This window comes from Humulus lupulus, chromosome 9 (genome assembly GCF_963169125.1).
Source record: "Humulus lupulus chromosome 9, drHumLupu1.1, whole genome shotgun sequence".
NCBI classification, from domain to species: Eukaryota; Viridiplantae; Streptophyta; class Magnoliopsida; order Rosales; family Cannabaceae; genus Humulus; species Humulus lupulus.
Window position 1 is genome coordinate 116656399 of NC_084801.1, and position 72089 is coordinate 116728487.

Sequence of the window (72089 nt, forward strand, 5' to 3'; positions counted from 1 at the left end):
TCTAAAACATATAAGAAAAACAATCATGCTTGAACATCACCCCTAGGCCGAAACACCTAGGATACCCAACAATAATTTACACAAAAATCATCATCTATAAACACATGAAACCTAGCATGCTTCTAACATGTAAATGTGACACAAAATAAAACAGCCCAATATGCCCAAACCACATAGGCCGAAACATACATACATAAAATCATAAAATATCATCAACATCATATTTCAATAGTCATCTCATTACACATATTATGAACATACAACAAAATCAAACCAACCCATAAACCCATGCATCAAAATATAAGAAAAATCATTCCATCAACACCACATATTATCCTATTACAAACAAACAACTTTCAGCCATAGTCTCTCCAAAACATCATTCATCAAATACCAATAACCAAAAGATTGAGGGGGAAAATTCAATACCTCTCTTGATTGTAAAATCAAGAACACAAGTTTATCAACACCCCAGGGGCTAAAGTTTTCTCTCAGAGAATTTTTCTCTGGAGCCATGGCAAAGAGAACCAAAGCTTAGTGGCAAATCAAGAAATCGGGAAGCAAAATTAAGAAGAAGAATGGTCTGACTTCTTCTGATCCTGTGAAGAAAATCAAAGCAATTGATGAAATACTAGGGGTCCAGCCCATAGTTTTTTCTGATGACGAAGGCAAATATGGGATAAGTGAGAAAGAATCATCTGGATCTTCATCGTCTCCGAAAGCTACAATCCAATCACAACGAGATGCAGAGGTGACTGAGGCAATTTCAACTTATGTGCACCAATCGCAAATATGTGAGCAAAAGATAAAGTCAGGTAAGGAAATGATAACTCCGCCCATTCTCAGTTCCAGCGTGTGTAGGAATTTGAAAGAAAAATTTGGGGACATGACTACTAGAAGGTCAGGGGGGGATCTATCAAGATTGAGATGGAAGATATAGAAGATGAGATTTCCTATTGGAGTTCTGCAATGGTCTGTTATGTTTTAGGGGCTAACCCTCCGCTAGGGGTATTTGAAGGTTTTGTCAAAAGAATGTGGAAGGAGCAGGTTGATAAGGTAGGGCTGATCAGCCATGGCATCTTCATTGTTCGATTTAATGATATGGAGATGAGAGATCGGGTCATATCAGGGGGTTTCATGTTTTTTGATAAGAAACCTATCATCATGAAGCCTTGGATTGCATCTGTAGATTTTAAAAAAGAGAACATAGAGAAGGCACCTATATGGATACAGCTCAAAGGCTTGGATCTCAAATATTGGGGGGAGAAGGCATTGTTCAAGATAATCAGCCAAATAGGGAATTCGGTCATGGTGGATCAGATCACTTTAAGGAAAGAACGACTTAACTATCCGAGAATCATGGTGGAGGTGCACTTAAAACAGGAGTTCCCTAAGCTCATTTATTTCATAAATGAAAGGGATGAGGAAGTGTCAGTTTTTGTTGAATATGAATGGAAGCCAACTCTGTGAAGGAATTGTCAAGGTTTGGGTCATGAGACGGGGATGTGCAGGAAACAGTCGACATAGAAGAAAACTTGGGTGGTTAAACAGAATTTAGAGAAGAATACCAGGGAGATTTCAGATAAGGCACAAGATGAAGATGGATTTCAGGAAGTTCGGAAAGGAGGGAATGTTCGGATTCAAGAAGAAACTGTTATTCCCATTGGGAATAATTTCCAGATTTTGAGGAAGCAGGGGCCTATCGATGGAAATGAAGATGAGAATGGAGGTGGGGGAGAGCCACCTCTTGGTAATGGATAGAATTATGGCATGGAATGTCCGAGGTCTCAACAATCCAAACAAGCAAAATGAGATTAAATATCTAATCTCAAACAAGAAGATCAGATTGGTTGGGCTCTTGAAAACAAGGGTGAAAACCCAGAAGCTTGGTGACGTATATCTAAGAATGTTCGCAGGGTGGTGTTTTTCTTCGAATAATGCATGGCACAAGGGAGGCCGAATAATAATTAGCTGGAATCCAGCTATGTTTCAGGTGGATATTAGGAAGTGTACAAGTCAAATGATACATTTGGAGGTCAAGGCGGATGAAAGACATGAAGGATTCTTTCTTAATTTTGTCTATGCCTTTAATGATGCAAATGGTCGGACCATACTATGGAAAGATCTCAAAGGCTTAGCAAGTAGAATTAGACAACCATGGGTGGTTCTAGGAGATTTTAATGATATTCTTAATACAGAGGAACGAGTGGGGAACCGGTCACAGGGTGCTGGGACTTTGGCTTTTAAAGAGTGCATAGAAGAATGTAAACTTGCAGATGTGAAATACTTGGGATGCTTTTTCACTTGGAATAACAAGCAAGACAAAAATAACAGAATATATTCCAAGCTTGATCGAGTAATGGCTAATCAAGAATGGTTCATCAAGTACGAATTGGCGGAAGTAATGTTCTTACCTGAAGGGAATTTGGACCACTCACCTGCTGTGCTAACAGTATACCCAGAAGTTCGAGGGGGCATACGGCCATTCAAATACTTTCGCATGTGGCAATTTGCATTAGACTATAAACAAAAGGTACAAGCTAGTTGGGGTCAGCTGTGTAAAGGTTCTGCTATGTTTAAATTGGTTCAGAAATTGAAAAGGCTCAAAAGTGTTCTTAGGGATATAAACAAGAAGGAGTTTGGTAATATCTCAGTTGCTGATACCTTAACTTTTCAAAAGTTACTTAGGCAGCAACAGAGTCTACAGGATGATCCTTGGAATGAACAGCTAATAAAACAAGAGGAATTGGCAAGGCAGGAATATTCGCATATTCACAAAAGCTACATATCTTTTCTGCATCAGAAATCAAAACTGGACTGGATACAAAAAGGAGACGAAAATACCCAACTTTTTCATTCAAGCATAAGAGCAAGGAGGGTAAGGAATAGAGTCTATACAATACAAGATATGAATGGAAATTGGGTAGAAAATCCTGGAGAGGTAGCTAAAGCTTTCCTAATTTACTATCAGAAACTTCTGGGCTCAACGTTGGAAGGAAGAAGGAGAGTGAGACTTAATATAATAAGAGCTGGGCCTATGTTAACAAAGGCAGAGGCTAAAGTCCTGGTGTCTGAATATACAAGTGAAGAAGTAAAAAAAGCCATGTTCGATATTCCAAGTATTAAAGCCCCTGGACCAGATGGTTACCCAAGTTGTTTCTTTCATGATAATTGGGAGATAGTAGGGAAGGATGTGAGTGCAGCAGTGTTAAGTCTTCTTCACTCTGGGCAGTTGTTAAAATATGTAAATACTACAAGCTTGACCTTGATTCCAAAAAAAAGCTGCCCAACTGGGGTTAGGGATTTTAGACCCATTGCATGTTGTAATGTGGTTTATAAAGTGGCTGCCAAATTGATTTGCTCAAGGTTGCAGAATAGTTTACCTGAGTTGATAGCCGAGAATCATGGAGGCTTCATCAAAGGGAGGTACATTGCTCACAATATTATGGTCTGCCAGGATTTAGTTAGGAATTATGGGAGGAAGAAATCTAGGCCTAGCTGTATGATTAAGCTAGATCTGAGGAAGGCTTATGATATGGTAGAATGGGACTTTATAGAGGAGATGTTAATTGCCTTAAGGTTCCCTGAGCATTTGGTTAAGCTTATCATGATTTGTGTTCGAACACCCAGATTTTCTATCCTGCTAAATGGTTTAATGCAGGGATATTTTCCAGCAAAAAGAGGACTCAGGCAAGGAGATCCCATGTCACCTCTACTCTTCGTGTTAGGAATGGAATATCTCACGCGTATCTTGAGGAAAATAGGTAAAAAAACAGATTTTCAATATCATGAAAGGTGTGCCCAACTGAAGTTAAATCACTTATGCTTTGCGGATGATGTCCTACTATTTTGCCATGGTGATTTTAAATCAATCTATCTGTTATTACAAGGACTCAAGTTATTTTCTCAGACTTCTGGTTTGCAACCTAATGAAGCCAAATCGGCTATATATTGTTGCAGAATGAGTACAACGGAAGTTCAAAGAATCATGGATATTTCTGGTTTTGGGAGGAGTAAGTTACCATTTAGATATCTAGGCATCCCAATTAGTTCAAAAAAATATCAGTTGAAGAGTGTAAAATGTTAGTGGAGAAAATGACTCTTCGAATTAGAACTTGGAGCTCTAGAAATCTCTCATGTGCAGGTAGAGTTGTTTTGATTAATTCAGTTTTGCTCACAATCAGTTCATACTGGTCTCAGATCATGATATTGCCCAAAGGAGTGTTGCAGAAAATAAATGCTATTTGCCGTGCCTTTTTATGGAAAGCAGAGTCTAAGTTCTTGGGGCCTGGTTTGGTGGGTTGGGAAACACTATGTAAATCAAAAAAGGATGGTGGTTTGGGATTTAGAAATGTACTAGAGTGGAATAAAGCAGCGATAGGGAAATATATATGGGCTGTGGCAACAAAACAAGACAATCTTTGGATCAAGTGGGTTCACCATGTATACTTGGGTACAGCTGACTGGTGGAGTTATGAAGCTCCATCAACAAGTAGCTGGTACTGGAAGAAAATTGTCAATGTCAAAAATAGCTTCAAACAGCTGGTGGATACCCAGGATTTTCAGTCTGAAACATATCAGATAAAAAAGGGCTATCGACTATTATGTCCAATACAGAGTAAGGTCATATGGCATCATCTGGTTTGGGACAACACAGCGGTACCAAAACACATATTTCTGTTTTGGATAATCATGTGTGGAAAACTGCCAGTTAGAGAGAGGTTACAAAAGTTTCAAATATGTCAAGAGGTGGAATGTGTAGTGTGTGAAGCTGATGTAGAGAGCATACAACATCTTCTCTTTGATTGCATGTACAGCAGTAGAGTATTAACAGAAGTAAAGAATTGGCTAAAATGGAGGACGCCAGCTATTTCGATCCATGGATTCATGAGCAATATAAGGCACAGCAGACACAGCAAGTTCAAGAAAGGCGTTTTCACAGTCACTTTGGCTGCTATGTGCTATCAGCTCTGGCAAAACAGGAATGAAGTGCTATGGCAGTTTAAATGTAAACAGGCAGTCTCAATTGTACAAAATATTAAAAATGTGGTCAGATATAGGATAAAAGGCATTACAGGCAAAGGATTAACAACTAGTGATTTGAATTAGCTTGATCAATTGTAATTAGAACATCAAAATTCAGGCCTTTTTTGAGGTGCTGTAGGATGTAAATATGTTTGGTCTAATATACATTTTCACTGATTTACCAAAAAAAAATTTATCAACACCCAAACTTTACCACCCCTTGTTCAAGCCTAGGGTTTTTTTTTATGAAAACCACCATGAGGAGAAGAAAGAATCCAACCACACACAACAATAAAACAAAGTCAATATCATATAATCAAGAGAAGAGATTAGACAAACAAATTCCCAAGGAAAACATACTCTAGACTTGGTTCCTCTTCTTCTTCTTCTTCTTCTTTCTTTTCTCCTTCTCTCTAGAAAATGGCAGCCCTTCCCCTTTCTCTCTCTAGCTCGCCACACTCTCTCTCTCTATTCTCTCTCTAGGTCACTACAGCCAAGAGCAAATGGCCTTCCCAACCTTTCCTTCCCCCTTTATCTTAATTCTCTCAATAAAGCCTCACCAAAATAAAATGGTAAGTTTCCTTTTCTCTTTTTATTTTCTTTTAATTTCTTATTATTTTCTTTTAACAAAATTGATTGGAAAATAAAATGGTGATCACATTCCTTTCCAAAAATGGCTAGCTTCTTCAAATTTTGACCTTATTGCCTTAGAAAATAAATGAAAAATTCAATCCCTTTCCCACTACATGCTACACATCCACCATCAGTTACCCTATCTTTTTTTTTTTCAATTAAATCAATTAAAATCTAATAAAATAAAATATAAGGTGTGTAGAAAATCTACACATGTGTACCGTGCACTAGCACACACTAAATCACTAGGGTACAACACTATCTACCATGCACCTTAGTGCATCCAACCAAATCTCACATAATCACATTTTTAAAATAAAATAAATATATATCATTTAACAAATAATTTCACAAAAATATTCTACAAAAAATTCTAACAATTAAATAAAATAACAAACAATTAAATAAAACAAACAACAACTAAATAAAATAAACAACATTTAAATAAAAAAATTCACCACACTTAACACTTAAATAAAATAAAACACAAAAATTTTAATAAACTAAAAAAAAAAAAAATTGGTGCACTACATAATTACTACCTAATGTTTTATTTTTCTTTTTGATATTATACAAACTATTGTTAGATGAGTTTGAATATATTAAATAATCATCCTTAAAGAAGTAGGTTTTGAGATAAAATTGCGTACTGCGGAAATAACAAAAGGTTGAGAACATATGTGTCTTACTAAAGTATGTTCTGTGAATTTGGTGTGCTGCGGTAGTTTATGGACGAAATTATGCATGTTGATTGTTGTGTTTGTTTGAATTGAATTTATAGATAGTAATAATTTGGGATATGCTATAGAAACAAAGGAAACTCTGCCCAATTTTTTTAAGATTAATATATTAATTGAAATAATGCATGACAGTTTTGATGTATTAAGATACATTTATGATCTTCTAAATGCACCAAATCTATTATAAGTTATCAAGAAGAAAATATGTTATATTTTATTCTTTTTTTTAGAAAAACTATATATATATATAGTACTTAATCATCTAATCTATATTTACTTGTAATTATGTAGTGGTTTGACAAAAACATATTCAGTGTCAAGGACGACCTACTCCCACTACAAACCGACTTGTTAGCAAGATTGATGTCATTTATATATGAAATCTAATTTTTCTTATCTATAACTTATTAACTTGATTCGTATGTTCTTATTAATTTTTCTTATGTATGTATATTGAACTACTTATGTATATACATAAATGGCATTTTTTAATTAGTAATGATATGTGAATATTTTTCTTAATTTTAGTTTATTCATTATGTTTATTTAGATACTAATTTATAAAAATACATATATAAGAATATGTTATATGTTATATTATTATATAAATTTATTTATATAAAATATGGTATTTTATATTAAAATAATTTTGTATTGAATATAGTATTATAAATATAATTTTATTGGTATTAAAAAATATTAATCTGAAATCAAATCATATATGAAAAGAAAACAAAATTAATTATATATTAAAAAAAAACATTTCTTTGCACTTTGTTTAAAAAATCGCCGTAAAAGTAGCACTTTTCTCTGTGGTTTTTCGTGAACTTTTCTCTGCAGTTCCTATTACTCTAAAAAATCGCAGTGTATTAAAGAAATAAACCGTGGAGAAGCCGTATTTTGTAGTAGTGTTGATTGATTGTATTGCTACTTTTGCCTTCAACAACAATGTCTTTGTCCGGTTCACGTGAGACAATGTCTTCATATTCAACCTCATTCTCTGCATCTTTGACTTTATAGTTGGGTTCACTTTTTGTTTCATGATTACCACTATCTTCATCAACAATTCTAGGCTCCATAGTAATCTCCATCTTGGAAATTATACTATTTTTTGTGTTATATTTAAAATTTTATGAGAGAAAACAAAAAACATTTATGAAAAGTGGTTAGGAATATGAATAATTATCTTTTAAAAAGTTATACATAATTATTAAAAAGATACTTGTTCAACTTCCAACCATTGTATTTTTTCGAAATGGGAAGAATGGGAAGTGAACATGTGTATTTTTAATAATTATGTATAATTTTTATTAATTAATTTTAAAAAATACAATGGTAAATTGAACAACTACTTTTGTTTAATCAGAAGTTGAACAAGTGTCTTTTTAAAAATTATGTATAATTTTTATTAAATAATTTTGAAAAAATACATTGGTAAATTGGAAGTTGAATATGTGTCTTTTTATTAATTATGGATAGTTTTATTAAATAATTTCAAAAAAATACAACGGTAAATTGAACTGTTTATTTAATGGGAAATTGAAGAGGTGTCTTTTCAATAATTATGTATAGATTTTTAAATTAATTTTAAAATAATAGAAAATTAAATTTGAATAAGTGTGATTCTTCAATGGGAAGTTGAACAAGTGTCTTTTTTTTTTTAAGGACAAGTGTCTTTTTAATAATTATGTATAATTTTTTTAAAATGAATTAAATAAAAATAGAAATATAAAATAATATTAAATTAATAGGGAAAAAATTAATGTAAATTTGTTTAAAATTAATTATGAAATTCGAAATTAATAATTTTTAATTGAAAAGTTGTCTTTTGAATAATTCATAGAGTGTAATAAATATATACAAATATTAAATTAATTTTGATTCTATGTATATGTTCTTTGAACATAATAAATGTTGTTTAATTATATTTTGAAAATATATAACTATTAACTTTTTTTAATTGGTATTGTGAAGATGAAGATGTGTCTTGACAAATTAAATATGTGATGTAACAAATGTGTAGAAATTTGTGGGAATAAATTCATTTTTTGAAAACACAATTCTTAATTAATTTATATTAAAATTTTCGAAAAAAATAATAGGGAATCTCAATAGGTGTTACTCATATTAATTTGATAAGACGCCATCTTTATTAACTGCACTATTAAAGGATAAGTTTTAAAATTATTTATAAATAATCTATTACATGTATTAGTATTACATGAAAAACAAGGTTGAGAAAGAGAAGGAAAGAATGAAAGACATAACGAAAATAGAGGAATAGAGGCAAAAAAAAAGTGAAGACATGAACAAAAAGGATAAAGGGAAGAAGAAAATGGAAGACCTGAAGAAAAATGGGAAAAAGAAGCAAAAGAATGAGGGGTCTACTATAGATGATGTATCTCACATGACAGAGGAACTAAAGTGTTTGGAAACCATTGTTCCAAGAAAAAGATGTCCAACAACTTATAATACAATTTGAAAATAGGAGGTACGATATAAACACTCGTCTTCTTTGCATTAGTAGTAAAATAAATATCATTCAACAACTCTTGTTGTTAGGAAGCATCTCTACTATTCTTAACTGTGTTCCAGCCCGTGAGCTCCAAATACTCAAAATTGAAACTTGTCAAAGGCTCATCCATGCTCTAGAAAAGGAAGATTACTACATGCGGATTGAACTCGTCAAGCTTGAACGCGATATTACTTTTAAAAAGTAGTGCTTGAAAAATTGGATCAAAGATTGAAGATTGTTTTCTCTTTTTGCAATTTTTATTTAAATGATTGTACTCTTTCTTTTTTGGTTAGATGTATGTTGAATTTAACATATTATTATGAAATAAAAATTTGAACTTTTTTAATGGTTATAATTATTGTTATTTTGTAATATGTCTATTTGTTTTTTATCTTTATATTTTGTTATAAAAATTAGTGGGTTTTGATGAAAGTTTAAAAAGTGATTACTTTTTTTGATATAATTTTTTAATATAAACAATGACAATTTTTTGAAAAATATCGTAAAAAAATACTTACTTATACATGTTAATAGACTTAATAAAAAATAAAATAAGAATATGAGTAGTTAACAATGACATTTATGGATTTATTTGTATTCATTACAATTAATATCTATATTTGGTTAAACTAATTAATTATAATAATAATAATATATGTAGTATTTCAAAAATGGCAAATAATTAGCATAATGGACTCCTCGTATTTCTCATAAGTCAGTATTATTCCTCATGCTTTATCTTCTTTATTATTGTTTCATTATATATATATGTGGCTAGAACTTATTTTTTATCACCATAAAGATTGTTCATTTAGACACAAGGAAACCAATAGAGAGAAAATGGAAAGAAACAAGATAGAAGAGATAATTCTTACTAGATCACATTCGAAATTCAAAGAAAAATTCTTAAGTGGAGAGTTGTATAGTTTCATGGAAGAGAATAAGATACGCCTCAATAGATCACTTAAAGAAAGAGTTACAATGAGAAAGGCAATGATGGATCAAGTATTTAGAGAATGGAGTGGAGAAAGCCCTAAAGTACGTGAAATTCGACACATTCAGAATGAATTATTCTGAAAGTTCATCGATGCTTCTGAGCAGGAGTACTTGTATTGGACGACTCAAATGTATGATGTTGAACATTAAATTGTATATCATGAAATGTTGTTGGATGCTTTCAAGAACATTTAGGGATTGCCTATTTTGTCTACCAAAATCAGGTGTTTGCTCATCTATATTAAATTAAGAATTTTATCTTTGTTAATGGAAACTTGATTTTTTATTTTTATTTTTATAATTATTATTGTTAGCAATTTACAAATCCATTTTTTTCTTGTAGCAAAATATTTCAAAAATGAACAAAGCCATTTATCCTATGATGTATTTCGAAAATGACTACTTTTTCTACCAAGATATGTTTCGAAAATGATATATTTAAACAAAAATCATTAATTTAAATTTAAAGTAAATATTTTTTTTAAATATTATTAATTATTCCGGTATAGTTGATTCATCTTGCTCATCACTCATTATTATTTCCGATGTCTTCTCTTACTTATTAATTATTTGTATAGAAAAACAATGTTGAATACAAATTTTTTATATATATGTGTGACCAGGCAACCTTAGATCATCACTAAGATTGTCCATTTAGATACCAAAAAAATAAAAAGAAAATGGACATCAAGATGATAAAGGAAATAATTCTTATTAGATCTCTTTCGAAATACAAAGAAAAATTCTTAAGTGTAGAGTTGTACAGTTTCGTGGATTGTTGCGCCTCATGAGATCATTCGAAGAAAGAAGTATAGTGAGAATCGCCTTCATCGATCAAGCATTTGGAGAATGGAGTGGAGAAAGCACTAAAGTATGCAAGATTAGAGAAATTCATAATGAATTATCACAAAGGTTCGTTGATGCTTCTGAAAAGGAGGACTTGTATTTGAGGTTTCAAATGTATGATGTTGAACGTGAAATAGTATATCATGAAACTTTGTTCAACTATTTTATGAATATGTAGGAATATTCATACTTTGTTTAAAAATATTATAATGATTTCTCAGTTATGAATTGAAAGTGAATTTTTATGGTTATTTTTTATATTTTTTTATAATTAAAATTTTGTAAGTTCATTTTAAAAGAATCAAATTCAATATTATTTTACTAAAAAATACATAAAAAAATTAATACCAAAAACATATTTAATTGTCCAACTAATATTTACTTTTTTATATTTTAATTATTATGCTTTATTTGTGGTGATATTAAATGTTGCATTTAATAATAATTTTTCTTTTTAAAAAAACCAAACAATCATGTTAGTTATTATTATTTCAATACATATTGATGATAAAATTAAATCTTTCTACTCCCCATATTTATCCCACTTTCCCAAAAAAATATAAATGTATATTTTTTTTAAAAATTTAAAATAATAATTATAATTAAATGTGAAATCTAGGGTTTTTTTTACAATAAACCTAGTTTGAATATTTGTTTAAATGGTACACTATGTACATGCATGAAGGTTAAGAGTTGAAAAAATATATATATATAATAATAATTATTAATGTGGCCGAAATTATTGGTTTCTCCAACAACATTAATGGTTGAATATTTTTTTTCTAATTATATAATATTAAAATCAATGAAGTTGAAGAGTTGCAATTGTTAAAAAATTAACATTAATTTTTAATTATTTAAGAACACACTTTATATATTTGTAACGCCTCACGTCACTATGATTGCTTCCTGGAAAAACGACTGGTCCTACAAATCAACACGAGTCTTTCCAGCGTGCTTTATCCTCACTCACACGCTTCCTGGGAAAACTTCCCAGGAGGTCACCCATCTTGAGATTACTCCAGGTCAAGCACGCTTAACTTTGGAATTCTCAAGTGATGGGCTACCGAAAAGAAGATGCATCTTATTGATATAGGTAGTACCCATCAATCCATTTAAGCCCTCTTCAATTGTGTAGTCCCATACCTACACAGTCTTAGAATCATCACACTTTACCTTCCCCAGGCAGTGTGGGATTGCACAATTTTACCCGGTCTTTCCCCTTACCAATCACGGGATTCTGACTGTCACAATCACCCCCCTTACAGGCTCGACGTCCCCGTCGGCGACACTTCCGGCTGGGTCAAGGCTCTGATACCATTTGTAACACCCCACGTCACTATTATTGCTTCCTAGAATAACAACTGGCCCTACAAACCAACACGAGTATTTCCAGCATCCTTTGTCCTCACTCGCACGTTTCTTGGGAAAACTTCCCAGGAGGTCACGCATCTTGAGATTACTCCAGGTCAAGCACGCTTAACTTTGGAGTTCTCAAGTGATGGGCTACTGAAAAGAAGATGCATCTTGTTGATATAGGTAGTACCCATCAATCCATTTAAGCCCTCTTCAACTGTGTAGTCCCATACCTACACAGTCTTAGAATCATCACACTTGACCTTCCCCAAGTGGTGTGGGATTGCACAGCTTTACCCGATCTTTCCCTTTACGGATCACGGGATTTTGACTGTCATAATAATTGTGACAGTCAGAATCCCGAGATCCGTAGAGGGAAAAACTGGGTAAAAAGCTGTGCAATCCCACATCGCTTGGAGAAGGTCAAGTGTGATTATTCTAAGACTGTGTAGGTTTGGGACTACACAGTTGAAGAGGGCTTAAATGAATTAATGGGTACTACCTATGCCAACAAGATGCATCTTCTTTTTGGTAGACCATCACTTGAGAACTCCAAAGTTAAGCGTGCTTGACTTGGAGTAATCTCAAGATGGGTGACCTCTTGGGAAGTTTTTCCAAGAAGCGTGCAAGTGAGGAAAAAGCACGCTGGAAAGACTCGTGTTGGTTTGTAGTTGTTGCCCTGAATTTATTTGGAACTCTTCTTCCCTAAGACAGACATTTTCTCTTTCCAAATTTATTTGAGTAGCAGCAATAAGTGGTACAGCAAGTCGTTTCTCTAGCACAATTACTACAGTTGGCAGAACCTCGGTACGAGGTAGTGTATGAATGATTTAGGAAGCAGAAACCACCGAACTTCGATGGCAGGTCAGACCCAATAGAAGCAGAAGAGTGGCTTCGATCGGTGGAGTGTGTACTAGAGCACATGCGGCTGTGAAATGAAGATCGAGTCTCTTGCGCTTCAAGTTTGCTAAAGAAAGACGCCCGCATCTGGTGGGATATTGTGAAGCAGACTAGAAATGTGAAGATTATGACTTGGGATGAGTTTATCCAAGTGTTCAATAAGAAGTACTAGAGTCCTACGATTCTAGCCACAAGGGTGGACGAATTTGTCGCGCTTACTCAAGGGAATTCGTCTGTGACAGGGTATGCCAGGAAGTTTGATAGGCTGGCTAAGTTCGCGGCGGACATGGTACCCACTGAGACACTAAGAATTCAAAGATTCGTGAAGGGACTGAAACCTATAATAGCCTGTGATGTAAAGCTGATTCGGGGAATAACCATTTATGCGGAAACATTAGAGGTAGCCTTGGAAGCTAAGCAGGCTGAAGAAAGGATCTGGAAAGAAGGCGCGGCCAGAAGGGACGCCAAAAAGAATAACAATGATCAGAATGACCACAAACAAAAACATGACGGTGGTCAAAATCAAAAATCCGATAAGAAGAATAAGACTGTGTCACAAAGTAATGGGAATAAGAAGCCATACGTGGAATATCCCCAGTGCCCAATCTGCAAAAGGAAGCATTAAGGAGAATGTAGATATAAGACGAAAGGCTATTTCAACTACGGAGAAGAAGGGCATATTAAAAAGGATTGCCCAAAGTTGAAGGATCAAAAGAAAGATGACAAGCTCGTGCCAGCCAGAGTTTTTGCTCTTACTAGAGGTGAAGAAAAAACTAGTAATACTGTGGTAACAGGTTAGGTCACTATCTCTGGTAAACTATGCAATGTATTATATGATTCAGGAGCCACGTATTCTTTTTTCTCTATAAATATGATTGATCACTTAGATAGAACTTGTGAACTTTTTAGAGATAAGTTTGTCACGGAGTTACCCTCGGGGTAAAGAATGTTATCTAGTCGAGGGGTGCGTAACGTTGTAGTTAGAATCGAAGGAAAAAAATTACCAGTAGATTTGATCGAATTAAACCTTAAGGATTATGATGTAATTTTAGGCATGGATTGGTTAGCAAAACATGGGTCAACGATAGACTGTAAGGGTAAGACAATCAACTTTCAACCAGAAGGCGGAGAGCAGTTCATTTTCAAATGAGGAGTTTCTCGAACTCGCATACCGATAGTCTCGGCTCTCAAAGCTCAACGGTTAATCAATAGTGGTTGCCAAGTGTTTCTAGCCAGTGTGGTGGACAAAACACGAGAGACGCAGCTCAAACCAAAGGATGTACATATAGTATGCAAATTTCCCGAGGTGTTTCCAGAAGATCTACCGGGATTACCTCCGATTAGGGAAATTGAGTTTGAAATAGAATTGGCACCTGAAACGGCACCAATCTCGAAAGCTCCCTATAGAATGGCGCCTACAGAGCTAAAGGAGTTAAAGATCCAACTGCAAGAGCTTTTAGACAAAGGTTTCATCCGACCAAGCTATTCGCCTTGGGGAGCACCAGTGTTGTTAAGAAGGACAGGAGTATGAGGATGTGCATCGACTATCGAGAACTGAATAAATTGATGATCAAGAACAAATACCCTTTACCTCGAATAGACGATCTTTTTGATCAACTACAGGGATCTACAGTATTTTTGAAGATAAACTTGAGGTCAAGGTATCATCAGCTAAGATTATAAGAACAAGATATCCCAAAGACGGCTTTTCGGACTAGATATGGACACTACGAGTTTCTGGTGATGTCTTTTGGCTTAACAAATGCACCAGCAGCGTTCATGGATCTTATGAACCGTGTATTTAAGGACTACCTGGATAAGTTCATTGTGGTGTTTATAGACGACATATTGATCTACTCAAAGACGAAAGTCGAGCATGAAGAACACCTACGACTGACGCTAGAAAGACTCATGTTGGTTTGTAGGGCCAGTCGTCATTCCAGGAAGCAGCCATAGTGACATGGGGCATTACAAATGGTATCTGTTGACCCAGATTTTGGTCAATTGACACGGTGTCAAAATATGCTTGATGTGAATGAATGTGTTGAAAAGAATCGAATGACAAAGGTAATAAGAACACGATATTTTATAGTGGTTCGGCCCCAAGATCTGGTAATGATCTACGTCCACTTAGATTATTATTGATATGAGAATCAAAGGAGTGATCAAAGAACTAGGGTTCAATGAGTTTCACCAACCTCTGAAGAACAATACAATATTTCAAATAGAATTACCCTAGCCTCAAGTAATTCGAAAGTCAAAAGTCCCTTCCTTGAGCTATCTTTCTCTATTTATAGGCTCAAGGGGGATTACACAAGATTGTTACAGATATTCTCTCCTGAATAATCGGTTACTCAGGAGATTGTGTGAGTTAAATTCGGGATTTACAAAGATCCTTATGGTAATATTACATTGCATGCGGAACCTATGACCAGACTGGTCGTAGGTAAGATTGGGCCGCCTCCTGCTTATAATGTGTCTTCTGGTCGATACACTAGTAGAGTTCCTCCAGATGTCAGCCACGTGTCCAGGGATCACTTGCCACGTCATCAATGCCAATATTTTGGATAACATTTGCCCCCCAAGTTTATTTATTACGAGCAATAAATAAACTTTTGAGCAAACGACTCTTCGGTAACCCCACCATACGTGTCAGAGCCCTTCGTGTGTTCTTGGAAAAAACAACCTACTCCTGTCTAATCATGACTTTTCGGTTCCCCAGTAATAATTCGACGGCTATTCCGCTTCCCCATACTTCGAAAAAGGGAAACTGATGATTACACCTTTTTTATACCACAGACAAACTTATATAACATCTCCAAACTTCCCTTTTTCTTTTTACACACGCCATTGCCTTCTCAAGGAACCCTAAAAACCAGAGCTTCAATCTTCTCCCGGAGACCGTTCTTCTGTATTTTCAAGACTCAGCCCGAGAGTTCCTTGATTTCCGAAGACCCTTTACCAATCTCCACGACCATCTTTTTGGTAAGTTTTTGAATCCTTATGCTTCAAATTTTCATAATGCATGCTCCTGTATGTTGACTGTTTGAGTTCATCTACTTCTGGTTTGAGATGCTTATGAGTAGAATGTCTTGTAGGCGAAAAAGGTTACGAATTAGTTTAATAGTTGGGATCATGCTTTTAGGACGTAAAACCGAAGTAAAAATTCGATCTTTAGGCTAGTTGGAAAATAGGTTTTTCCCGCCCTAAGGGGAGTTGAAAAAGCTTTTTTGAAAAACTTTTTACTTTCACCCTTTGATCCATTTCTCAAACTGTTCGTGTAGAAAGATTTAGCTTTTTGTTAGAATGCTGTTGTATAAAAGCTTGACTTTTATACTCGACCAGCGCTATTCTAAAAAGCCTTTAAGAATTCTCTATCCTCACCTCCCCATTCTTCTGTTTGCAGACTTTGATGCCAGATTTGTGGGGAGGTGAACGACCCATCGACGATGATCTTCTCGCCCAGCTGATCGAAGGCGAAGAACAACCAACCGACCGAATTCACGAGATTCCCTTTTCATGATCTTCCTCCAGACCTCGTCCTTCTCCTCCTCAAATGGCTCGTTCCAAATCTTTAGGCAAGAAAAGACCTGAATCCGACGATAGTCCAAACCCTCATGCCCAGCCTGATTCGCAGGCTGGGGTTCCTTCGACCAGTGGCCGAAACAATCCTGCTCCTGACCCTAACATCCAAACTAGAGCCCGCCCTCGCCACCAGAATCTGCCTGATGTCGAGTGGTATTTCTCCCCGACCAGCCTTGTAACTCCTAGGATGCTTGCCAACTACCTTAGGAAGTATCCTCTCACAGGGGTCACTCTCAAAATTCCTGCCACAGAGCAAAGTGGCTAACCTCCCTGGAGGTGTATACAGTGCTTGGTCTCGGTACCACATAGAGGTGGGGGCTGTGCTCCCGCTACATCCTTTTTATCAGGGGGTGGCCAATTATTTCGATGTTGCCCCCTTCCAGATTACTCCAAATGGATATAGAATGCTAGTCGCACTCTATATCCTGTACAACTTAAAATATGGCCAGAACCTACCCCCCATGAGATCAATTATCTTTTTTATCTCAAGTGCAACCCTCAATAGTATGGGACGGGCTTCTTCCATCTTTGTCACCAGGAGACAAACCGAACGTTCCTGAGTGCCACCACGCACATATCCAACTTGGGGCAGTATAGCAAGGAGTACTTCCTTACTCTGGACATAACCAGCAACAACTTGGCCTTCGCTCGAGGAGGTAAGTGCTGCTTTTACTGGTCAGTATTTTTTATCAACGAATTTCCCTTCATTTTTCTTAAAGTGCGTTTTGTCTTTCAGGCCCATGGTTACGTCCGACCCCAACACCAGAGATGGTGTTGAGGTCCAATGCACTGGCCAGGATGACGGACACAGAAAAAAGCGTCAAGTCCTTGGTCACTGATGATAATCTGAGGCTAGCTGGCCTCCTGGCTCCTCGCCATGAAACAAGAGGACCCGTGGTAGCCGATGCCACTGCCGAGGGGGTTCCCGAGCAGCAACCTCCTGCGTCTCCTCCATGAAGGAGGCCGACGGGGGTTACAATCAGGGAACCCACGGGCAATCCTTCTGTAGAAGGGCCTTCTGCTCCCCAAGGCAAGGGGAAACAAAAGGCCAAAGAGTCGATTGTGGACTTGGGGGAATCCTCCGATGAAAATGGTATAGTAAATTTGCTTTTAAATAGCTTGCCAATTCCCTGCTACTTGTTTGATGGGGAGGGCAACTTTACATATACTCCAAATCTAGGGCCAGACTTCTTCAAGCCAGATAATGAGTGTATGACTAATAGAGTCAATAGTATAGCGACCAGTAGTTGTAGCTCGGGTATTAACTTTGTAACCTTCTTTTCCGTTTGATAAGGAGTTTTCATCTGCCTTTATCTTACCCTTTGCGTGTGTTTACTTGTTATACAGATATGGCCACTCCCAACGTCTTCGACCTATACCAGGCTGAGGAGGAAGAGGAAGTTCCTCAGCTCCGGCAAAAGTCATCAAGGAGACACAATGGCGAAACAAGCCAGGGACCTGCCAAAAAGTGTCGAACAGAAGATCCTTCCAAGGACGTGCCAACTGGGCAAACTTCTGCTCATCCTCCAGCTCTTGCTGAGAAGGAGACTCCTCCTGCCCCGACTCCTCCGACTCCGAAAAATCCTCCGGCTGCGCCCAGAAGGGAACAAAACAAGCGGGAAGAAACTCTTGGGGCCAAACTCTCGAGCTACGCCTTACGAGTAGCCAAAGACCGCCTTGCGCACATCGTAAAGAACGACCGGATTCTGAACAGGACCCTAAATGAAATAGCCAGCGTAAGTGCTTCTTATCTCTTTGGCCTTAGTCTTTTATTCTTTGCAATAGGTACTAACTTTATCTCCTGTCCTCAGGCTTTGCTGTCTGCAACTGCTGCTCGTACCCGCACCCAAGCCACCATCGAACAAGCTCGGGCAAAGGCTATCGAAAGGTACCAGGTGAAAGCGGCCGAGGAACTTTCAGCTGCAGAGGCCAGGCATGCAAAGGAGTTGGAGGCGATTGTTCAGCAGAGGGATGTCGCGGTGACAAAGCTATCGGAGGCTGAAGCTTCGAAGGTAGCTATATGGAAGCAGAGGGAGGAGTATCAGGAGTCAAGCCGAGTCCAATTTCGAGAATGCAAGAGACTGGACGAGGAGCTCAAGTCCAAGGACGAGGCCATCGCCACCCTTGAGAGCCAAGTGGAGCAGCTGAAGCTTGACAACTCCAAGAATCTGGAAAGGTATAAGAATGCGACGCTTTGGTGTTTTTACAACTTCTGGAAAAACAATCAGGGCGCCAACTTCGGCTATCTTTCAGAAGATGTTAGGACTGCTGAGCTGGCTCACTGCACTGCTCAACTGGCATAAGAGGAGGCAAGAGCAAGGATCCCTGCTTCTCCAAGCATTGCTGGCGCAGAGGAAGAAGGAGTCGCCGAGGATGCGACCAACCAGAACGCTGATAAAGACCCTCCTGCTCCTAATGCCTCTTGAGCTTTTTCTTTTTATTATTTTTTCTTTCTTTTAATTACACGACCCACGGGTCGTGATGTAAAGACAATATCTTTTTTGAATTTGCTGCATGGGCAGCAAACTTTTCCTTTTATTTGAACAGTTACATCCAAGCAGTGATGCTTGCGGTGTAAAAGATTGCTTTATAATGCTATAACATTTTCATTTATTATAGCATTTGCCCGTATGACCGAACTTAGCATAGTACTTTGGCATGAAATAACAAAATATAAATTTTGAAAAATACTCTAAGTACCTTAGCATGCTTTCACTCATTTTGTTCATGTGTTTACATACCTCATGGTACGCTTTGCTATCGATGTGCCTTATATGCCCCCCAAGTGATCGAGGAGCTTTAGGTCCTTGGTCACTTGCCTTTACCATGACCTGCTCGAACATTTCTGCTCGGGTGAAAAAGTAATAATTGTAATACAACAAAACAACACACATAATGAACAAATACTTGTAAATATAAATTCACAAAGGTTGGCAAGAATGACTGGCTGCGCACAGTCCCTTATAATCTCGTATTAAAAATGGACTAAACATGTCTTTACGAGTGATTCTAAAATAGAATCTTACATATACGAGCGATTAGCCATACAACGTGGCTAACCCTCTTTGCAAAACTTGTAAAAAAGTAAAATTTAATACAAGCCAGTTCTTTAAAAAGGACTGTTCATTGATAATACTTGCGCAGGTGTTCTCCATTCCAATATCGTGGAAGGAGATCTCCGTTCAGGCGTGCAAGTTTATAGGTGCCCAGATGAAGGACTTCTTCAATCTGGTAAGGACCTTCCCAATTAGGTCCGAGTACTCCAGCAGTGGGGTCGCGGGTATTTAAGAAAACTCGTCGTTGCACCAAGTCACCGACGTTGAATTTTCTTTCTTTAACTTTGGAGTTAAAGTACCGGGCGACTTTTTGCTGGTATGCAGCAACTCGGAGCTGGGCCTTCTCCCGTATCTTGTCAATTGAGTCTAGGGACTCCATCATTAGTTGGTTGTTCTGGTCCTGGTCGTACGTTATACGTCGATGTGAGGGGGATCTAACTCGACAGGTAACATGGCCTCATATCCGTAAGCTAGGGAAAATAGGGTATGTCCGGTCGCTGTTCAGTGAGATGTTCTATACGACCAGAGGACTTCAGGCAGCTGCTCCGGCCATGCTCCTTTAGCATCTTCAAGCCTCTTCTTCAGGGTATCTTTAAGAGTTTTATTCACGGCTTCGACCTGCACGTTTTCTTGGGGATGCGCAACTGAAGAAAAGCTTTTAATAATTCCATGCCTTTCGCAGAAGTCGGTGAATAAGTCGCTGTCAAACTGGGTTTCATTGTCTGAAACTATCTTTCAGGGAAAACCATAGCGGCAAACAATGTTCTTGATGACAAAGTCAAGAACTTTCTTGGTCGTTATGGTGGCGAGTGGTTCAGCTTTGGCCCATTTAGTGAAGTAATCAACTGCCACAACTGCGTACTTTACTCCGCCTTTTCCCGTTGGCAGAGATCCAATTAAATCTATGCCCCAAATAGCAAAAGGCCACAGACTCTACATTTGTTTCAACTCGTTTGGAGCTTCTCGTGGAATTTTGGAGAACTTTTGACACTTATCGCATCAAACTCCATCGAATCCTCGTTCATAGTTGGCCAGAAGTAGCCTTGCCTTAGAATCTTATTTGCCAAACTCTGCCCCCCAGCGTGATCCCCGTAGAAGCCTTCATGCATCTCTTTCATGAGTTCCTTAGATTTTTCTGGTGTAACGCATCTGAGTAGTGGCATTGAATATCCTCTTCGGTACATAAAACCATCGACCAGAATGTACCTAGCGGCTCCTCTTTGTAGAGTTCTGGCTTTGTTTCTATCTGCTGGTAGCACACCGTTCGTCAGATATTCCAAGTACGGTGCCATCCATGTATCCTCCATTCGAATCTCCATATTGGTCTCAGTCGTTTGTATGCTTGGTTTACTCAGTCTTTCCACTGGCACAATGTTCAAAGTGTCAGCATCTTTTGCGCTCGCAAGTTTGGCTAAGGCGTCTGCGTTTGAATTCTGATCCCGCAGTATTTGCTGGAGGGTGTACTCTGTGAACTGGGCTAGTAGGTCCTTTGTTTTATTCAAGTAGGCCACCATTTTTAACCCTCGCGCTTGATATTCTCCTAGAACCTGGTTCACGACAAGCTGTGAGTCACTGTAAATATCAAGCGCTTTTATGCTCATATCTTTCGCCATTCTAAATTCAGCGAGGAGCGTTTCGTATTCGGCTTCATTATTTGACGCGGTGAAGTCGAACCTGATGGCGCAGTGAAATCGATGCCCTTCAGGCGTTATCAATATCACTCTCGCTCCTGCGTGGGATTCGTTGGATGACCCATCCGTGAATAACTTCCACGAAGGAGCTTTCTCTTGAGGCTCAAGCGCACTAGGTGATTCGCATTGCTCGCTGTCTGGAAATTCTGTGAACTCTGCAATAAGATCAGCCAATACTTGTCCCTTTACTGCCGCTCGTGGTGAATAAGTTATATCGAACTGCCCTAGTTCGACTGCCCATTTTAATAATCACCCAGTCGCCTTTGGTTTTTGGAGGACTTGCCGCAGGGGCTGGTCAGTTAAAACCGTGAAAGGATGGGCTTGGAAGTAAGGGCACAGCTTCCTAGAGGCCAGGATTAAGCAATATGCTAACCTCTCGATTGGTGGATATCTCAGTTCCGCTCCGATCAGCCTTTTGCTTACATAGTAGACCGCTTTCTGTACGCCTTCTTCTTCTCGTACTAGCACCGCGCTCGCAGAAACTTCTGTAATCGCCAGGTAAATAAACAAAGTTTCTCCTTCTATTGGCTTTGATAAGATTGGAGGCTGTGCCATATGAACTTTCAAGGCCTGGAATGCTTGCTCGCAGTCTCCTGTCCATTCGAACTTCTTATTTCCCCTAAGTAGATTGAAAAAAGGGACGCACTTGTCTGTTGATTTCGAAATAAATCTACTTAGGGCTGCGATTCTCCCGGTTAAACTTTGTACATCTTTGATCCTCTCTGGCGACTTCATGTCGATCAGGGCTTGTATCTTGTCGGGGTTGGCCTCGATTCCTCTTGAATTTATAATGAACCCCAAGAATTTTCCCGATCCGACTCCGAAGGAACATTTGAGGGGATTTAACTTCATTTGGTATTTATTCAATACATCGAAGCACTCTTGTAAATCCTTCACATGTCCTTCTGATTTCTTAGACTTTACCAGCATGTCGTCCACGTATACCTCCATGTTTACTCCGATAAGCTCCTTAAACATGTGGTTGACTAGCCGTTGGTAAGTCGCACCTGCATTTTTCAGTCCGAAGGGCATTACTTTATAACAGTATAAGCCCGTATCGGTCCGAAAGTTGGTGTGATCCTCATCAGGGGGGTGCATGCTAATCTGGTTGTAGCCCGAATATGCATCCATGAATGAGAGGATCTCATGTCCTGTAGTAGCATCGACTAGCTGGTCGATTCTTGGGAGTGGGAAGCAATCCTTCGGGCAGGCTTTATTGAGGTCTGTAAAATCCACGTAGGTTCGCCATTTGTCGTTAGGCTTGGGAACCAGCACTGGATTGGAGACCCACGATGGATAAAATGCCACCCTGATGAACCCATTCTCCTTTAATCTTTCAACTTCTTCCTTTAAGGCTCTCGATCTATCCTTATCGAGCAGCCTTCTCTTTTGTTGCACGGGGGGAAAAGTCTTGTCTCTATTTAGGACATGGCTGATAACTGCAGGATCTATCCCAGCCATGTCTTTGTGTGACCAGGCAAAAACCCCCTGGTTCTTCCGCAAAAATTCCACCAGTGCATGCTTCATGGTGGGCTCCAGGTTTTTCCCGACCTTTACAACTCTGGTCGGGTCTTTTTCGTCGAGTTGGACCTCTTCCAGGTCCTCGATGGGTCCAACGTTTTCTTCAAAATCCCCAAAGCGAGGATCTAAGTCTCTATCCTCACTTTGGGCAACACCCTATTTGGTGACTTCATCACCAGATTGGGCTTGTGTATCTACTGCCATCTGCAACCTCTCAGAGGTAGGGCTCTTTGGCGTTCCTTTTTTCGCCTTCGTTACTGAGGCGTTATAGCACTCCCTGGCTTCTCTCTGGTTTCCCAACGCGCGTCCTACTCCTGCGTCCGTTGGGAACTTCATGGCTAAGTGCCACATAGAGATGACGACCCATAGATCAACTAGTATAGGCCTTCCAATGACGGCATTGTACGCCGAAGGACAATCGACCACTACAAAAGTGGCGAGTAATGTCCTTGTAGCAGGCGTTGTACCTGTCGTTACTGGTAGTCTGATCAATCCGGCAGGGGCGAGTCCTTCTCCAGAGAAGTCGTATATCGTTTGGTTGCAGGGCTCCAGATCCTTAACGGACAGCTTCATGCGTTCCAACAAAGACTTATACAGGATATTCACCGAACTTCCTGTATCGACCAGAACTCTTTTCACCATCATGTTGGCCATTTGGATATCCATGACTAGTGGATCGGAATGTGGGAACCGGACGTGTTGGGCATCGTCATCAGAGAAGGTTATTTCGCCCTCTTCTGATCGAGCCTTTTTTGGCGCGCGGTCCTCCACAGTCATCATCTAGATGTCCTGGTCGTGGCGCAGGGTTCGAGTATATCGTTCCCTAGCCTTTCCGCTATTCCCCGCGAGGTGCGAGCCTCCACAAATGGTCAATAATGTGCCAGTCACGGGGGCAGGCTGTAAGGGCGGCGAGCGTTGGCGCGTGGGCGCCTGCTCGTTGCTACCCGGAGCTTTTCGTTGGGAATTTCCCGAGGCCCGTACGTATCTTCTCAAGTGTCCTTGCCTAATAAGGAACTCGATTTCGTCCTTCAGCTGGTTGCATTCGTTGGTGTCATGTCCGTAGTCGTTATGATAACGACAGAACTTGGTAGTGTCTCTCTTCGAAATATCCTTTCGAATGGGGCCAGGTTTCTTATATGGCACACTAGAACTTGTGGCCTGATAAACCTCTCCCCGAGACTCAACGAGGGCAGTGTAGTTAGTGAACCGAGGTTCATAATGGTTACCTTTTGCTCGTTTATTGTCGGAGGTAGAAGGCTCGTTATACGACCGTTTTCCACCATTCTTGCCATTGTTGTTGTCGTTCTTGTTGCCTTAGTCGTTGCCATTAGGTTTGCACCCATTGGCGGCTTTGGCGGGCTCGGCTGCTTTCTTATCTTTTCCGGAAGGCTTTCCATCGTCGGCAATGGCGTCTTCGAGCTTGATGTAACGATCAGCCCGATCCAAGAATTCTTGGGTAGTTCTCACTCCTTCCTTTCGGAGGTTTTTCCAGAGGGGGGAGCGACGCCTAACCCCTGCGGTTATGGCCATCATTTTGCCTTCGTCCCCCACCGTTTTTGCTCCAGCTTCTGCTCGCATAAAGCGCTGGATGTAGTCCTTCACGGATTCTCCATCCTGCTACGAATTTCAACCAGTTGGTTTGCTTCGGTTGGATGCACGCGACCTGCATAGAACTGTCCGTAGAACTCCCTTACGAACATCTCCCAGGAAACTATGCTTGCAGGAGGGAACTTAAAAAACCACTCCTGTGCGGCTTCAAAAAGTGTTGCAGGGAAGATCCTACACCGAGCGTCTTCGGACACTTTCTGAATGTCCATTTGTATTTCAAACTTATTGACATGAGATACTGGGTCTCCGTACCCGTCAAAGTTTGGAAGTGTAGGCATTTTGAATTTGCTTGGAGTTTCTGAATTAGCTATCCTCTGTACGAAAGGAGTGCCTTTCCTCCTATCGTGGTCGATATAAGATGTCCTTCCCCCGACCAGCTGTTGCACTGCCTGGTTGAGGGCATCTATTTGGGCCTGTACAGCTGCAGGAATCACTGTAGCCTATGTTGCTGGGACATTCTCGCCATGCCGCTCGCGGCGATTGTTGAGTATGTTCGCAAATCCTCGTCTCTTCTCCGCTGCTCGCTACCCCCGAGCCGGTTGAAGACATTATTTTGCCTGGGCTGCCCCCAGCATCCCGTCTATTGGGCTGGTCATCTTGAGGTACTTGGCTCCCGCCTCTACCCCTTTCTTCATTCCTTCGGCCAGTGTTTCCCTTGCCTGAGTCAGCCTCATTATATCCATGGCCATCTCTGAACCTCGATTGGCTATTGTGGGACCGACTGTTCCCTCGATTTCCATCCCTGGCTGAAACGTCCCGAGCATTAGAGGGTGGCCTGCGCTGGTCGTTATGTCCCCGGGCATTATCATGCCGTTGGGGACCCCGGACCACAGAGCCTAACTCTGAGTTCCTCCTGTTACCAGGAGGATACTGACCTCTGTTCGGTAGGTTTGGCTCATCGCCCCTACAACGTCTAGGACTACGAGGCTGATGCTCGACCCTATTCTGCCTCTGTTGCGGGGGATTGCTACAACCAGCCTGGGATGGAGGTTGTGCCTCAGGGTCCAGCGGGACATCGTCATGAGGTACCTGAGGCTGCTCGGGCCTTTGCAGACTCGAGGGCTTGATTGGTGGGCTAGGATTAGGACCCCTCTGGGGTGGCCCATTAACAGGTTGGTCAGGCTACGAGATAGGTGCGGCCTGATTCCTAGCCAGTTGCAAGGCTGCCTCGAGGGCTGCCATGGCTTCGCTCTGGCGGTGGTCCACCTCCGCCTACCTTTCGCTTAACTCCGCGCGCTACCGTTCAATCGCTTGCTGCTGCCGTGCCATAACCTCGGCAGCTGTCTCTTGACTGGCTCTCAGATTAGCCAGCTCTTCTTGCAGCGCTCCCAGAGTACTCTTCAGCGTCGCATCATCCATTTCTTCCTCCTCAAAATCTAAATGTGGCTCATCCTCAGCCACGCTTGCAGGAGGAGGAGGAGGTGGCGGGTTTGATGGTGCAGCGGCGGCCGCCTGTCCAGTTTTCCTTGCAGTTTTCGCCATTGGTTTTCTCAACAATGATAAATCAAGCTCTCAATGAAAGCACCATAATGTTGACCCAGATTTTGGTCAACTGACACGGAGTCAGAATATGCTTGATGTGAATGAATGTGTTGAAAAGAATCGAATGACAAAGGTAATAAGAACACGATATTTTATAGTGGTTCGGCCTTAAGATCTGGTAATGACCTACGTCCACTTAGATTATTATTGATATGAGAATCAAAGGAGTGATCAAAGAACTAGGGTTCAATGAGTTTCACCAACCTGTGAAGAATAATACAATATTTCAAATAGAATTACCCTAGCCTCAAGTAATTCGAAAGCCAAAAGTCCCTTCCTTGAGCTATCTTTCTCTATTTATAGGCTCAAGGGGGATTACACAAGATTGCTACAGATATTCTCTCCTGAATAATCAGTTACTCAGGAGATTGTGTGAGTTAAATTCATGATTTACAAAGATCTTTATGGTAATATTACATTGCATGTGGAACCTACGACCAGACTGGTCGTAGGTAAGATTGGGCCGCCTCCTGCTTATAATGTGTCTTCTGGTCGATACACTAGCAGAGTTCCTCCAGATGTCAGCCACGTGTCCAGGGATAACCTGCCACGTCATCAATGCCAATATTTTGGATAACAGTATCAGAGCCTTGACCCAGCCGGAAGTGTGGTCGACGGGGACGTCGGGCCCATAAGGGGGGGGTGATTGTGATAGTCAGAATCCCTTGATCCGTAAGGGGAAAGACCGGGTAAAGTTGTGCAATCCCACACTGCCTGGGGAAGGTCAAGTGTGATGATTCTAAGACTGTGTAGGTATGGGACTACACAATTGAAGAAGGCTTAAATGGATTGATTGTACTACCTATATCAACAAGATGCATCTTCTTTTCGGTAGCCCATCACTTGAGAACTCCAAAGTTAAGCGTGCTTGACCTGGAGTAATCTCAAGATGGGTGACCTCCTGGGAACTTTTCCCAGGAAGCGTGCGAGTGAGGACAAAGCACGCTGGAAAGACTTGTGTTGGTTTGTAGGGCCAGTCGTTATTCCAGGAAGCAACCATAGTGACGTGGGGCGTGACAATATTATACACTTATTCTTCAAACACAACCTACTTTTACTATCATTTCACATATTTCATTGTCTTTTAACATTCCTCATGAACAACATGATTCAAGATCTCATCTCTCTTGCTAAAGATATGATAAAAAAATTGGAGTTCATTTTGTCAGTAGCAGAGATCTTGCCTTCATCAAAATTTACTAAGTTCGAAGATGGAATCATGAAAGCATCAAGAAAAGGATTATGGATGAAAAAGAAGGAGAATCTTAAAAGAAAAAGATAAAGGAAAATGAAGAGTAGATTTTAAGTTAGAGAATATTAATTATTTGTATTTTGTTTTTATTTTCTGCTTAATTTTAAGTGTTTCAGTAAAAAGTTTAAAATTTATTGTTTTTATTATCATTATTTAACATCTTACAAAATTATATATAATATAATGAAATTTGAAAAAAATAATGAAATTTAAAAAAAAAATGATTACCGCCATTTAATAATAAAAAATGTTTATTTTACCCAATAAATAATTATGGAATATGATTTAATTTTCAATTAATATATGACCATTAAAAAGATACCTAATTGGTTTCCAAAAGTTGTCTTTTTTCATACACCATTTCAAGAAAATAGGAAAATTTTTCGAAAAATACAAGTGACCGAATAATACCCTATATTTTCAAAAAATGGGAATAACCACCTCAAATTTATTAGATGCAATTATTCGTATCATAAATGCACATTTAATGAAAAGTGGAAACATACATATATGTGAAAAGTTGCAATTACTCATTAAATATATTATTTTTATAAACAAACAATTAAAAATCTTTTTTCATAACTCCACACAACATCTTATTAGACTATATATATATAAGGAAGACTTCTCAATGGTTACTTCCCATAGATGGGTACTAACAATTATGATGATGTGGCAACATAGTGATTTGGTATAGCAAGTCACCAACAGGTAAATATTTTTTTTCTACATTAATTTCGAATTTAGTTATTTTTTGGTCATAATTAATGTTGTTTCCAACCAATGAGAGACACTAGCTATATTTAGAAACTGACATGCATTTGAAAAATGAAAAGTTTGCAATATTATATTTTCATAATAAATACACTTTTTTTATCAGGTAACCCTTCCAAAAGTTTGAAAAAATCAAAATTTATTTTTTGAAATATTAATTAACAACTATAAATATGGACTATTGATCTTAATCTAATAGTTAATATTAAAGTAATCATCCATGAGTTGTAACCATTAAGAGTGTACCAATATATATATATATATGGAAAAGTTCTCAATGGGTATTACCCACACATGGGTACCTAGATAAATGTGCAAATATGCTGACATGGCATGTATGTGACTTGGTACATCAAGCTACCAACAAGTAAAGCTTCTTTTTTTTTTGGCATAGATTCTTTTTTTTTTTGGCATTAATTTCGAAATTGCCTTTTTTTTTTGGTCATTAGGAATGGTGATTCCAACCAATAAGAGGTAAGCTCTCTTTTCAAGTTTTGAATTAATTTAAAATTTTAAAAATTAGGGTTTCATAATAAATGCACACTCATTTCTTAAACTCTCTATTGTTGTTGTTGTTGTTGTTCTTTTTCTTCTTCTTCGTCTTCTTCTTCTTCATTCAAAGTAAAAAAATAAACATAAAAAAATCATAATTGCACCATGATTTCGTGAGCATGTGAAGGAGAGAAAGAAGAAATAAAAACGTGTGGGGAAAAAATAGAGGGGGAGAGAGAAAACACATGGGAGTAGAGGGGAAGGGGATGAAGAATAAAAGAAGTAGATCTAAGGATTTAGAAGGAAGGGTTGGAAAGAAGAGACAATTTTTATGATAACTCATTGTCTCCTAATCAAATCAGGTCCAAATTGCTTTTAGATCGCGCTTGTCAGTATAGATCTCCTATGAAAAGTTTGGAGTCGTCTTCTTCAATGTTCGAAAGTAGAACTCGACGTTGTCTTCATAGTGAGTCTTATTGTTCTTTTTGTAAGGTAATATCTTCATATCTATATATGTGTCTATGATTGAGATCTCATTTTATGTTTATGTTAGAACACTTCGATTATATTTTTCCAAAATATTTTTTCTATTTTAAAATTAGGAATACGAAAACCATGTATGTGTAGATGAGGTAGACCGTGATGTTCCTATCCCACCATGGAGTTTTGTCATACCTGATGAAGATGGTGATGCAATGACCATTAATATACCATCAGATGTAAACAAAGGGAACCTTCAAATTCCAGACCATGTATTATTTTTTATTATTATTTTTTTAATTTTATATTAGTTTATTTTTTACAGGTTGGGGTTGCAAAAGTAAATGCTTTGCTCACAATGGTTGTTGGTTTTCAAAATATTTTGGTTACAAAGATCCTTGAATCTAGAGATAGGTTAAATGGTTCAAATAATATTATCCATCAACTTCGTCGTCGTCTGGTTGGTATATCTTAATTAATTTCATAATTTTACAGTATAAAACATTATCTGGTTGGTATATGTTTATCTAATTTTATTTATTTATTTATTGTTTTGTACAGCAACTATGTGAAGCATCTCAAATATCTAAAGACCATAATCAAGATATCATTATTAGTAGCAATGTAATCAATAAATAGGGAGATGTGGAGTAGTAATTTGGTTTAGTTTTGTATTTTTATATTGTTGATCGAAATAAGTTTGTTCAATTTCCAATGTAGCATTTTAAATATTATTTGGTGCAAGTATATGTAATTTCCAATGAACTAATTAAAATATATTTTTTTAATTTCTTTAACGTATTAAATTTTAATTTCGAAATTATTATTTCAAATTTGAGATTTTATTATTTAAATCTTATATTGGAAATCACAACTAATTAATGATTTTTTATGTACCCTAAAATAATGGATGACTATTGGTTTTTCTAACAATAATAGAACATCAAAACAAAAATAAGGAATAAATATTTCCATATTACAGTATAAAATACAAATTTAAAAAGAAAAAACAACTTTGATTTATGCCAAACTACTTTGATTATAGGTAAAATGAATCAATACAACTCTTCATTTTTTTCCCAAAAAATGTTAACTTAATTAATTTTATTTTTTCCATAAACTACAAAACAATACAACTTTTCAAATTTTCTATTATCAATAAATGAGCATTTATTGATAAGATTACATCATAACCAATAACTATTGATATTCTTTACCTTGAAAATATATTTTTTAATTGAAACTTTTTTTAAAGCATTATTTTCGGCATGTGTTAATTAAAAAAAAATTTGGCTAGCATTAAAAAACTATTTTAATTTTTAAAAAAAAGCATCTCTTTGTATTCTCTTGGGAAAATCAAATTATGTTGTTTTGAAATTAAATATTTATTCATTAGTCCTATATTGTCCAATAAGGAAATATATTCATTTAATATAATTAGTTAGTGTTATCCCAAAAATCAGAAGTGAATGACATGGCAGGAATTAATTGCACGTGGCTGACACCTAGCAAAACCTGTGTTCGACTATCGACCAGGAAGATATTCGGCATTATGCGATCGTTCTCTTCACACGACTAGTCTGGTCGTAGGCACGTAACACGCGGAGGAAATCTTAGGCAGTTATGATGGAATCCGAAATTCTCTCCCGTGATTTCCTGAGTATCCGATTATTTATGAAATAATATATGTAACAAATCAATGTAAATCTTCCCTGAGCTTATAAATAGAAGAAGAGGGCTCAGGGAAGGGGGGCTGGATCTTTTCTCTTTTTCTGACTTCTAAATCGCTTGAGATTAGACTTATTATATCAATCATATTGTATTGTTCTTCAAAGGTTAGTGAAACTCATTGAACCCTAGTTCTTTGATCACTCCTTTGAATCCCACATCAATAACAATCTAAGTGGATGTAGGTTATTACCAGATCCTGGGGCCGAACCACTATAAAATATCGTGTTCTTATTATTTTAGCCATTACGTTCTTTTCAATGCATTCATCCACGTCAAGCGTATTTTGACTCCGTGTCAGTTGCCCAAAATCAGGGTCAATAGTTAGGTCATTTATAAAACCCATTAATTTAGAGATTGCTTAATGGTAAATTGTTAATTATTAATTAAAATTTTACATTGAAAACTGAAAATTAATACACAATTTCGGCATTAATTTTTTTTTAAAAAAATTGGACAATTTCACTCCAACAAAATTATCAACATTATTAATAAATAAATAATAATAAGATTTTATCTGAAGACCCAAAAAGAAATAAAAGTTTCTTTTCATAACAAATCCTAATAAGAAAATGTCCATAAAAAAATTAAAACATAATAGAATAAAAATATTATAGTAAGACCTAAGGAAACACATAGAAACAATAAATTTAAAACAAAACATAAAAAACACTTGAAGCATTTTAGAAATTTCCATTCTTCTTTGTCATCTTCTTCTCCTTCTCCTTCAAATATTTCTCCCACACCTCGTTCTTTTTCCTCTCTACATCAAAATAGTTGGTCACTGATTCATGCAGAGTTTGCAACGCAAAAGTGCGTCTTGTCATCTCTCGAACAAATTCATCCATGTTGTTCTTCAATTCAAGTAGACGACTAATATTTTCATTAAATTTTTGGAACATAATATCGAAATATATTACATTTGGATTGTACTCTAGTTGAGCATCAAGTGGATTCACATCTTTCTCACCACTGCTAAACTTGTAACGACCCAAATTTCCTAATAAGGTTTAGGACCTTGATTAGGAGGCCGGGAGGGCCATAATTGATTTACTGTGCTATTGTATGATTATATGCATGATTATGTGGGTCATATTACTATATGATGATAAAGGCATGCATGGGGCTATATACTCTGCTGTGAGGGTATTTTGGTAATTTGGCTCATTGAGAGCGTAATTGTGTACTTGTGTGTATATTGGTAGGCTAATGTTGAGACCACATTATTATGTGGATATATCTGTGATCTGTGACTCGAGACGATCCTAGTGAGCAGATTAGCGAAAAATTCATGGCGGGGATTTATACCCAGCTCGGGGTGAGCCTGGGGCTATAAACAGAAATTTAATGAGTATACTGGAGTCTATTCTGATATCGAGGAATATTATTGGTGATTAATTAGGTATCGGGAATTAAGCGGGAAATGTTAGAGACACTCGAGGAGTTAGCGGGAATTGGGTAAAATGACTAAAATGCCCCTAAGTGGATTAAAGGGTTAGAAATAAAAGGGAGGGCATTAAGGTCATTTGGCTTTTTAAATATGGGTATTACTGAGGCTTTGTGTTAGTGGAAGTGGTAGAATACAACAGAAGTCTGAAGAAGGAAAAGAAAGAAAAGAGAAAGGGGAGGAAAACAGAGAGTTTTCTCTTTGGGTCGGTTTGTGGTTCTCTCACCACTTTTCTGGGGTTTTCTTGGAGCAAAGCTCAGAGGAGAGCTGGGTTAGGCTAAGCATCAAGAATCCTAAGCTAGGATTGGAGAATTGGCAGAGATTTAGCAGGAACACCCTAACACTTGAGGTAAGGTTCTATAGTTTCTTCAGTTTCTGGTTGGAGCCAAGAGTTGAGGAGGAGCAGGCTAAGGAAGTCTAGAGGCAACTTGAGGTCGAATTTCCATCAGAGGTATAAGTTCTAAGCTTTTAACTTTGATGTTTTGACTGGTTTCTGTTGAGTTTTGAAGTCTAGAAGTGGCTATGGTGAATTTTGAGATTAGGGATGCATGTTCTTGGTTTTTGAGTATTTGGGATGCTTGGGATGAGTGGAGTATGTTTATAAGGTTGTTTTTGAGGTTGGCAAAGGTTTGGAGAAGTTTCGGTTGGGTTTGGTTCGAGGAAATCGCAGGAAGAGAAATTTGGAGTTGGCCTGTCTGTGACTAGCGCTACAGCGCCAGCCTTTGGGCGCTGTAGCGCTAGGCCATGCATGCTGAGGGGATTCTACTTCTGCTTGTAGCGCTGTAGCGCCCTCCTAAGAGCGCTGTAGCGCTGCCCTGTTTCCAGAAAGGGATTTTAGGGTTATTTGCAAGGGTTTTTGACCAAGGGTTTGGGGTTTGGTTCCACCACCTTGTTTGGTGGAACTAGAACTTCCCGGGGGCTCGGGATTGGTCCCGAGGCTAGGTTTTGGATTTGAGGTTTAGTGATTACTTTGACCTATGATTGTGTTTAGGTGAGCGCTAGGGCTCGAGAGGGATCGTGCTCAAGGAGTCAAGTGATCAAAGTTAGCGAATCGAAAGGTAAGAAAGCTGCACCTGATTATGTGGCTAGGTTGGGACTAAGTGTTCCCTATGTTTGTATGCATTGTTATGTAAAAGTGATTAACCATGTGGACACGATGTGACTAAGAGCTCCCTACATTTGTATGTCATGTCATGAGATGGAATTATTATGCCATGGGACATGCGATAACCGGCCTAAGGGTGTCGGAATCAATATTTGCGCATAGGGCGCGGCTCAGCCACTGGTAGCTGAGGCAGCTTATTTATCACTGAGCTCGGTTAAGCTGGCCGGAGTCAGTGAATATTACACTGGGGGCAGCCCAAGTGAGCCGAAGACAGTGTGTTAAATAGAGGGTGCGACTAAGGGCGCTGAACCTGAATATGATTTGATGGATGTGATAAACTGTTGATTATGATTGTGAATATTGTGTTATGAACATGATTTGTTGGCTGTCTGGATGACAAACTGTTAATTTGTTGGGTGTTATCACTGATTGGATAAATGTTATGAAATGCTGAATTCCTAGTTGTGCATTGTGGGATGTTTGATAAATGATGTTGATCTTGCTATGCTATCATGCTTTCTTGTTGGGCCTTGGCTCACGGGTGCTGTGTGGTGCAGGTAAAGGCGAGGGTATGCTGAATCAACCATGAGTTGGAGAGCTCTTGGGGTGTGGTGTACATTGTCAGCTGCTCGGCCGCCACGGTCGAGGATTTGTACAGGGATGGAAACCTAAAATGTAAATTTTTCCATTAGATTGGCTTGAATTATTTGTAGCTCTTGGAATTTGTTGTAACTAAGTCATCTAAACCCTATTTAAGGTTTCCATGTATTAAACTGTCATTTTTAATGAAAATAGCCTGTTTGTGACCAAAATCTTTTATTCCTAATCCGTAGATGACGTTGGATTCACATTTTGTCTAAATGACTTGATTAGCAAGTCTTGCACTATTTCAAACACACAGTGTAACGGTCTTGGTTATCCAGGACGTTACAAAACTTCTCAGTCTTGATATTCTTCAATTGAGACTTTGCATCATTGTCAAACTTCTCAACATTGATCGTCTTCAATGGAGAATTTACTTCATCATCTTTAGAATCAAAGGGTGAAGAGTTATCTTTATTCTTTGAATAGGTTGAATCTGATATGTTGATGATATACATTGTAGTTGAATGTTTGTAAAACTTGATTTTTTTTTTTTAAAAAAAGCACAATCGGTTTAGGTTATATGGTAATATATTTATAGTGTGTGTTATGAAGAAACAATGCAACATTTGACATTCTTAATAAAATATTTTGGATTTCTTTAAAATAAATAATAAAATATTATTGAAAGAATAAATAATTAATATGTGGTAACTTCCCAATGTAAACACTAATCATGCATTTACATTAATAAAATATTATCTCTATTTTATAAAAGAAACCCATTAATTTCGGCCACCTATTTTTTAATAAGCAATTTCACAAATTAAATGCATTTAACAAAAAAAAAAAATTCAAAAACCGAAAAAATAATAACAATATTAAACTATGTCATTTAATACAAGAACCATACTTTCTTAATTTAATGAATAAATAAATAATATGTTGTTACTTCCCAAATGTAATTAGTAATCATGTAGCAACATTTAATTTAATATCGTCTTTTTGAATCATTTATCAATTAATTTCGGCTACTACCAATTTTTATAATTTAATATTAAATTTTTAATAAAAATCACCCATTAATTTCAGCCACTATAATTTTAATTACAAATTTGACCAATTAAATGCATTAAAAAAATAAATAGAAAATAGCAATAATAATTTAAGACATTTAATACAACTACCACAATTTTTTGATTTAATGAATTTAAAAAAATGAAATTAAATAACAATTTGATAAGGTGAAACTGTATAATTTTATTATTGGTAGATATTTACAAATTTAATTAATTCTTATCCTAAACTAAAAAAAATCGAGAATTTAATAAATCATTAAATTATAGTATTGATTTTATTTTATTAATAATGAGAATTATTTTAATAATACAAAACAAAATTAAAATTAAAAAACCCTTAATTGAAATTTTTAAAATTAAAATGTGTTTCTTGTTTCAAAATAAAAAATATATATATGTATATTAGGGACATTATATTTGCACTCCAATAATATATAAAGACACCCCATTAATTAAACAAAAAATTAATTTTATATTTATTTCTAACACTTTTTTCTCAAAAAAAATTATTGACATTCTTTAATTTCTTTTTTTTGTTAATTTCAAAAAGCTTATTTTATATTATCTTCATCATTATTTTTAAAAAATAATGTCCTTTTTTTTATGAAAAAGCCTCTTATTTTAACAAGTTATATATATATTTGTTTTAATTGTATTTATTTAAATATTTAAAAAATATATTATTTATATGTATTGTTTAAAATATGAAAAAGAAAAAAATTAGAAAAATGTAAGCACAAGTTGAAAAAAATATAATGCATTGTATATTATGACATATAGTATAGGTTATCTCAGTGACTAGTTAACGTTGTTGTTATCCCCAAAATTTGAAAACAGTGACGTGGCAATAGAAATGACAAATGCCAAGGAATGGTTGGGTAATCTGGCTTAGGAGTGACCCGGTAGACCAGTGAAGAATTTTGATTGGCCAGTCAAGTGTCATGGCCAACCAGTTATGACCTTGGCCAACCAATCATAGGCTTGTCCGCCCAGGCATGACTTTGGTCGACCAGTCATGACCATGTCCGACCAGTCATGACCTTGGCCGACCAGTCATGACCATGTCCGACCAGTCAAGTGCATGTCTGCCCAGTCAGGTGCATGTCTGCCCAGTCAGGTGCGTGTCTGCCTAGTAAGGTGTTTGTCCGACCAGTGAAGGTTTGGCCGACCAGCCTGAATGTGATATGGATCGATTAGACAGAGCAGGGCTACATAAAAGATCCCAGAAACGGCTTCAACATGAATCGGTCTTGGCTTGTGCGGGAATCTCTCAGATTATCCCATAAATATAGTGTATCGTTATATTTTGAATATTATTGTAAATTAAATATAGTGAGAATAACAAAATATCTTGATTATGGGGACATCATCTGTACGATCCCGAGCCTATAAATACAAGGCTCATGGCATCATAAAAGGATTCAGATTCTGATTTTCTAGAGAGAGTAATTGTATTTTCAGAGAACTCTTGTATTCTTGTAATCTGCACTGAAGAAACTCAGTTGACTCAGGTTCATCTGATCTTGAGTGTAGATCCAAAATTATAAATCTAAGTGGATTAGGCTATTACCAACACATTGGGGCTGAACCACTATAAAAATCGTGTGTGTCGTTTATTTCTCTTGAAGGATTTTGTCGTTTTGACGTCTACGCATTGTTGGCCAAAAACATGGTCAACATTTTGGTGCTTTCATTGAGAGCCTGAAGAGAAAGACAAACGATCCCTGTAGTGCGATAGCGCCTAAGAACACCAATGCGGCCTCCAAGAAGACAGGTTCCTCTAAAGAGCCTGCCAGATCAGAAGGTCCTGGCCTCCATGAGATTGAGCCTAGAGTCATGCTCGAGGACGTGACTCCAGAGGTTGAACAACTCCAGGAGGCCATGGGGGCTTTCCAGGAGGAAATGGCACAATTCAACGCCATACAAGAGGCGTTCGCTGAAGAAATGGCTAGGCAGAAGGCTGCATTTGAGTAGCAAAGACGGGAGATGAACGCTAGGAGTGAGGAGATCCGGCGACAGCAGGAGGAGGTCGATAGGAGACATCGTGAGGCTGCACTCACTCTGGAGGCAGCTACACAGCTGGCCCAGGCCAATGCCCAAGCTGTAGCACGAGGAGCAGCCACCCCAGGAGCAAGGACCACAGATGCTGGTCGCAAAAACACTGATAGACCGAACTCTCGAGGGCCAAACAGGAGTGGTAGTAACCCACCTGGTAGGGAAGAATATGGGGTCCGATCGGGCACTGCCTCAACCCAAAGGGGGAACTCCAGAACCCCCTCAAGGAGCCACTGATCAGAGACTTCTAGATCTGGAAGTCATAAATCAGGTAGCAAGAAAACTCCACCTGAGCAGGAGCAAAATAGAGCTCCTCGAGGTAAAGAAACTTCACACTTCAAAGATGGGCATGGTCGTGATGAAGCTGATAGTCATCACACTGACCAGTCGAAGGATAAGAATGATAACAACCATTGAGGAGGAAAAGATCGCCCAGCGCAGATAGGAAGACCACCACTGCATCCCAACCAGCAACGCAGTGGCAAGGAGCATGTCACACATGGTAAGCCTTCCGAAAAAACTCGGAGTATGGTGTTCGATCGGTTAGGGAGGCATACCACTCAGAAGGATCTAAGAGACGTCATTGCTGATAGGAGAAGAACCGTCCCGGTCGAAGGGCGAGATTCGAACCGACCTACCAGTCAAGTAGAAATACTTGATGATGGTGTGCCGGATATGAGCGCCCGACCAGGCGGCCCCGAGAATGAGTCCCAAGCAGTGGCCCCAGGCATCCAAGCCCAGCTTGATGCTCTGACAGCAGCAGTTCAGGGTTTATCGAAACGAACCTCTGTGATCGATCCAGTAGACCACAGGAGTGGCAGCCCGATCTGTGCTCGAATTAGAGCAGCCCAGCCACCAGCGAAGTACAAAGCACCGGTACTGCCAGTTTATACAGAAAAGGCAGATCCGATAAGGCATGTAGGGAAATTCGAAGACCAGATGGAGCTGCTCTGAGTGAGTGATGACTATCGATGCAGAGTCTTCCCCACTACATTGTCCAACACTGCCCAGGAGTGGTATTGGAAGTTTAAGCCAAACTCCATCACTTCTTGGGAAAGTTTCAGGAAGGAATTTTGCAGGCAGTTCAGTGCTGCCCGAACCCCTCCAGTTTACGCCAATCACTTGGCAGATATTAAACAAGGGAAGGACGAATCTCTCAAGAACTACATACAAAGGTTCATGAGAGAAGCTAACCGGGCTACTGCAGTTGGAGATGAGGGGAAGATGGTGGCAATTTCTTCTGGAATAATCTATCGGAGTCCTTTGTGGGATAGTATTCATCGCAACCCAATTTCAACATTACAACAATTTCTTGACCGGGCGGACAATTATATGAAATTGGATGATGCAATTGAGAAGGGAGAGAAGGGCTTGAACAATCCGAGCGGATCGACTGATCCTCCCAAGAATGGTGGAAATGATCAAAGTTGTGGTAAGAAACGTGGGAATAACGGGTCTGACCGCCACAATGGAAAGAAGGCTAAGTCGGGATCAAACGACAAGCCAACTAAGTATGAGCCTCAGTTCACCAATTACACCACTCTTTCGGTGAGCCGAGAAGAGATATATCTCGCAAGTCATCAGGATGTCCCCTACAGGAAACCCCCACTAATCAAGAAGGAGATGAGTAAGAGAGATATGAACAAGTTCTGTCATTTCCATGGGGACTATGGTCACGACATGAATGAATGCAATCATCTCAAGGATGAGATAGAGTTTCTCCTCCGGTTGGGGAAATTGAAAAAGTATCAAGCAGAAAATACCCAAGGAGAGGGAAGTAACAACAATCCTGGGTTCAAGCGGCAACGATCCCCGCCTTTGCAACCCAAGCCTGTGGATTTCACTCTAGACACCATATGTGGAGGTCCACATCTGGCTGGGGATAGCAACAAGGCAAGGGAGAGGTATGCTCGTACCCTTCGTCATGAGTTGGATGCAGCATCAACCTCCGAAGTCATGACTGTAGAGGAGCGGCCTTCGAATAACCCATGATACGAAAGTGAGTTCCTCACTTTCACTGAAGATGATGCTCAACACGTGAGATATCCTCATAATGACCCTCTCGTCGTGATAGTCCAAATAGTGAATATGAAAGTAAAGAGATGTTTGGTCGACACAGGGAGTTCTGTGAACATTATTTATAAATCATCCTTTGAGAGGATGAAGCTATCTATCAATGACTTGAAGCCATACTCTCAAGTCATTTATGGATTCACTGGAGAAGGATTGTCACCAGCTAGAACGATCAAGTTTCCAGTCACAACGGGGGATGCTCCCAAGCATGAGACAGTGATGACAGAATTTTTGATAGTTGACTGCCCATCCGCCTATAATGTTGTTATTGCTCGACCACTACTCACAACCTTGCACGCGGAAATCTCTATATGGCACCTTTCCATGATGTTCTCGACCAGTGCAGGCATAGGCTGCATCCGAGGAGACCAGAGAAAGGCTAGGGAATGTTATAATGCCTCGGTAGCTAAAGCAAGGAAGGGGGCCAAGGAAGGAAACATGATTGTATGTGCCGAGAGAGAGGAGGTATACGAGATGGATGTCAACCAAAGTTTCACAGTCGTAGCCGGTCAGGAAGAAATGTTAGAAGAGTTTGGCCAAGAAAGCACTCTTGGTTTAAGAGAACAAAAAGCCTCATCCGGTGATGAAGTCACCAAATAGGGTGTTGCCCAAAGCGAGGGAAGGGACTTTGATCCTCGCTTTGGGGATTATGGAAGTGAGGTGGGACCGTTCGAGGAGTTAGAGGAGGTCCTAATAGATGAGAACGATTAGACCAGAGGAGTCAAGGTTGGAAAAAAGATGAAAGTAGAAGTAAAAGCACAGCTGATAGGATTTTTGCGAAGGAATCAAGATGTCTTCGCCTGGTCTCACAAGGATATGGTGGGTATCTCACCAACTGTGATCAGCCACATGCTCAACGTGGATGAAAACTATCCAGCAGTGCAGCAGAAGAGAAGATTGCTTGACAAAGATCGAGCAAAGGCTCTCAAGGAGGAGGTTGAGCGGTTAAAGGAAAACGAGTTTATAAGGGAGGCATATTACCCTGCCTGGGTTTCAAACCTAGTGTTAGTGCCCAAGTCCAATGGAAAGTGGAGGACTTGTGTGGATTTTACCGACCTGAACAAAGCATGTCCAAAGGACTATTTTCCTTTGCCAAGAATAGACCAGTTGGTGGATGCGACCTCTGGTCATGAAACATTGTCCTTCATGGATGATTATTCGGGGTATAACCAGATTAGCATGCATCCTCCTGATGAAGAGCATACCAGTTTCCGAACGGACATAGGGTTGTACTGTTATAAGGTCATTCCATTTGGATTGAAGAACGTAGGAGCTACTTACCAGCATTTGGTAAATGGTATGTTCCGTGACTTAATCGGAAGAAACATGGAGGTGTACGTAGACGATATGCTGGTAAAGTCAAAGGAAGCTAAAGGACATATACGAGACTTGGAGGAATGCTTTGCAGTACTGAGAAAGTACAGCATGAAGTTAAACCCCCTCAAATGCTCATTTGGAGTAAGTTCTGGAAAATTTCTTGGGTTTATTGTGAACTCCCGAGGAATAGAGGCAAATCCAGAAAAGATAAGGGCGCTCGTAGAAACGAAGTCTCCGCCCAGAATTAAGGATGTGCAAAGCTTGACTGGGCAGATTGCACTAAGCAGGTCCATCTCTAAATCGACGGACAAGTGTCTCCCGTTTTTTAATCTACTTAGAGGGAGCAAGAAGTTTGAATGGACGGTAGAATGTGAGCAGGCTTTCCAAGCCATAAACGAACACTTGGCCCAACCTCCTGTTCTTTCAAAGCCAGTTGATGGAGAAGACCTCTTTATTTACCTAGCAGTCACGGAGCATGCTGTTAGTGTTGCCCTAGTATGAGAAGAAGATAAAGTGCAGCATCTGGTGTACTACGTTAGCAAGCGATTGATAAGAGCAGAATCTCGGTATCCCATTATCGAGAAGTTGGCCTATTGCTTGGTACTTGCATCCCGTAAGTTGCGGCCGTACTTCCAAGCACACCCCATTAAAGTCCTTACCGACTAGCCCCTACGTCAAGTCTTGCAGAAGCAGGAGTCATCTGGTCGGCTACTTAAATGGGCGGTTGAATTGGGCCAATTCAAAATCAAGTACCAACCAAGATCTGCTATTAAGGGTCAGGCTTTGGCGGATTTCATTGCTGAATGTACTGGGACTGCTGATATTCCCGACCAGCAAGAATGTGTAACCAGGCAGAGAGAGGATCTTCCTACTTGGAAAATCTTTGTTGATGGGTCGTCGAATGAGCATCATTCAGGAGCTGGAGTTATATTGGTCACACCGGAGAAGCACCGAATTCATTGCGCATTAAAATTCAGATTCAATGCTTCTAATAATGAGGCGAAGTATGAAGCCCTCCTAGCAGGCTTGCGCTTGGCTAGAGATGTTCGTGCCCAGTCGATTGAAGTGAATAGTGATTCCCAATTGGTGGTCTACCAAATCTTAGGGGAATATCAAGCAAGGGGCCTACGCATGATGTCATTCTTAAATAAGACCAAGGATCTGCTAGCACAATTCGAGGAGTATACCATTAAGTTGGTACCACGGGAGCAGAACTCTAACTCAGACGCTCTAGCAAAACTAGCTAGTGCAAAAGATGCTGAAACTCTGAATATAATACCGGTGGAATACTTGGCGGAGCCAAGAATTAATGAGCAAGAAGCCATGCCCATCACAATAGTTGACACTTGGATGACACCCATCATTGCTTACATTGAGCAAGGAACCCTCCTAGATGATCGTAATGAAGCAAATAAGACTATGAGGCAAGCTGCTAGGTACATTATGATGGATGGGGTGCTGTATAGAAGAGGGTACTCTCTACCTCTACTCAGGTGCATAGCACCCGATCAGTCAAAAAACTTATTGGCTGAAGTGCACGAGGGGTTCTGCGGAGATCACGCTGGGGGGCAGAGTCTATCTAAAAAGATTTTGCGGCAAGGATTTTTCTGGCCTACAATGAATGAGGATTCTATGGAGTACGTAAAGAAGTGTGATAAATGTTAGAGATTTTCTAAAGTGCCCAGGGCACCTCCGAATGTCTTGAAGCAAATGCAGAGCCCATGGCCTTTTGCAGTATGGGGCATTGATCTGATCGGGAAATTACCCAAAGGGAAAGGAGGAGTACAGTTTGCAGTGGTTGCTGTGGATTATTTCACCAAGTGGACTGAAGTCGAACCACTAACCACGATCACCTCGAAGAAAGTGTTAGACTTTGTGGTTAAGAATATAATATGTCGCTATGGTCTGCCCAAGAAGATAGTGTTTGACAATGGCACTCAGTTCGACAACGACATATTTACCGATTTCTGCACTCCGCATGGCATCACAAAAAATTTCTCCTCGGTAGCCCATCCACAAGCCAATGGGCAAGTTGAAGCCGTAAATGAAACTTTGAAGGATACTTTAAAAAAGCGTCTAGAGATAGCTATGGGTGCTTGGGCGGAAGAATTACCAGAAGTCCTTTGGTCATACAGGACTACTGCCCGGACAACAACTTGTCATACCCCCTTTTCCATGGAATATGGGTATGAGGCCATGTTACCTGTGGAAGTAGACCCACCATCTCATCAAAGGACCATGTACGACCAAGAGGAGAATCACCAATTGCTAGCTGAATCTTTAGATTTTCCCGAGGAGAGACGAGAAAAAGCAAGCTTGAGAGCTGCTGCTCATCAACAAAAGGTGGCCCACTATTTTAATTCCAAAGTCAGAGATCGAAAGTTCCAGGTCGGAGATTTAGTCCTCAGTAAGGTGTTCATCAGAGACCCGACGGCTGGAGTACTAGGACCAAATTGGGAGGGACCGTATCAAATTGAGCAAGTCTTGCCACCCGGCACTTACAAGCTTGCTCAGTTAAATGGAGAGTTGATCAGGAACTATTGGAATGGCGAGCACTTGAGTAAATATTATCAATGAATACTGCTTACAGAGTAGTAGCTTTGTATCAAGTGTTTAACTTGTTATTTAAGTTTGTTTGTGAACTAGCTATTTGCTAACCAGTCATGTTATTTTGAACAATGTTATTTTGTTTGAGACTTGTAATTAGACACGTTTTGTCCTTTCTTTTACGAGTAATAAAAGAGATCACGCGCAGCGCGGTCGAATCTTGCTACAAATTTTGCATATGTGTTGATTATTCTTGCTTTGGCAGTGTTCAACTGTCATTACAACTTAAAACAAAAAAGGTCTTCTAAAAGAAATACCGGGCAGTGTTCAACTGGTCGGTATCCATCAGATGAATGACCAACATTTAAATAGTTGCATGTTTTTGCAGTGGTTACCTGCTGAAATATCTTTTGTATATTCAATGTGTTTCACGAGTAATAACTGCTCGGACAAATTCGGTCAAGTAGCAAGTGAACAAGGATTTTTCAACCCTCAATCACTTGGGGGGCGCATAGGGTATACTGGCATACACTTCAACACATGCAATAAGAACACGAGCAAAGATATTTGTTTTCAGGCTGACTTGTAAGTTTTTGAAGTCGAAAGGGTCATTAAGCTAACTTGTTTTACAAAGCTTAATTAACTTGGAATTTTTTTCAAAATTTTAAGTTAAAAGCAGATATTCGTGTGACAATAAACATTATGCTCATAAAATGTTAGAGCAATAAGGGTGTGAGAAAGTATACTTAGTATGGACTTATGAAATGTCTAGAATTTCTAAGTTAGAAAACTAAGTACTCACATAAAAATATAAGGCATCTATATAATAAAACTTTTAAATGATTAAGTCTATAAAAGTAAAATGTGCATAGCTCGGCCATACGAGCAAGAGTACATAGCAAAATGGAAAACAAAAGTCTACTAGTCAAACTAGTTGGATGGAGGCCTCTCTGGTCGGATGGGAGCTCACTGGTCGGCTATGGCAGGTTGATCAACCCCTTCCTCAGCATCAGCTGCTTCTTCCGGTCGGAATGACAACATGGGGGAAAAAGATGTAGTGCCAGCAGGATTGGCTGCTTCCTCGGCAGCCTTTGCCTCACATTTCGCAAGCTCTTCTGCCTAGGCCTCCTTTGTGAGAAAGTCGAGGTTGAGAGGCTTGTTCAGCTTCCACACCTGGTAAAAGCAGTTGAAGCAGATTTCCTCGTAGCGAGCAAGATCAGCTTCTTTCTCTCGCCTTAGCTCCTCATTCTCACGAGTCAATTCCTCGTTCTCACGAGTCAATTTCTCTAGCTGATCGGTCAGTGACTTGTTGGTTTGAATTTGTTTTTGATTCTCATCAGACAGACTCCTAAGAGACTCATCCCGCTCAGCCATGGTCCTCTCTGCCTGCTCCATCTTGGATTTGAGGTCCTTCTCCGAAGCAGTTAGAGTCTCCACTCTAGCTTGAGCATCCACTAGTTGATCATTTAGGACCTTGATCAACTCCTTGTAGTCAACTGCTCAGAGCTGAGCGTGACTAATGGTGACAAGCGACTGCATGGAAAACAGGAGGTTATTACAAGTAAAAATATTAATAACAAATTGTCTTAAGATAGAACACTTACATTCATCAATTGAGCGAGCCCTCTTCATAGGACGTCTTCAACGCCAAGCCGAGAAAAGGATTCAAAGATTTGGAGCATTGAAGTATCATGGAGAGTCTGGTCAAGCAGTTCCTTCCCGAGGCCACCAGTGGTGCGAAGGACCTCACTCGAGCCAGTCAAGCAAGTAGGAGATAGGCTCGCAGAGGGAGGAAGCGAGGAAGGAGTCAGCTGCAGGATTGCGGACGACTCATCGAGTTGTCTCCCTTGGCTGGGCGGAGTGGTCCTTGGGACTTTGCTCGGAGGGGTGGAGCTACTTCCTTCCCCGAATTTCCTCTTTGGGGCAAGATGGGCGTTGAATTGCCTAAACATCTCTGAATCTGCAAAAGAGAAAGCACAAGATTTGTTAGTAAAAAATAAAGCAATATGTGGATAAGTACATTACTACTACCAGACAACTCTATAAATCCCAGATAACGAAGTTATCAAACATCTCACTATGACTACTAGACCTGAGTTGAGGATTTGGTCGAGGAAGTCATCCTCGTCGTCAGATGATGAGTTTAAGTCTCTCTCAAGCTGGATGGCCTTTCCCTTCCCAGGCTATGTGGGAATAGCAGGTTTGCGCTAGTCCTCTGGCTGGGGCTCCCTAATGGTGAGATCACCTGGTCTGCGGGAGTGGGGAGACGGTCCAGGAGAGAACTGATCGGTCACTACCTCAGTATCGGCGTTGGACTGATCAATTGCATTAGCTTCCTCGGTAGTGCTTTCCACTGTGATGTTCTGGTTACTTGGTAGCAGGCCAACCATCTGAAGATTATCTACAGTAACCAACTCTTTCACATCCTTCTCCTCGATGCACATATTGGCCAACTCCTCTACGCGGGCAAACATTTCTTTTGTAGGCAAGGGTTGGTGAAATGGACCCGCATGCGTAAAAGCCAGGTTGTTGGCTTTGATGTCTGAAGTGAAAAAATACTTTGTATAGTATTTCCCAGGATTCGACTTGTGAGCAATGCCGTAAAGGTATTTAACCCCTTTATGCCTATGAAAGAGGTGGAAAAAACCTATGTTCTTATGGCTCGGGTTAGTTCTGAAGTCGAATAGGTAGTGTATTTCGTGAGGAGTAGGCGGATCCCAGCCTTGCAGGAAGTAAAGGATAAAAAGGGCGGACAATGCCTGAATCCCATTAGGAGTGATCTGGAAGGGAGAGACGTTGAAATAATCCGCTACTGACGGGAAGAAGGGTAGTAGCAGGATAGTAGCTCCTGCATATACATGGTGCCTAGACCAGGCACAGTAAGGTCCTCCAGGCCTGTTAGCTCTCTGATGAGGGCGCGGACATATCACATTAACCCCTCTCAAGCCCAAGGCTTGGATGTCTTTGTCAAAAATCCCAGGGTTAAGTTTCGTAGGTTTGGAGGTAAACCAAGAAGGTGTTTCTTCTCCTTCCTTTCTTGGTTTTTGGACAGCCAAATGCTGGATCTCGGTAGCAAATTTCTGAGTAATTTTTCTCCGAGGCTTATTTGGTTTTTGCGTCTGGCGGGGTGGTCTCGAAGAAGCCGCAGTTTGGGCCTCACTGCGTTCCACCACTTTCTATACCGCTCTGCGGGCTACTTGAGGATCTTGGTCCTGTGGGAGTTTGTTAGACTTCTTTACCCTCATTTCTGACTGTGTCAGCCTGTTGATGGAGGAACTGCTCTTCGTGAAGAAAATATAAAGCTGAACGGGGGAGGATCTTCTTAAAACGGCGGAGGCGGTCCTCAGGAGTGCGACTGTTAGGAGACTTCGACGAGGAGTCGCTGCTTTGAAGAGTGTCGCTTGATTGTGGGATGGACGTGTCAGATTTTGTGTGGTTGTCACCTCCCCTATAGTTGAAGCGATTCATCTACAAAAAAAAATGGGGAGGTGAGTAACCAAACAAACATAAATCAATTAGTTCAGTTCAGCAGGGCAATGTTTATTTTTCTACTTAGACGAAATTTATCTAAGTAGTAAAAATATAGCATGCATGAGGAAAATATAATTTTTGTACCTAAAAGTGCTTAAGGTTCCTAGAATGAGCATGAATGAAAAATTATGGTGATAGGCAAAAATTTTGGTGTTGTGTGTGCCTATGTCCGAGCGGGTTGCTTAGTGTCCGTGTGTGCGTGCTTAAAAGGCTGTCTGAGAAGCCCAGCGTGCGTCCAAGCATCATGCCTGGTGTCCGAGGGGCTGCGTCTAGGCAGCTGTCCGAGGAGCCCAGCGTGCGTCCGAGCGTCATGCCTAGTGTCCGAGGGGCTGCGTCTGGGTAGCTGTCCGAGGAGCCCGTGTAGTGTCCGAGAGAACACCTGTGTCCGAGGGGCCACGTCTAGGCAGCTGCTGTCCGAGGAGCCCAGCGTGCCGACCGATCGGATGCGTCATGTGCATGTCCGAAGAGTGCCGAGGGGCCTTGTCCGAGCAGTGAGGCCCTTGTCCAAGCCCAAGGCTAAGCATCCGATCGGACTAAGGCTTACCATCCTAGGCATATCCGTGTGTTCAAAAAGTAAAAAGGGGGAACAATGGCCAATCGGCCATACCACAATCCTAGACCCATTCCGAAAAACCCTAAATCCCTAGGACATAAACACAATTTCTCATCCAAAACACATAACCACAAGATCAAAATGAGGAATTTGCAAGGTTTCAAATGTTCTAGAGACCATATATATATCATCCATTGCCCATAAAACCATATATGAGATTTAGGTTGAAAAACTTATTTTTCTTTAAATTTCTATGAAATTGAAGATAAAATTGAGTTACCGATAACCTAAACAACATCAAAACAGCCACAAAACACATTGCATTTCAAAGATTCATACACAAATTCTAGGGGAAAATTTCCAAGAGGGTTTCGACCAACACACCCATTTTTCTTGAAATTTTGAAAAAAAAAAAAAAAAACATAAGTGAAGATGAAGGAGAAGGACTTACCCAATCTTGAAGAGCCCTTGGATTTGCTTGGAGAAAGCTTGAAGAAATGAGAGCTTCCCCTTGATGTTCTTGAATTTTCGGCCAAGAGAAGAAAAGCTTGTGGGTTTTGGCCAAAGAGAGGAAAAAGAGAAGATGAGAGAAATTTTTGCTTTTTTGCTCTCTTGTGTTTATGGAAGTATGGGCATGTATGGGTCTATTTTTGACCCTTGGAATTCCTTGAATATTTTTTTTCTCCCCACTACTATGAGCAGTTAATTGCAGTGATCGTGGTCTACTATGGAGTCGTGGTTTGTTGCATGGGCGAGAAAATGAACAGTTGGATTTTTTTTTAATTATGTTGTCAGCTGTGGAGAAAATTTTTTATTCTGTGAGAGCATCATATAATAAACTTGGGGGGCAAATGTTATCCCCAAAATTTGAAAACAGTGACGTGGCAATAGAAATGACAAATGGCAAGGAATGGTTGGGTAATCTGGCTTAGGAGTGACCCGGTAGACCAGTGAAGAATTTTGACTGGCCAGTCAAGTGTCATGGCCGACCAGTTATGACCTTGGCCGACCAGTCACAGGCTTGTCCGCCCAGGCATGACTTTGGCTGATCAGTCATGACCATGTCCGACCAGTCATTACCTTGGCCGACCAGTCATGACCATGTCTGCCCAGTCAGGTGCATGTCTGCCCAGTAAGGTGTTTGTCCGACCAGTGAAGGTTTGGCCGACCAGCCTGAATGTGATATGGATCGATTAGACAGAGCAGGGCTACGTAAAAGATCTCATAAACGGCTTCAACAAGAATCGATCTTGGCTTGCGCGGGAATCTCTCAGATTATCCCATAAATATAGTGTATCGTTATATTTTGAATATTATTGTAAATTAAATATAGTGAGAATAACAAAATATCCCGATTATGGGGACATCATTTGTATGATCCTGAGCCTATAAATACAAGGCTCATGGCATCATAAAAGGATTCAGATTCTGATTTTCTAGAGAGAGTAATTGTATTTTGAGAGAACTCTTGTATTCTTGTAATCTGCACTAAAGAAACTCAGTTGACTCAGATTCATCTGATCTTGAGTGTAGATCCATAATCATAACTCTAAGTGGATTAGGCTATTACCAACACATTGGGGCTGAACCACTATAAAAATCGTCTTTGTCGTTTATTTCTCTTGAAGGTTTTTGTCGTTTTGACGTCTACGTGTCGTTGGCCAAAAACACGGTCAACAGTTGTAACAGCTCATCATGTAGTAATTAGGTCTACTTAGTACAATGTTATCTAGTAATAGTTTTTCGGGATCGGATGCCCTTCTAAATTCACTACTATATCTTAGTGCAATGTTATCTAGTAGTATTTTTTCGGGATCGGATCCCCTTCTAAATTCACTACTCTATCTTACTTAGAATGACAACTATATGAGACCCTAGCGGTAGTATTGGTTTACTAGTGTACGTTGGAACGATTCATTATGTCATAATTAGGTCTGCTTAGTGCAATGTTATCTAGTAATAATTTTTCGGGATCGGATGCCCTTCTAAATTCACTACTATATCTTAGTGCAATGTTATCTAGTAATTTTTTTTCTGGGATCGGATCCCCTTCTAAATTCACTACTCTTTCTTACTTAGCATGACAACTATATTAGACCCTAGCGGTAGTATTGGTTTACTAGTGTACGTTGGAACGGTTCATTATGTCATAATTAGGTCTGCTTAGTGCAATGTTATCTAGTAATAATTTTTCGGGATCGGATGCCCTTCTAAATTCACTACTATATCTTAGTGCAATGTTATCTAGTAGTATTTTTTCGGGATCGGATCCCCTTCTAAATTCACTACTCTATCTTACTTAGAATGACAACTAAATGAGACCCTAGCGGTAGTATTGGTTTACTAGTGTACGTTGGAACGATTCATTATGTCATAATTAGGTATGCTTAGTGCAATGTTGTCTAGTAATAATTTTTCGGGATCGGATGCCCTTCTAAATTCACTACTATATCTTAGTGCAATGTTATCTAGTAGTATTTTTTTGGGATCGGATCCCCTTCTAAATTCACTACTCTATCTTAATCAGCATGACAATTATATGAGACCCTAGCGGTAGTATTGGTTTACTAGTGTACATTGGAACGATTCATTATGTCATAATTAGGTATGCTTAGTGCAATGTTATCTAGTAATAATTTTTTGGGATCGGATGCCTTTCTAAATTCACTACTATATCTTAGTGCAATGTTATCTAGTAGCATTTTTTCGGGATTGGATCCCCTTCTAAATCACTACTCTATCTTACTCAGAATGACAGCTATATGAGACGTTAGCGGTATTATTGGTTTACTAGTGTACGTTGGAACAGTTCATTATGTCATAATTAGGTCTGCTTAGTGCAATGTTATCTAATAATAATTTTTTGGGATCGGATGCCCTTCTAAATTCACTACTATATCTTAGTGCAATGTTATCTAGTAATATTTTTCCGGGATTGGATCCCCTTCTAAATTCACTACTCTATCTTACTCAGCATGACAACTATATGAGACCCTAGCGGTAGTATTGGTTTACTAGTGTACGTTGGAACGGTTCATTATGTCATAATTAGGTCTGCTTAGTGCAATGTTATCTAGTAATAATTTTTCGGGATTGGATCCCCTTCTAAATTCTCAATTGTATCAACTGAAAATATATTGTACGACTATCTGAGACTCTATGATATTATATGAATATCAAAATTTCAATCCAAGATTCCCTAAAAAAACGAAACTAACCATAGATTAATTACCTTCAACGAAAACTAAATTTTTTGTGCATGTACACATACATTTGGCCTTTTTATTTTAAAATATAGAAAAAAAATATAACAATAATAATTTATGCCATTTAATACAATTACCATAATTTTTTAATTAAATGAATTTACAAAAATTTAAATTAAGTACAAATTTGATAAGATAAAACTTTCTAATTTTATGATTGGAAGATATTAAAAATTTTAATTAATTTTTCTTAAAAACCAAATAAATTTTGAGAATTTAATGAAACAACCAAAATATAATATTAATTTAAATTTATTAATAAAATAAATAAATTAAAAAAAATTCAGTTACCTTTCTTAAATCTAAAAAAAAAAACATGTTAATGGAAATTAAGATTGGTAGCTTATCCATCTCACCAAGTGACCACTATTTATCTTCCCTATGTTTTTATCATGTAACATATTTCAACCAATGTTATTAATTGTACCTATAATATTTTTTTTAAAACACAACAACTTCATTAATGTATTTTATTCTCTCTATATTATTTGAACACACAAGTTGATTCTATATATTTTATAGATTTCCTCCTCTTATGTTCTCTACATATCTCATCTTTTGCTTATAGTTATAACGGAAAAGTAACCATTCTAGTCTCAGATTATGGCTCCTCCCGAAATTATAGGTGATCCATACTACCAAATAGTAACAGGTGATATTGATAACACCATCAGACTAGGTGAAGGTTCTCATTCTTTCTTTATTATTCACCTCTTCACAAAATTTTTACGACATCCACTAACTAGTAGCGAACCAAATTTTACAAATTGGATGGTCGATAACGGCATGGAAGACTCTGTTTGTTGCGATACTATTGTATTTCTTTCAAGGCAAACGTTGATGGCTAATGAAAATAATCATGCCAAAGTTATCATTGACGAGATGCTAGGTGAGGCTTATCTCCATCCTTCTATATTTTTTCTTTCAGATAAAATTATTGATTACGCTAGAAAGATGTGGAACGAAGAGGATTTTAATTTCGGTGTAAAAGTGGATGTTCATGTTTTTGTTTATGATCTTCCTCCACAACACGATTCTGGCATTGATGGTGATGTTGATAGTGAAGATTATATGGATAATATGACTATTAATTTCGTGGCGGCAAGCGAGCAATCCATTGAAAGATTGGAGAAAGTTTTGATTAAAGATGATCAAATTGTATGTTCTATTTGCTTTGAGAATGTTCATGTTGGTTTGGAAGCTACAAAGTTACCTTACACATACACATATCATGAAAAATGTATTGTTCAGTGGCTACAAACTAGTAAATTTTGTCCAATATGTCGATTGGAGATAGTTTTAAAAAATCATTTTTAAATTTGTTACACAAATTTGAGCATGTATTAAATCTTATTATATACTAATAATCCGAATTTTATTTACAATTTTTACATATAACTTCGAAAATGTGGGAACATTTGAATTTCAATATTCATAGAACAAAACATTGCATGTTTAATTAGAAAGACTTATTCATTTGAAAGATACATATTCATCTTCCCAATAAAATAATAAAAATAAATATAATAGTTATATATTTATAAATGAATTAATCCACATTTATTCTATCAACACAACTTTATCTACAATTATTAAATGACATGTTCACATTAAAAGGCAATGTTATCAGAACATATACATATTTTCAAAATACCCTATTTTAATGCAAAAAAAAAAAATTCAAATAATATTTTGAAATTTATAATTTTTTACATCAAAGATAATTATTATGAATGTAAATTGTTCTACTTCCCATATTAATTTATGATATTCTCTATTTTTTTATTAATTTTTAATTATTATTATCTAAATCCTATTAATTTTTATCATGTTTAAATATAATATAATACTTTCAAATTTTCAACCACCCCACTAATTATATTAAATGCACATCTTCATATTCAAATACTCTAACCAACTATCTATAACATAGCATTAAAAATACAAAATAATTGCACATCTTAAATATGGTATTGAGAAGTGGGAATTGTTAATGCACCTCTTCAAATTGAAAGATTCAAAGACTATCTATATCCTAGCATTTAGTAAATAATTAATTATTATATAAAAATATATTTTTTATCATTAATTTCGGCTACAACAATATAGGGCTAATTATTGTGTTTTTTTTCAAATATTATAAATATGGTATTGAGAATCGGAAAATTTAATTCATTTGCATAATTAGGGCCTACACTAATAATTAGTTTGAACAATTAAATATTGAATATATGTTAAATATTAAATGCACCTCTTCATATTGAAAGATAATAACTAACTATCTAAACCCTAATTTCAAAAATTATAATTAGATGTGTAAAATTATTAATATACAAACCCTAATTTCGGCTATGCTAATTGTGGTTTACAATTAATATTGAAATTTTTTAGCATTAAAAATACAAAATAATTGCACATCTTAAATATGGTATTGAGAAGTCGAAATTGTTAATGCACCTCTTCAAATTGAAAGATTCAAATACTATCTATATCCTAGCATTTAGTAAATAATTAATTATTATATAAAAATATATTTTTTATCATTAATTTCAGCTACAACAATATAGGGCTAATTATTGTGTTTTTTTTCAAATATTATAAATATGGTATTGAGAATCGGAAAATTTAATTCATTTGCATAATTAGGGCCTACACTAATAATTAGTTTGAACAATTAAATATTGAATATATGTTAAATATTAAATGCACCTCTTCATATTGAAAGATAATAACTAACTATCTAAACCCTAATTTCAAAAATTATAATTAGATGTGTAAAATTTATTAATATACAAACCCTAATTTCGGCTATGCCAATTGTGGTTTACAATTAATATTGATATTTTTTAGCATTAAAAATACAAAATAATTGCACATCTTAAATATGGTATTGAGAAGTGGGAATTGTTAATGCACCTCTTCAAATTGAAAGATTCAAAGACTATCTATATCCTAGAATTTAGTAAATAATTAATTATTATATAAAAATATATTTTTTATCATTAATTTCGGCTACAACAATATAGGACTAATTATTGGGTTTTTTTTTCAAATATTATAAATATGGTATTGAGAATTAGAAAATTTAATTCATTTGCATAATTAGGGCCTACACTAATAATTAGTTTGAAAAATTAAATATTGAATATATGTTAAATATTAAATGCACCTCTTCATATTCAAAGACAATAACTAACTATCTAAACCCTAATGTCAAAAATTATAATTAGATGTGTAAAATTATTAATATACAAACCCTAATTTCGGCAATGCCAATTGTGGTTTACAATTAATATTGAAATTTTTTAGCATTAAAAATACAAAATAATTGCACATCTTAAATATGGTATTGAGAAGTGGGAATTGTTAATGCACCTCTTCAAATTGAAAGATTCAAAGACTATCTATATCCTAGCATTTAGTAAATAATTAATTATTATATAAAAATATATTTTTTATCATTAATTTCAGCTACAACAATATAGGGCTAATTATTGTGTTTTTTTTTCAAATATTATAAATATGGTATTGAGAATTAGAAAATTTAATTCATTTGCATAATTAGGGCTTACACTAATAATTAGTTTGAACAATTAAATATTGAATATATGTTAAATATTAAATGCACCTCTTCATATTCAAAGACAAAAACTAACTATCTAAACCCTAATTTCGAAAATCATAATTAGATTTGTAAAATTTATTAATATACAAACCCTAATTTTGGCTATGACAATTGTGGTTTACAATTAATATTGAATTTTTTTAAGATTAAAAATACAAAATAATTGCACAACTTAATGTTCTATTGAGAAGTGGGAATTGTTAATGCACCTCTTCAAATAGAAAAATTCAAATAATTAATTATATAAAAATATATTTTTTATCATTAATTTCAGCTAAAAAAATATGTAGTTTTAATTATTTTTTTTTCAAATATTATAAACATGGTATTTAGAATTGGAAAATTTAATTCATTTGCATAATTAGGGTTTAAAGTCATTTTTTTATAATTAATTTCGGCTACAAAAAATAGGCCTAATTATTGTTTTTTTTTTAAATTTCGAAATAGGAGAAGTAATTTAATCATGGTATTAGGAATACATCAATAAAAAACTATAACATTGAAAAAAACCAAAAACAAAACCAAAATCCGCAACGTCAACATTATTATATTAATCATAAACTAAACAAAAAACATTTAAAAAAAATACATCAAGAAAAAACTATAACAATCACAAATAAAACTCTTAGAAATCTATTGACCTTGCTTTGTAGTTTTAATTGTTTCATCATCTATTAGCATATTCATATACTTTTCAAAGCGTTTTTTGTCACCGCCTCTTAAAACTTTAAAGATTCGTTGTTCACCAATCTTAACATTCACCATTTCTTCATCCCAAATTTGGATCTCCAACATCAAGTTTCTGCCCATAAGCTTGGTTAACTCCGTTCTTTTCTCTTGTTGGGCGATGGAGAAGTTGATGAGATCACAAACGTTGCTCCGTGGGACATGATAGTTTCTTTCCTTGGCCAATGTTTCTACTATTGACAATTGCTCCCTTAATAAATCAATCATAACCAGAATTGGTAATTGAAAGGCAATGAAATCTTCCATGTTGAACATCTATTCTAACTCTAACAAAATATAAAGATTTTTTTTTTCTATCTGTCTTTGAAATGTAGAATATATAGGACAATACTCTAACCAAGTATTATGAAGCAATGCAACCTTTTCAAAGTATCTGCCAACCTTTTCTTGTTTCTGCCCAGAAAGTTTTATATGCTGGAACTGTGTGGAATAAGCTGCTTGTGCCCAAGCATAGATTCATTTATTGGCAGATACTTAACAGCCATCTGCTCACCAGAGATCAGATGAGTCGCATATTGCCCATCCAATCTGTTATCTTTCCTGTGTGCGCTTCAGCAAATGAATCTCACAGCCACTTGTTCCTGGATTGCATCTTCTCTAGGAAATTATTTGGGGAGGTTAGTTGCTGGCTGAGTATGTTTCAGTGGCCAAAGTCCTATTTGGAGCTTCAGCAATGGTGTATGACAGCGATCAATTCTCTGCAGAACCAAGTTATTAATGCTGTTTTTGCTGCTACTTTGTATTTTATTTGGAAAAATCGAAACAAGTGTATTTTTGACTCTGTTTGTTTTTCAACTAGTAGTCTTAGCTTGGAAATTAGGAAGATTGTCAAATATAGAGTATTGGGTCTGAGTTTTCTTCAGCTTAGTAAAAGGGACAACTATATTCTCAATGTTGTAAAGGGTTGGTAGTGGTGTTTTGAGTGCAGCTGTTGTTGTTGCAGGCTGTGGTGTGGCTGTTTGAAGCAGTTGCTTCTTGCTATGTTTTGTATCTTGGTTAGTTTTTTAATGAAGTTTCCTTTTGTTCAAAAAAAAAAAAAAAAAAAAAACCTTTTCAAAGTCTTTTTTTATATAGAATTTCGGTTTCCTTAGAGATTTTTTTTGGCAATATTAAAAAATAATTATTATTATGGAATATATCTTAAATATTAAATGCAACTTTTCAAATTCAATTATCTATATTCTAGCACTTATTCAAAAAAAATTAAATTGTTTTTTTAAACCCATATTTCGGCCACTAGATTTATTAGGAGAATAACTGTTTTTTTTTTTTAAATATATAGTTTTGAGAATTGTGAAAATTCAATTAATTTACATAATTAGGGTTTACACTAATTATTAGTTTGAACAATTAAATATTGAATATATCTTAAATATTAAATGCACCTTTTCAAATTCAAACACTCTAACCAACTATCAAAATCTTAGTATTAAATCAAAAAAATTTAAATTAATATTTTTTAAAACCCATATTTCGGCCACTGCATTTATTAGGAGAATAATTGTTTTGTTTTAAAAAATAAATAAATATAGTTTTGAGAATTGTGAAAATTCAATTAATTTGCATAATTAGGGTTTACACTAATTATTAGTTTGAACAATTAAATATTGAATACATCTTAAATATTAAATGCACCTTTTCAAATTCAAACACTCTAACCAACTATCAAAATCTTATTATTAAATCAAAATTTATTAAATTAATATTTTTATACAACCATATTTCGGCCACAACAAATAATTTTTTTTTAATTAAATATAGTTTTGACAATTGAGAAAGTTGAACTAATTTGCATAATTAGGATTTACACTAATTATTATTTTGAACAATTAAATATTGAATATATGCTAAATATTAAATGCACCTCTTCATATTCAAAGACAATAACTAACTATCGAAACCCTAATTTCGGCTATGCCAATTATGATTTACAATTAATATTGAAATTTTTGAAGATTAAAAATAAAAAATAATTACACACCTTAAAATTCAAGAACTCTCCTTTTAGATAATAATAGTCTTTTTCAAGACAATATAGATATTTGAAATGGTACAATAATAAAAATAAAACCAACAAAATTAAACATAAAAATACTTGTGGAAACAGTAAAAATAAATAAAAAAAAACTACTAATCTTTGACCTTCCTCTTCTTATTGGCGTGATCTTCTCCGATCATCACCTTCTTTGTTGGGTTTTCACTGATACGATGAAGAAATTTCATAGTTACCTCTTTGTGGTCTTCATGTGGCACCTTCTCAATGTGTTTGCAACTTCTCTTGATCTTCATTAGTTCAATTTGCCATTTATTTATTTCCTCCTTCAAGTTTTCAACATATAACTTGGTTAGTTCCCTTCTCATTGTCTTTGATATACTGGAAAATGGATAAGGAATTCGACTACCATCTTCAAAATGTGTACCATCTCCAACCTTGGTGATTGGTAAGGTAGGCAAAGCTTCAGCAATCTTCATCAAGGATTGAAGATTCTCAATCATTCCTTCTACTAGAGACAAGTATTCTTGATCTACATCAGACATGGCTAAGAGTAGAAAGAGATGATAAAAAATGTGTTAATTTTCTTACTAAAATAATAAGATATGTAGAGGTTCAAATTAAGGTGTGTGATATATAAATAAGTAGGGTTTCAAAGACAAGTGCCTGTTCAATTTTTTTGAATAAATTCCGACCAATAACACTAAATAATTACATAATTTTTGTCCATTTAATAGGGAATTGGATATTATTGGAAAGTAGATAATATGGTTATTTTATTAATAAATATGAAACACTTGAGCACATAAGATTCAACCACCTATGCTATTTTGAAAATAATGGTAATTGGCAATTGTTAATAAATCCAGCAAATTATTAACAAAATTTTGGAATTGATAGTTATATTATAACATTAAATAACAAAACAACTTCCAATGTAGTACATTTGATTCCCTAAAGAAAATAAAGAGGAACATATGGTTATTTTTTATTTGAACCATGCATGTGATTGAAAAGCAAAGACTCAAGATAATTAATTTCATATTCAACATCAAACAGTTGTTGCCTCCAAAACAAGTCTTCCTTCTCCGAACCTTCAATAAAAGATAACGCTGAATCTTTTTGAGCTTGTTCAATATCTTTCAAATCCAAAGGATTTGTTGAGTATCGTTGGATTACCTGATCTGCCAAGATCATCCTTATTGTACTTCTTTCATGAAAATTTTGCAAGAGGCGCGACTAAATATCATCCCGCAAAGCATGTAAGTCTCCAGTGATGAATCTTTCTTTGCATTTGGAAATGGAATGACAGCGAACAATTTCCACCATAAATTTGTTATGCATTATGTTGTGACTCATCTTGAACTATCACTTTTCAATAATGAATAATGTTGTCACTTATATAGTATGCTTTTATTATTATTCATAATTAACAATGGAGTATGAGAGTTTAATGCATTTCTCATTAAAATGGTTACATTGATTATAAAGAGATGTAACATGTTCCAACCTATAACAATTAAATATTCAATTGGTAATTTCGAAAATATATTTACATATCTAAACAAAAAAATATATTTCTTCTTTTAAAAAAAATAAAAGTAATTAAGATAGGCTTTAATTATAATTTTTATAGCATTTTTCATTACTATTATTACAGTGATTAAATGTAAATTGATAATTTCGAGAAGACCTTTTACATATCCAAGAATTATAGTTGTGGCATGTGTGTTTTAGTATTTATTATAGTTGTGGGATGTGTGTTTGAGTATTATGTAACATTTTAGTTTTTAATAATTTATATAGTTTTCGAAATCTACAAAGATATATTAAATAAATTACTATATTTTATATTTAATATACATTTCGATAAATAATATTAATACATAATTATAGTTATTTTATGTAATTTTTTAATTTTTTATTAATTTTAAAAGTTATCAAATTCTAAAAAAATATTAAATAAATTACTAAATTTTAGATTAATTATATTTTCTGAAAATTATTATTAATAAATAATTATAGTTACTTAAAATATATTATGGTTTAGTGAGAAATTATTATCATAAGTTACTCTTAACATTTTGCCATTTACTTATCGTAACAATTTATAATGTTCATGTGTTGAAGAACACTGCAAACAAATAAATTGAAGAATATGGTAGAGAAACTAAAATTCATAAAATAAAATTCATAGACGACTAATTACAAAGAGAAGAAAACTAATATTGTCAAAATAAAAACTTTAATAAGAAATAACATTTTTCAAAATTTGAGCAGACTATTATCTTTATTTTCATCATGAACAATATTCAAGAGTTCTTGGAGCCAAAAGTGTTCTTCCTTCTCTACAGCATGGATGAATTTCTGAATGATGATATGTTGAGAAAGTTGCATCTTGCGTGCCTCAGGACTCCATAGGCGACTTGAGATGAATCGAGATGAAAAGAGAGACCCAAGTTTAGTCTTTCTGGTACAGAGAAGAACCAAGTGTTGATTGATTTCATCCTTCTTCTTTTTTATCTCTACCGATGTGGTGAGCTCTTTAAGATTAAGAGTTGTATTATCAGATATTAATTCAACAACTTTATTGAGGAACACATCGTCTCGTTCCATATCCTTCACGTCTACCAATTTTTTTTCCTTTTTCATTTTCCTCATCCGTAACATCTACCCATTTTTGCTTCCCTTTTGCTATATGATCAATGTCTTCAATTTTTGGCTTATCTTTCTGTACATCGTTGTTGTCGTCCATTTTTTGCTTGCCTTCCTCAAAAATAATAATATCAGTCATTTTTTGCTTCTCTTTCTCCATATCGTTGACCATATCTTTGTTTTGATTCTCTTTATCGATAGCTTGATACCCTCCTTGTTTTTATTCTCTTTCTCCATATCGTTGATGTACTCCATTTTTTTATTATGTTTCTCTATTTTTTTAGGTTATCTTTGTAAATTCTTGACCTACATATATAAAGAGTTTTTATAATCTAACTAGATGAAAAAAATAATTAGAAATTAAAAAAAAATTCATTTATTCAATTTAATAAATTTCTAAATTCTCATAAATATTTTATACCACACACCTTTTTATAAATGTATTTAATTACTAGTTTAACTTCCAATACAAAGTTTAAGTTTTAAATTATAATAAAATTATTATGACTTTATTGTAAAGGCAATTGTTCAACTACCCATCATTTATTACTATTATTATTTGAAATACACACTTATATAATATTTCAAAAATTTCGGCCAAAATAATAAAGGTAATTATTTATATATTTATTGCATTTTTCGATTTAATAGGTTTTTCTTTCATTAATTTTTTTTCCATAAAGGAATCCAAAATTTCGAACTTGCTATTATTATTAGTTACAAAATTTGGTCAAATTTTCAATAATTTTTTTAAAAAATAAATAAATAGGAAAATATAACCAATTCTCATGAATGATGCATATAAGTTCTTTTTAATAAAATATACATGAAAAATAATAAAAAATTTCGACAAAATAAAATAAAAAACTTGAAATTCTTAATAATATTAGAGAGATTAATGAAAGAATCAATCACTAGGACTGAAGAACAATGTCATAACATACTCATAAACTTACAAAATAAAACAAAGAAGAAACTTGATAATAATTTAAGTAAAATAATAAAATTGATAATCTACTCATCCTTGTCAGAGTTCAAATCAATTCCATTGGTATCGATTTTTTCATCCTCCAAGAGAACTTTCATATTCTTTTTGAATAGTTCTTCGTTGCCACCCAATAATTGATCGAAGACGTCTTCGTCATCCATCCTCACCTTCTGAAGTTCTTCTCTCCAAAGTTCAATTTCGTATTCCAAATTTTCAACCATAAGAGAAGTCAAACATTTTCTTCTTTGTTGTTGCTTCTTGGCAAAAAGGACAATTTCAGACTCCGATTCGCTTTCGCTTTGAGAAGTCTCTTCTTTGGAAAATGTTTGGCGTTCCAGCAGTTCAATCATTGAAAGAATAGGTACATGGAAAGTTATAAAGTCTTCCATAATAATGAAAAATTGTTTAGAAGAGATATAGGAATTTTCTAGAGAAACTGATGAAGAGATATATATTTTTATGAAAACTATTTAATCTACTTTAGATTATATATAGCCTAAGAAGATGTTGTGTAGGGTTATGAAAAAAGATTTTTTAATTGTTTGTTTATGAAAATAATATATTTAATGAGTAATTGCAACTTTTCAAATACATGCATCTTTCCACTTTTCATTTAGTGTGCATTTATGATACGAATAATTGCATCTATTAAATTTGAGATGGTTATTCCCATTTTCGAAAATATAGGGTATTATTCGGCCACCTGTTTTTTTCAAAAATTGTTCCTATTTTCTTGAAATGGTGTATGAAAAAAAGACTACTTTTGGAAACCGATTAGATATCTTTTTAATGGTCATATATTAATTGAATATTAAATCATATTCCTTAATTATTTATTGGGTAAAATAAACATTTTTATTATTAAATGACAATAATTATTTTTTAAAATTTAATTATTTTTTTTAATTTCACTGTATTAAATATAATTTTGTAAGATGTTAAATAACGATAAGAAACACAATAAATTTTAAACTTTTTACTGAGAAACTTAAAATATTTGTTCATATTAAAAATTAAGCATAAAATAAAAACAAAATACAAATAATTAATATTCTCTAACTTAAAATCTACTCTTCATTTCCCTTTATCTTTTTATTTGAAGATTCTCCTTCTTCATCTTCCGTAATCCTCTTCTTGATGCTTTCACGAGTCTTCTTCATTTTGACAAGTTCTTTGTTCCACTCTTCAATTTCTTCCTTCAAGTTTTCAATATACATCTTGTTCAATCCCCTCCTCATTTTTCGAGATATTGTGGCAAACTTGTAGGGAAAATTTGTTCCATCTTCGAACTCAGTAAATTTTGATGAAGGTAAGATCTCTGCTAGTGACAAAATGAATTTCAATTTTTTTATCATGCCTTCAGCAAGAGAGATGAGATCTTGAATCATGTTATCCATGAGGAATGTTGAAAGACAAAGAAATATGTGAAAGGAGAGTAAAGTAGGTTGTGTTTGAAGAAGAAGTGTATAATATATAAAGTGTGTTCTTAAATAATTAAAAAATAATATTAATTTATTAACAATTGCAACTCTTCAACTTCATTTATTTAACTATTATATAATTAGAAAAAAAATATTCAGCCATTAATGTTGTTGGAGAGACAAATAATTTCGGCCACATTAATAATTATTATTATATATTTAATTTTTTCTCAACTCTAAACCTTCATGCATGTACATAAAACCTAGATTTCACATTTAATTATAATTATTATTATTTTAAACTTTATTTTTAAAATATACATTTATATTTTTTTGGGAAAGTGGGATAAATATGGTGTTGACGTCGTTTTTCGTCAACTTAAAATGTAGAGCACGTAAACAGTAAAAACTATGGCAATAATAACACAGTAAAACAATGAGAGTTTTTTACGTGGTTCAGCAGTTAACTCTGCCTAGTCCACGAGTCTATTTTATTAGAACTTAGGAAATTTTTGGAAATTCTTCAGGGATGAATTCTCCAGAAATTCTCTCCAGATCACAAAATTTCGGTCCTATAAAAAGGTACATGACCTCTCTATTTATAGAGGAGATCTCATAATACTATCCCACACGTTTCGGGAAGTTATTCAGTATATTAATAAATTTAATTACTTTAAAGCCTGTAACTCCTATATACAAGGAAACGTCCCCTGAAGACCAGGGGGCGTATAACAGACTAGTTAATATCCCTTTATTGTAGGGAAGTTACACCAATAAATATCTCTTGAATGCATGGACTGCGTCTCCTCAGGTGACCTATTAAGCCGTTCGAGATCAGCAATCAGCATCATGCTAGTCTAGGACTCTGAGTAAATTAAGAGTTGCATTATTTTCCCCAAGACCAGCTCGAAGTGGGTAAATACCACTGAGGCCACCTTACTCCGAGCTCGTACTCATGCCAAGCTTGATCCACTTGATCAGAGGCTGCCCAACAATGGATACACTCTGATGTTCCGGTTTCGAGCTTATATCGACTTTGAGGTTACCCATCTTCGAGGTTGCCACTTGCCTCGAGGAGTTGGCGTCTAGATTACGAACATGTATTTTAGCTATCGCGAGCTCACACCTGACGGATCCAGCTTTCGAGGTCACAATCTCAAGTCTCGAAATCTGGGTATAACATTTTGCCCCCTCAAAAGTATTAGTTTGAATCCTATAAGAAGGAAACTTTTGAACTACTTTCTTCGGGAACCGCACCGTCACACATACTCAAGTATGGACACGCGTCAGTTGAGTATTGCTTATTCAAGGTACTTGACTACCTTGGAAACCTGCCCACGATCGTTCGCCTGCCACCTTTACAGTACCATCATATCACTTATCCCTGACCGTCGGATTTTGCACGGAATCTGGCCAATGGCTTAGATTGGGTCGACTCTCAACATCTCCATGGGCCTATAAATAAGCTTCCAGTCGTCTTCTTCATTTTTCCCTTACATTCGAAATTTTTTTAGAGAGAAAATACCAGAGCCATTCTTGTCCGATTCTTGCATGTTCTCCAAGCCGAGAAGACAAAACACGGTTGGACTTTTTGAATCAGTGAGATCATACTTGCAACCGCTCGTTCAGTCATCCATTTCTCTGTTCCCACCAATTACATTGTGTAAGTATCTGATCTTGGCTTTATATATTTTTTCCTCTTTTACGTGTGTTTCTACCTCTATTGCATCTTAGTCACTGGAACTGTGTTGGTTCATTCTTTAGTTTAATGCACTAGGATGCTTTGATCGATAGATATTAGGTTTAGGTTTCCACATTACTGGTTCTAAATCCAATTCATATGTAGGAAGACCCAAATATGGTCTTTTTTCCGAGTTTATAAATTTTTTAGGACCTATCTTGCACACCAAGATATCGGGTACAAAATCTGGGTTTTAAATAATGCACAATTCTCAAAAATATCATCTTTTTAATAACTGCCATATTTTTTCCTTGATATTTTGGGATTCCCCACAACATGTCCACCTTCTTCCCTTTCGGTGAAAGACACGCTATGAGATTGGCCTCATCCTTTGGACAGAGCTTGCCTTGTAGCCTCGATCATTCAAGCTTAGGTATTATTTCTCATTATTTCTTGCTCACTTGGCCCTCACCCTTTTGATTTCTTGTTAGATGCCACAGAATTCGGGAAAGTGGTGGGGGTCAAAGCTCGTGATTCCTTATTCACCAGTAACTCCAAGTCCGGAGTCTCCTTTTACTCGGAACCAGCGTTTAATTCGGGAGCACGAACTGAGGCGAGAGCAAGAGGACACTCGAGATCACTTCTGACGTCAGATAGACGAGGTCGAAGAAAGGAAAAGGAAAAGACTAAGGGTCGCCCTTCACCCGGGTCCTGATTCCGAGCCTAGACCGATTCCCCTCGACCCTAAGCTTAGAGTGGCAGTTGCCTTCAAACGAGGTGATCTGCAGTTTTCACTGATGGGGGAACCCTCCACTTCGCAGCCGAGGAGGGAATTATTTGAGACCGAACACTACTGGAGCTCATTCACGTCGTTGGGGACAGATATCTGATATTCTGACCCTTCATGGCTTAGGGCTGTCAGGCTCTCTTAGGTGCCGAGCTTCGACTGCCCACGAGCGGAGCTGCCGTGCTCCGGAGGATGGAAACCCTGACAGCAGGCTGAGGTATGCGGCTTGGAGCCAGGAGCACATGACGGCAGGAGCTATCCTTCTGTTGAAGTCCTTCTTTAAAGGCTTCTTGGACTATGTTGGGCTGGCTCCCTTCCAGCTCAATACCAACTCTTATAGGGTTCTGTCGGCCCTAAGGTCGCTTTACCACGAGCTGAAGTGGGAAGGGCCTTCGCCTGTAGAGATCTTATATCTCTTTTGTTGAAAAGTAATCCCTCTCGAGCTCGGGGAGGAGATGGCTTCTACTATCTCTTGAGTTATCCCAAGGAGAAGAAGATGTTCGAGGATCTTCCTAATCATCCTCCTGACTTCAAGAAGGCCTTCTTCTGGACAGATGGCCTAGCCCCGTCTCGATACTACTCGTTCAGACGGATTCGTAAGTAACTCAACCTCCTTCTTTTCTGTGCTCGAACTTTTTTTTTAGGCCCGTACTTAGTTGAAATGCATTTGCTTTTCCAGCCAACTATCATCGCCCTGCTCCCACCGATGAGATGAAGGAGCATAGAGAGACTCTGCTCCAACTCCCTTACGGCAGGAGATCCCTCTCTTATCTCCTGCACGAAGACAAGCTCCGAGCATGTGGGCTCTTAGGGGAAGATTAGTCTACATCGGATTGGTCCAATAAGAAATACACCCGATGGGAGCTCGTTCCTTTGCCAACCGGCAACCTCCCCCCGAGAAGAGATGCGAGGCCCCCATCTCTAGCCCGTCATAGAAGTCCACAATCGAGGAATGAGGCCAACAATGAGGCCTCGAGCTCGGGCTCCGATGAGCAAGGTACAGTCATCCTTAGCTCGAATATGTGGTCTCCCTCACTGCTAAAACATAAACCCGATAGGTTAGTTTTGTGTAAAGACGATAAGAACCATTTCTATGTATGGTCTTGGGTAGATGATAAGGTTCATAGGTTTGATAGTTGGCTCAGGACATACGACACCATGTATAGCTTAAATGAGGTGTGGGATGGAGTAGCCGTTCAGTATGGAACTAATGACTATAGGGACCTTTCGAGATTGACTTCCACCTATAGGGAAGGCACTCCCCTAGCCTCTTCTGAAGATAGAGGGATTTCTTGGTCGCCGAGCACGAGCTCGGGGGAGAGTTCCAGTTAGGGTTTTCTTTACTTTTTCTTTATTCTTTGTCAGGTAGTACCATGCTAAATCTTTATTTGTGCAGGTGCCATGGATTCCGACCTTGATGCCGTGCTCGCTAGTGGCGAGGGGGCTCAAAAAAGTATGCGCCCGAGAGGCTCGCGGAGGTCGGACTGACCCTCCAAAGTCCTCAAGCGCACTAAGAAGACTCCACCAGCTCCGACTACTGCGAGCACAGCCGAGGACCTGACTGCCCAGGTCGACGCATCCATCTCGGCCACTTCTTTCGTGCTTCCCTCGGTCACAGTCCACCCAGTACTTGGCCCACCCCCAAAGAAGCCCTCAACTTCCACATCAGATATGCTGTCGATTCGACCTCATGTTGATGAGTTCATGATTGACAATGCTGCTGGTGCCAACGGAGCTATACTTGGTTCGGACATCCCCATTGTGGAACTCAAAAATCGGAACGAGGAGATGGCCAGGTTAGTTGCGGAGGCACAGGCTGCTCAGCCTCAACCTCCGCTTGAGAACCAAGCCCCACCTCCGCGGGACGTTCATGTTCCTCCTCACAGGCCTCGTGGGCGACCTCGCAAAAATGCTACCACAAGAAGAACAGAGCAACCTCTGCCACCAGCAGAGCAACCTACTCCCTCGAGACCCCGAAGAAACACCCGGGCTAGAGCTCCGATTAACTCAACTGCTGAGTTACCAACTAAAAATGGGAATAATCGAGCCCCTGCAGAGGCTTGAACTCAGAATCCTGGTAACATGCAGAATGTTACCGAGCCGGCACAGGTGAACTTGGGACCATCCATACCCCAAAATGGGTAGCAGCCACTGTCACCCATACGGCTCCCTCCATCGCCAATAAGATATCCCTCACCACCTCGGAGGAACACACAACCGACTCAGGGTGATAGGGAAAGACGGGCTGGACGGAAGCAGGGGAATGGAGAAGCGGTTAGAGAATGGAGAGCCTCCCAGCCTACGAGAAGCCAAATGTCCCGGTCTTGCGCTGCAAAGACGAGGCAGCCTGAAAGGAACCCATCTCGAAACAATCATGCGACAAGCCTCGCCAGTGACGACTCTGGGGACACCAGATCAGTCAGTATGTATGATTAAGGATGCAGAAATACTGGGAGCCAAAGGAACCACCCTGACTTGCGGGAACACCTAAATCAGAATCGGGGTAGTGGTAATCCCTCGAACCCAAATCTAAGAGATCGTCGAAATGGGTGCAAGGATCCCCTGCGAAGGCGCGAACCTGGAATTGTGATCAATGATAACCAGTTTCAGGCGAGACCCCCTGTGGACCCAGTTCAGGATAAAATTGACCAACTGGAAAGAGCAATTAGGCTCTTATAGAATGAGCAAGGTCGGAATCGGGACGAAGATTCTGATGAGGAGCTCGAACCATTTGCTCCACACATTTCCTCAAGGGTTTCAGATTCCTCATGTCCCACCTTTTGAAGGGAAATCCAACCCGTATAGTCATTTGAGTACATTTAATACTATAATGAGAGCAAGTAATGTGGGTTACGAGCTCAGATGCATGTTATTTCCGGCATTGCTTATAGGACCATCGAAAAATTGGTTCAAAAAATATAAGAGACATTCAATCACTTCTTGGGATCAGTTATCGAAAAATTTCAAGAAGCAGTTTAGAGCCATGATCGGGGTAAGACCCGAGGCATCGACCCTGGCCAACGTCCGGCAACAATCAAATGAAACATTGAAGAGCTACCTTACAAGTTTTAATCTGGAAGTCGCCCGAGCTCGGGATGTAGACGACAACGGTCATTTAATGGCCATCCAAGCTGGGGTAATGCCGGGTGTTGACTGCGTTTTTAGCCAACGATGTGAGAACGTCAATAACGACAAGCCTTCAAGAGAATATAAATGACACAGACGGTATAATAAAGAAAATAAAGAACACACAAGAGATTTTTATAGTGGTTCAGCCCCGATTGTCGGTAATAGCCTAATCCACTTAGAGTTGTGATTTATAGATCTATACTCAAGATCAGATGGACTGAGCCAACTGAGTTTCTTCAGTACAGATTGTGAAAATACAAGAGTTCTCTCAGGAAAAACCCAATTTTCTCTCTCTAGAATACACAATCCCAATTTTCTCTCTCTAGAAAGAAGAAGCAGAAGAAGCCCCTCTCTAATCCCATAAGCCCTCTATTTATAGGCCTTGGATACTCAACTGATATCCCCTTTAGATAGGGATATTTTACTATTCATCTTATATTTATATTACAAGAAATATTTAAAATACAACTAATTCCTCAATTTGAGTGAGGAATGAGAGATTCCCGGGTGCCTAGACCAATTCGTGCTAGAGTCGCTCTGGGGACTTTGACGTAGTCTCACATGCATGTTGATTACTCCTTCAAGCTTTCCTTGGACCAAGGTGATACAAGCTTGGCTCTCCTCGGACCAAGGTGGTCCGAGGCAACACCCTTGCTTCTCACCTCGGACAAGTCCGAGCATACCTTCTCCAATCAAGGTCCGATCGGACCTTGTGGCCTTCTCCTCGGACCAAGGTGGTCCGAGGCATCCTCCTCTTGCCTTCTCCTTGGACCAAGGTGGTCCAAGGCATCCTCCTTAACATCTCTCCTTGGACAAGCCTGAGGCACTCCCCTTTAGCATCTCCCAACTATGTCCGATCGGACATTGTGTAGGCTCTCCTTGGCAAAATCTAAGTCTCCATTCTTGGCTTGCATGGGAATCCTCCTCCTTAGATACCTACCTTGGACACGTTCGAGCCAACACTTAGGAAACCTTGGGAGGCTTACCTCAAACACACCCTTGGGGTCTCCTAGGACCACATCCTCCTTGGGGTCTCCTAGGACCACTTTCTCCTTGGGGTCTCCTAGGACCACTTTCTCCTTGGGGTCTCCTAAGACCACTTTCTTGAGTTATCCTAGGATCACTCTCTTGGGGTCTCCTAGGACCACATCCTCCTTGGGGTCTCCTAGGACCACTCCCCTTAATTCTCCTAGAATGCATTCTCCTTAGCCTCCTTGGATGCATTCTCCTATTTTTTGGGTATAACATTTGAGGAATTAGTTGTATTTTAAATATTTCTTGTAATATAAATATAAGATGAATAATAAAATATCCCTATCTAAAGGGGATATCAGTTGAGTATCCCAGGCCTATAAATAGAGGGCTTATGGGATTAGAGAGGGGCTTCTTCTGCTTCTTCTTTCTAGAGAGAGAAAATTGGGACTGTGTATTCTAGAGAGAGAAAATTGGGTCTTTTCTGAGAGAACTCTTGTATTTTCACAATCTGTACTGAAGAAACTCAGTTGGCTCAGTCCATCTGATCTTGAGTATAGATCTATAAATCACAACTCTAAGTGGATTAGGCTATTACCGACAATCGGGGCTGAACCACTATAAAAATCTCTTGTGTGTTCTTTATTTTCTTTATTATACCGTCTGTGTCGTTTATATTCTCTTGAAGGCTTGTCGTTATTGACATTCTCACGTCGTTGGCTAAAAACGCAGTCAACACCGGGAAGTCCCCTCTGGGAAGATATGCAGAGGAAGCCTGTGAGGTCCTTAACCGAGTTTAATCGAGGAGCTCAGAGGTTTTTCAATGTAGAAGAGGCGAGGTCAATGTTGAATATGACCTTTCAGCCCATAACTACAATGATAAACGTATACTCTGCCTCAACCTCGGCGGATCCGTCAGCCTCGAACCCCCCCACCGAAAATCCTTCCAAAAGAAAGAAGAATGAAGGAAGTAACCCCGAGGCAGAAGGAGGAAAGAAGAAGAAAGGGGAAAGATACTTCTCCGTGTACAAGGTGTACACCGAGCTCAATGAGTCTCGGGAGAATATTTACCTGGCTAATGAAAACCAGGTCCCTTTCAGGAGTCTAGACCCCATGAGAAATCAAAAGTCCAAGAGAGACTCCAGTAAATACTGTCGATTTCACAGAGATACTGGGCACACTACTAATGAATGCAGGCAACTGAATCAGATGGAGAATATGTGGTAACCATCTCGGGCGGGCCTCACCTCACAGGATCGGGCAAGAACGCCCAAAAGCGATACATGAACGAGCTAAAAACTGGGGACTGGTCCCCTTATGAACCCGAACCCAAAGTTCCAAAGTACCAAAAGGTTGAATCTCAGCCTATAACCTTTACTGAGGACGATGCGTCCCATGTTCAGTTTCCTCACAACGACTCAGTGGTCATCACTCTCCAGCTCGCAAACAAGAGGGTTCACCGAGTTCTCATTGATAATGGGAGCTCAGTGAACATTCTGTATAAGGCCACCTTAGAAAATATGGGACTCACGCTTCGTGACCTAAAAGCTTGTGCAATGACGCTGTACAGTTTTTCAGGAGAAAGGATTTCCTGTATGGGATCCATTGAACTCCTTGTGACCTTGGGAGACTACCCAATCTCAGCAACCAAGATGATGGAGTTTGTAGTAGTGGACCTGCCATCGGCCTACAATGTGCTACTCGGGAGACCCGCCCTAGTAGGGCTGGGGGCAGTCTCGTTTGAAAGACATTTGGCCATCAAGTTCTCGACTTCTAGTGGCATCGGGACACTAAAGGGAGACCAGTTAGGCGAAAGGGAATGCTATAGCATTTCTATAAGAGGAAAGAAGCAGGTGAGCGTACAAGCACTCGTCTTTATTCAGACTAAGGACGGGACAGTCTTGGAGATAGATGAAGAGATCGATCCAAGAATGGAGGAAAAAGTTGATCTCGAACCATTGGAAGAGCTCGAAGAAATCAGGCTCGAAGAATCAGACCCCCCCGAAAACGATAAAGTTCAGGAAAAACCTCCTCGAAGAAACCAAATAGCAATTAATTTTCTTTTTGAAGAAGAACCAAGATTTCTTCGCATGGTCACATTCGGACATGATAGGGATAAGTCCAAATGTAGTAAGCCACGCGTTAAATATTGACAAAAGCTTCCTGCCGAAGCAACAAAAGCGAAGACTACTGGATGACGATAGGAAGAAGGCCCTTAAAGAGGAAGTCGACAGGTTAAAAGCAAATCGATTCATCAGGGATGTTGTTTGCCCCGATTGGGAAGCCAACCCGGTGCTGGTCTCGAAGCCTAACGGAACGTGGCGAACTTGCATTGACTACTCGGACCTCAATAAGGCCTGTCCTAAAGACTGCTTCCCTTTACCATGGATCGATAAGCTCGTGGATGCCACGGTAGGGCATGGACTCATGTCATTTATGGATGCCTATTCTGGATATAACCAGATTGCCATGCATGCCCCCGACCAAGAGCATACGAGCTTCATAACTGACAAAGGGCTGTATTGTTATAACGTCATGCCATTTAGGCTTAAGAATGCTGGAGCCATTTACCAGCAACTCGTGAACATGATGTTCTCCGAACAAATAGGAAATAACATGGAATTTTATGTTGACGATATGTTAGTTAAATCTCAACTTAACAATAACCATGTGGATGACCTCGAAGAATGCTTTGCCGTGTTACGGAGATATAACATGAAACTTAACCCTCAGAAATGCTCTTTCGGAGTATCTTCAGGAAAATTCATAGGTTTCATTTTAAATGCTCGAGGAATAGAAGCTAATCCAGAAAAAATCCAGGCTCTGATCGACATGCCTTCACCTTTTAAACATAAGGATGTCCAAAGTTTGACTGGCAGGATGGTGCGATTAAGTAGGTTTATCTCAAAATCTACAGATCGTTGTCTTCCATTTTTCAACCTTTCGAGGGGAGGCAAGAAATTCGAATGGATGGAAGAGTGCGAGTTGGCCTTTCAAGAGCTCAAGAAGCACCTCGCAGAACCCCTCATCTTGTCAAAACCCGTTACGGGAGAAGTTCTGTACCTGTACCTCGCTACGACCGAGCGCTACATAAGCGCGGTACTCGTGCGGGAAGAAGAAAAAGTGCAAAGGCCCGTGTATTACGTCAGCAAAAGATTACTAGAGGCAGAATCAAGATACCCCTTGATGGAGAAGTTAGCTCTCAGCCTAATTCACTCATCTCAAAAGCTCCGACCCTATTTTCAGGCGCACCCCATCCATGTACTTACTGATCAACCACTAAGACAAATCTTGTCCAAGCCAGAAGCTTCAGGTCGACTACTCAAATGGGTCGTTGAACTCGGACAATTCGAGATCACTTATCATCCAAGGACGACCATTAGGGGGCAGGCCTTGGCAGACTTCATAGTGGAATGTACAGGCGTGGCCAACGATGAAGTTATAACCCTGACCCGCGAGCTATAGAAACTTTATGTTGATGGGTCCTCTAATGAAAATGGATCAGGAGCAGGAGTAATTTTGATCACCCCTGTAGGAAGCCGATTTCACTCTGCCTTAAGATATGACTTCGGCGCGTCGAATAACGAGGTCGAGTACGAGGCTCTACTGGCAGGACTTCACATAGACAAGGAGCTCAAAGCCAAAGCAATACATTGCTACAGCGACACCCAGTTGGTGGTTAACCAAATTTTGGGAGAGTACCAGGCTCGCGATACGAGGATGGCGGTATACTTAGAAAAAGTGAAGTCAGCACTGGAGCAGTTTGAGTTCTATGTGATAGAACAGGTCCCTCAAG

At 38.0% G+C, this 72089-nt stretch overlaps 2 protein-coding genes across 2 annotated transcripts; both read left to right on the forward strand.

Annotated features, from left to right (window-relative positions):
• The first annotated feature begins 51081 nt into the window (after positions 1-51081).
• Positions 51082-51612, forward strand: LOC133799963 (E3 ubiquitin-protein ligase SIS3-like). Its single transcript, XM_062237946.1, has one exon. It carries the CDS (start codon positions 51082-51084, stop codon positions 51610-51612), a length of 531 nt encoding a protein of 176 aa, XP_062093930.1.
• Positions 51613-55020: 3408 nt separating this feature from the next.
• LOC133799964 (uncharacterized) lies at positions 55021-55578 on the forward strand. Its single transcript, XM_062237948.1, has one exon. The coding sequence runs from the start codon at positions 55021-55023 to the stop codon at positions 55576-55578; it is 558 nt and encodes a 185-aa protein (XP_062093932.1).
• The last annotated feature ends 16511 nt before the right edge of the window (positions 55579-72089 follow it).

Coding starts and splice junctions, on each gene's coding strand:
- LOC133799963 (XM_062237946.1), top strand. CDS start 51,082: ATGGAAGACTCTGTTTGTTGCGATACTATTGTATTTCTTTCAAGGCAA.
- LOC133799964 (XM_062237948.1), top strand. CDS start 55,021: ATGCAACCTTTTCAAAGTATCTGCCAACCTTTTCTTGTTTCTGCCCAG.